General features: G+C 42.2%; 1 pseudogene; it reads right to left on the bottom strand.

Annotated features, from left to right (window-relative positions):
- Window positions 1-63,680: 63,680 nt before the first annotated feature.
- On the bottom strand, window positions 63,681-63,798 carry LOC126420098 (5S ribosomal RNA; annotated as a pseudogene).
- Window positions 63,799-72,089: the final 8,291 nt, after the last annotated feature.

Below are 72,089 nucleotides of genomic sequence, written 5' to 3'. Positions count from 1 at the left end.
CCCTCCACGCTGCCCTCCAATACTATATTGGTGATCCCTTGATGCTTCAGAACATGTCCTACCAACCGATCCCTTCTTCTAGTCCGGTTGTGCCACAAATTTCTCTTCTCTCCAATTCTATTCAATACCTCCTCATTAGTTATGTGATCTACCCATCTAATCTTCAGCATTCTTCTGTAGCACCACATTTCGAAAGATTCTATTCTCTTCTTGTCTAAACTACTTATCGTCCACGTTTCACTTCCATACATGGCTACACTCGATATAAAAACTGTCAGAAACGACTTCCTGACAGTTAAATCTATACCCGATGTTAACAAATTTCTCTTCTTCAGAAACGCTTTCCTCGCCATTGCCAGTCTACATTTTATATCCTCTCTACATCGACCATCATCAGTTATTTTGCTGCCCAAATAGCAAAACTCCTTTACTACTTTAAGTGTCTCATTTCCTAATCTAATTCCCTCAGCGTCACCCGATTTAATTCGACTACATTCCATTATCCTCGTTTTGCTTTTGTTGATGTTCATCTTATATCCTCCTTTCAAGACACTGTCCATTCCGTTCAACTGCTCTTCCAGGTCCTTTGCTGTCTCTGACAGAATTACAATGCCATCGGCAAACCTTAAAGTGTTTATTTCTTCTCCATTGATTTTAATTCCTACTCCGAATCTTTCTTTTCTTTCCTTTACTGTAAAGACATATGGAGAATAAACAACGAATAAACTATTGAAAGAAACACATTTTAATATCCACATGAGAGGACAACAGTTATTGATTGCGTAGCCGTAGCATGTTTACGTTCCAGGTTACAGACGTTCTTCATTGTGACGACCATCTGCATCCACGACGACCACGACCCGCACTAGAGATACCATTTCACAGCTGTCCGCATCACTTTTCGATCGGTGGACCATGGAATGTTCAGCTGTCGTAACACAGCTTGTGTAGTACTTCAAGCGTCCAGCATTCTCGACCATGACAAGGGCAACTTACTCAACAATTTGTGAAGCAATTGGCTATCGGCCTCTCCCGGGAGCAAGTCCCAAATTGCCAGTTAATTCGAACTTCCGAATCATGTTCTTCAACCCCGATGCGGAAAGGGACCTCTCTGTATTTTTTTTTAATGCGAATCGCAGTGGCACTATTGGTGTTGTTACGATAAACAGCTTTACAAGTAAAGCCCTGCTCACCTTGTCCAGACCAATGTTGAAGATCTGCGTTTGGATGCTTGTGTTTCAATCCTATGTCACCATATCGGAACCGGCGCCTGAGCAAATCGTGATACTAACACTACTAACAACGTAACTCCTGTAGTACAAAATCTGAACGTCTTTCCTACAAAGTTGGGGACCTTGGTAAATGGTTTTCTGTCTACATTGGCTCAAGTAATTATAACTTACTCTTTTGTGCTCCGTGGTGTGTAGAAGACCTCTTTGGGTTGAATGCCGTTCCCTGAGCTTCCTGTGTGGTAAGACTGAATCATATAGTTGGGTTGTAGGTCGGCATTGTGTATCTGCAACACGTTTTCGGTAATCATTCACGACGTAGGTGTATTTCATGATTAGCTTTTCCTAGATTCAGACTAAGAAGTTCCTACTACTTGTGACTTTGGATTTGTGTTCCACTTGTGATTACTGTTCATTTTCTTGTGTATAGGTTAAGCGATTTGACACAGAACGTACTTTTAATCCATTAATCCGGATTGTAGTACAGTCTATTTTGTCACTCTATCTATCAATGAAACCTTCCTTGTTTTAATGTTACCACATTTCGGTACATAGGGTGCCACATGTTCTTATACACCAGTAGTACATGTAATGCTACATTTTACTTGCTTTTGAAGTCAATTAAATAAGGTTATATTTAAACACTCTATTCTTGTTTCACTTTCTGTGGTCACTTATTTATTATTTATGCGCTATAGAGTGACTTGTACTCAGCAGTCAGCATAAGAAGGCACGATACGAATGTAGACGTTGGTCTACAGCAGTCTGTAATATCTTATAAATTTATTGCCGCATATCACATCGAAGCTACCGCCCATTGCTATGAATATTATAATATATCCTTTTCTTCGCATGCTTTTCAACCAAAAGGGTAGGTGTTGGTGTTCAAGCAGGTAGCTGAGTCGCAGTATCTTCTTCTACAGAAAATAAATGTGGTCGATGCATTGTATTTGAGCGTTATTATAATAGTCAGGGTCAAAATGTGACAAAATGTGTGTTGCAGCTGGCTACAAGCCACGGGACTTAAGCACTTCGTGTTTGTTGAGATACTAGATAGGATTTATCATATTCACTTAAATTCAGTTACCTCTTGCTCTGTCTGCTGTGAACGTTGTGCTCTTAAAGTGAATGTTAACTGCCCATGGAACCTTCTTTAACTTCTTTTGTAGTCATATCGCGTTTCTCACTTTGATGCAGGGTAAAAACTGTATATGAAGTGGAATAGTTTTTCCAAGTCAGGGTATGTTCGGTTTTATTTATACTAGTAATCCAAACTTGACCAGGCAGTAAGCTTACAAACTGTTGTAGATCACCATTCTCCGTCATTGCAATAAGTCTGTCAAGATTCTAGTTCTTATATTCGACTTCGAGCTTTCAAGTCGTACAGTGTGTACCTGCAGCATCGACTGTAGCATCTAGCCACCAGCATACAAATGTAAATTTGAATGACCAACCTGTAACTTCATTACAAGACATTTTCTTGTCCATGTACTAATGTCGAATGATCTTGAACTGAAATGGAGAGAGAAAACGTACCTGCAGCAAAGCTTTAGTTGATTCAAATTGGTTTACATGCCTTTTCAGTTAAATTAAATAAAACGAGTAGCCAATTTTTGTTTGGCATTTTGCTGCAAGTCTACCGTGAAATGGAGTAGCATGATAAGTCACAACGTGAGACGTTGAGTTCAGGGCTGATGTGAGTACGACGCCTCCATGAACGGTTAACAACGCCTTTCTCCGAAAATTCCGCGCATGTCAGTAATGATTGAGATTAATGATGGTCTGGCGTGTAGACATACCTTTCGCACGTACTTCGTCTCCACCAGTTCATATTTCTGAGTGTGGAGACAGAAGACAACACCACGAATAGCAGCAGACATTGCGAAAATGGTACATTAAATGAATATGCCATACCGAAATGTTACCAGAATACCGATTCCATTCACTTAAATCTTACGAAGTGAAATTTAAAGAACGACAGCAGTGAGACGCAGAAATCCATAATTTATAGCATATCAAGATTTCCACTATAATAGTCATCATCGGTGCATTAACTGAAAAGTCACACGGATTACAACATGTCAGAGCATAAACTTTCCACAAACGACACTAGTCTTTTCATGGCAGAAACAAAACCGTTTGTTTCTGCTGTGTAAGGACTAGAAATCTAGTTCTGAAATAAATTGCGGATTTTTACGACTGATGACTTTCCTCCCTTAAATCTGAATATTCAACGGTCGCTGTGTACACAAGCATCCAGCGGATTCCAGTACGATTAATATGGCATGAAACTGCACCCCCACTCGTCGCCAAAAGCTTGTGACCATTGTGGTATCATTTAATGGACGATTTAATAATGATACACCACAAATTGAAAGAACTAAACAAAGTAATCAAGAGGAAACTGGAGCACGATTAACAACGAATGAAACTTTCTGTTTTTGTGCACGAGTAGATAAAAGTCACTTAATCAAAATATGATGTGTTTATGACAACATCCGCCAATCTCCAGAACGGGTAAACGTTAATGATGTCTCCAAAACGCTAACTAAGGCTGAACATATAGTCGGCGTAGACCACCGCATCTCGTCCGAGCTCCACTTCTAACGTTCCCTATAGATTAGCGAAACCTACCAAGGCGATAACTTCTGAAACGAAATGTAAGCTATCAATCTCTCGCCGACGAACTGCGCCATTTCTATCGGAAATGTGGTTAAACAGCATTCTTTCAGTCCCGAACACCCAATTTCTACGCAAGCGATATTAATAGAGTAATATCTCATCGTCGAGTTTCAGAGAGATTTTACGAGTAGTTGGACATTAGAGACCTAGCAGACAATATCTAGCGAGCTAATCTTTTTCGTAATGGTGCAATAAAATCTGTCATCGCATCTAGACAATGCATCGGAAAAGAATACGCCGAATGTCGTACGACGGATTTTTGAATATAATACCGATGGTAGTCACGGAAGACCGTCAGAACCTGACACGGCGTAATAATAATAAGTTATTCACCCTTTGAGCATTTTTGTACCATGACACTAATCTCCCCCCTCTTTCATAATTCCAGTTATTGTCCACAATAAGCAAAGTCTTTTAAGACAAATTTGACAGGAGCGAAGATTACAATAAGCTTTCTAGTTTACTTAGCTTTTCGTGTAGAGTTGACTCCATTTCTTCTAGTCTAGGAGTCGGATTCTTGAAGCTGAAATCTCACATTTTAGGTCCTTGTGATTGACTTGATCTAAATAAATTTGAAGATTGTTGTTGCAGAATTGTTGTTGTTGCGTTATTATATTTTGTCACATTTTAGTATATCATACAGTCTTTTGAATTTTTACATTAATTAAGCCGAAATTACATTGTTCTCCCAAAATATAAAAATACATCTGATCACATCAGCGGCATGCTTACTATTCCCTCACTCTGCGGTAATAACAATATTCCAAAGGGATTACTGTTTTTCTTGACAGATGAATTTCTATTAGATTCGATTATTATTTCATAAATGAATTCAGAAATAAACATAATAAACAGTACTAGCTTGCGTAATTAATAATAGACATTTTAAGTCTGCCAATTAATTCGTAATTTCAAATGTTTCTAAAAAATAATTTTAACTGTACATTCAGAACTAGTACTTGTCGATAGTAACATCTGAAATAAAGTAATTCCTTTTCATAAATTTTAGCTTGAAATATAACATCTCTCTCTCTCTCTCTCCGTCCGAACACTCCTTGGAAGGTCCTACCCACCGACCGACCGCCGTATCATCCTCAGACCATAGCCATCACTGGATGCATATATGGAGGGGCATGTGGTCAGCACACCGTTCTTCCGGCCGTATGTCAGTTTACGAGACCGGAGCCGCTACTTCTCAATCAAGTAGCTCCTCAGTTTGCCTCACAAGGGCTGAGTGCACCCCGCTTGCCAATAGCACTCGGCAGACCGGATGGTCACCCATCCAAGTGCTAGCCCAGCCCGACAGCGCTAAACTTCGGTGATCTGACGGGAACCGGTGTTACTACTGCGGCAAGGGCGTTTGAAATATAACATGCTGTATATAACATTAATGAAAATCTTCAGAAAAGTAGCTGAGATAATAATGACCTGTCTAAAATTCGAAAAATAGTACTGGCATCGACAATTGATGTCTAGGAAAAGTAATGCTATAGGAGGCTGTCCCGTTACAACATACAAGATGGTCGAGAAGTTCCTGTATCCCCCTGTATCGAATGCTAATTGATTTGAGTTGTTTTGGCACAAGTATTTACTTACATGTTAAGCGTCCAATATATCAGTATTTTCCAGATCACGCTATAAACACTTTTTCATAGGCCTCCATGTTATTCCTGGCATGGTGTCCAGTGTTACAGCGCAAAATGCATCCTCAACAGCATTACGCAGTTCTTTGATGGTAGCAAAACCATGTGCCTTAATAATTCCATGTAACGAGTTTTCAGGTGTGGTGAGGCCGTTCTAAGGGAGCTGGTGCTCCTGATGAACCACGACCTAGCCACTGTCCTGGAAGGTGTTCATTTAGGAACATGTGCTCTGCAAGAGCTTAGTGAGGAGGCTCTCCAGTTTACTGCGACAGTCCTCAAGCTGAGGTATTAACTACAGGGTGGCGCACGAAATGTGTTACCAATTGTTTCTTTCACAATTTACGACGCACATTAGATATCCCGCTGGGATCTCTACAGCAGCACCAGCAGAGCTTGGAAAAACAAATGAGTTACGAAATGACGCGTAATTCACGATACTGCCGCTAGGAGACTAGTAAGCTGCAATGGCTGACAATGGAAGACTGACGACACAGGAACGATCGGCAATTGTGTTACTTTCTCATGAAGCGAAAAGCCTTGTTGCGACTTAGAGGCGTTTTCGACAACAGTTTAACACACGATGGGTCCCTTGCAAGAAGACCATCCACAGGTTGTACGATAATTTTGTACAGGAAGGAACAGTATTGGAAGCGAAGCGACCTCGGCCTAAGCCTGTTTGTTCGCCGGAGAATATTGAAGCTGTACGAGTTGCTGTGCAGAGAAGTTCCTGGGAAATCGTGTAGAAAGGCAGCAGTGCAACTAGGAATATCCAGACGCTCTGCTCAACGCATTCTTAAAAGTGACCTCCATATGTACCCATACAAGATGATCTGTGCACAGAAGCTCTCTGAAGAACACAAGCAGCAGAGACTACTGTTTGCTCAGTGGGCGGGGGATAGGAAAGAAACTCTCAACAACGTTTGGTTTTCAGACGAGGCGCATTTTCATTTACACAGTGTGGTTAACAAACAAAATGTACGCTCTTGAGCCACTGAAAACCCACAAGTGCTTCATGAACGACAACTTTATGCTCCGAGGATAACAGCGTGGGCAGCAATTTCCAGTCACGTACTTATTGGAGTCTTTTTCTTTGAAGAAACTGAACAGCGAGCGTTATTTGAGCATACTTCGCAATAGCTTCATTCCACAGCTTCTTGCTACTGCCTTGCCCTTCAACACGCAGTGGTTCACGCAAGATAGAGCAAGGCCACAGATTGCAAACGGTGTGTTGGAGTTTTTACACCAGCATTTCGACATGTGGATCATTTCACTGAGGTTTCCAGGTCGCTTCAATGACCGACAAAATTGGCCCCCCAATAGTCCAGACCTCAATCCATGTGACTTTTTTCTTTGGGTGTACCTAAAGGAAAAAATTTTCCCGAAACGTCCACGCGACTTAATGGAGCTCAGAAGACTTATTCTTAAAGCTTGCAGTGAAATTACGGAGGACATGTGCCATAGGGCGGCTTCCTTCGTCCATTTTTCAGTGTGTGAAAATTTGGAAATTTCTTGTAAGTACTATGGGACCAAACTGCTGTTGTCATCAGTCCGTAAGCTTACACACTACTTAGTCTAACTTAAGCTAACTTACACTAAGGACAACACACACACTCATGCCCGAGGGAGGACTCGAACCTCCGACGGGAGGAGCCGCGCGAACCGTGACAAGATGCCCTAGGCCGCACGGCCAGTCTGTGACTCCTAATGGAGAACAGCCTCGGTATGCACATGTAGCAAATTCTGCATAGCACTTTCGAACAGTAGTTGAGATTGATAGGGCCCTCAGCGCCGCTTATGGTGCATAGTCGAACTACAGAGTGTAAGTACGCCGCCCGGGAGTAGCCGAGCTGTCTAAAGCGCTGCAGTCATGGACTGTGCGGCTGATCCCGGCGGAGGTGCGAGTCCTCCCTCGGGCATGGGTGTGTGTGTTTGTCCTTAGGATAATTTAGGTTAAGTAGTGTGTAAGCTTAGGGACTGATGACCTTAGCAGAAGATTTCACACACATTTGAACATTTTTTGTGCTGTAGGGTAATCACTAACTTCAGTGTTCATTTGAAGGAAGTTAGGAAACGAAGTGGTGAACATGTTGAGCATGTGCTGAGTTAGAACAAATCTCCATGGACTGCTCTTCATTGTAGTATATGTTCCTTTCAGATTGTATTGACAATAAAGTTTATATTCAAAAACAAACATTTCGTGCGCCACCTGTATGTTCGTAAAATGTTTATATAATATATGCCATTCACTATTCTTTAAAAAAAAGTACAGTCCAAATAGATGTTGTGATGTCATCGCTGCCCACACCATTCCATGAGGCGGGTTCCTCTCTAACTCGACTGCTTAAAGAGGATACCTTTGGCTTAGACGACAGTACGAGTACTTCTAGCACGTGAGCTGCAGTAAATGGCACATTCGTCTGAAAACACAATCTTGGCACTGTTCATTGCCTTTGTAAATTCGAGTTAACAAGTCACAACATGCATTCCGGTCTGTACCCGATAACTCGTTTACGAACGAAGGTCGAAAAGGTCTGACCTTAAGGCTTTTTTTCATGTGATCTCGCAGTGATGTCGTCGGTGTACCGAATTCCTAAGAACATTTACGTGTCGATTTCACAGGGGATTGTTCAATCGAAGCAGAGACTCCAGTATATGTTCTTCAGCATGTGTTTTCTTTCAACTCCATGGCATGTCTGTAACTCTTCCAAAAGTAAAAGTACGTGTTTCCCAATCCAAAAGTGTTGCCTTTCGCAGTGGAGCCTTAGTAAATCTTTCTCGGAATACTCCCATAAACTGTCTCATTGCTTGCCCTCTGTGTTATTGTTTCTTGCACCCACACACATGTCATTAAGTGTTCCTCAATAATGTAACTAAACCGCTCATATCTGCCGTGACTACAAATTAAAACTCGGCTGCGAAGACAAGTAAACATGAATTCCAACAATTGTCTCCAACAACTGGTAAGAAATAACATAGCTACCATCCTGCGTAATAACATTTGGTACTTCGAGATCAAGTATCACGTTAATAAAATGGTGTGTCGTGTGGTAATCCGTTCTCGGTAGCTGTTGAAATGTTGCAGCTGTGTCAGGCAAATTTAGACGGCTAAAGAAGACATCTGGATTGGCCTCACACAGCTGTAACATTTGCACTTGTGCCATGGACGAGGTACAGTACGACATTCCTCTTTATCAATGAGCTGCGCAAATTTGTTCTGGCTCGTCTAACGGCGAGCTACGGCAGTGTGTACAGGAATTTCACTGTGTGGCAGGACTGTTTAAATCTACAACCTACATGCGCAAACGAAAAAATAGTTTAAGATTTCAGGACACTTACTGGAAATGTTTTGTAACTACGGAGAAACTTGTTTGAGTGCACAAGCTAAAGAAAATGAAACAACATTCAGAATGTGTTTTTCTTTTTTATATACTGCTACTGCGAAAATAGTCAGCACAAGAAACTTGTTATATAAGCCTCGCCAGGAATTTCCGGTTGACCAATACCATAGATTCTGAAGCTTACATCTAAATACCCATAAAATCTTGCAACACATAAAGTTCAACAATATTTGTCAATGTAATAACCTTGGACCTAACTGAATCAATACGAACATTACAAGCATTTCGTGTAGTGCTCAAAAAGCAAAGCAAGCAGCTCAGAAAGTATGGCTGAAATGCGAAATCACATATCAGCACTCAAAAGAACAAACTTTATCAGGAAAATTATACAACTCTTATGTACAGCTTGCAAATAACGTTAATCATACTTCTGTTTTCTTTTATCCATCAACGAATTTGAAAATTACACACACGTCATCAGAAAAGAAATTGAAGAAAAACCTAGAAAAACATAACGCAGCTCATGGTTCCTCTACATTTCGTGTTATGCGCCCCCTTCACGGTGTTTACCAGGAATGCGGCCCGCCGCGTTACCGCTCAGTCCGCTTGCCGTAGCCCCAGGGGTGACGCAGTCGTTTGATAAGTGTTGGCCTCGAATGTAGGCGTTTTCGCGTGGTTCATCTTACCAGGTTGTAAGATGGCTTGCGCTTTTTGCAACGCAGTGTCGTTATTTAATTTAACTTTGGTTCAGCGCGTGCCTTCCACCTAATGACTTCTACCTATTGCTATAGACTGCATGCATTCCCGGTGACAATTCTGAGACAACAGAATTTTCCCAGGACGCAATTGAAAGTCAGAGTTCTTTGTAGCCACTATTTGGGGTGTTATTTGATGGCCTACCTACGGTGGATGTTTCCCTATCAGTTGAAAGGGCATTGTCTGACGTCCTATTACTTCTAGGTAGGCTATTGTTCAATAATGTGTTTCAATTTTTAAATGTCAATTTTCAATTGTTTGAAAAATTTTTAGTTGCTTAATGGATCAGATTGCAACTGTTGTTTTTCTTACGGTTTCAGATACATCTGATAACGGGGCTAAAGATCTCGAAACCTTGGTAGTGTATAGCGATTTCTTTCGTGCAAGACTTTGGTCAACGAAGTATTTTACAACTATGGAGCATTTATTTACCGTGAGCATGTTTCCGAGCTGATGTGGATGCCCAAAAAATAAAAATTTACACAAACATGAACTATAAACATCTGAAACACACACACCAGTTTTACCCAAGACTATTGATTCTCACAGCCACACCACTAAACAATGAAGAAAAAGGACTATTAGAAAAAGGATTTAAATATAATGTGAAAGCAAAATTAGAGTGAGAATACATAGAAAACCTCATAATACAGTCAGAAGCTTCTCTGGAAGTGGGAGTGAAATGTGAAAAATAGCGTGAGAAACACTGGGCTGACAAGGGAATTGATAAAACAAGAGATACATGAAAAAAAACAGTACGACAAAAACAATAAAAACACAAAATCAATAACACTCAATAAATTTGGAAAGAAATTCCAAAATGAGAACATCATTGTTTCCAAAGCAGACAAAGTAAACACAGTTGTCCTTGTGGACAAACAATAGTACATTGACTAAACACATGAGTTAGTTTTACAAAGCAACGCTAAAAAGTTGAAATCAGACCCAAAAAACAGATTTTACACTAAGGTAAAAAATTATCTTTAAAACTATATTCTACACATTGGATGATAGAGAAAAAGGAGAATTAATACAGTGTAACCCCACTGCAACCATGCTTCGATGCCAACCAAACATCCATTAACCAAATATCGTCTGAAAATCCATTCTAAACTTCAAAAAAATTCCCTCTTACAAACTTGATAAAATTACTACTATCTGAAACGTATAAAACAAAAGAATAGAGAACTTTAAGAATTATCTCCCAGTTAGTACAAATCATAAGAGATATCAAAAACCTCAGCCACAGGTATTCTTCTGTCTTTCGACACAGAAAATGTGTATTATCACATACCAACAGCAGAAACAATAAACTTCATAGAACAAAACCTGAAGGATAACAGCCTCATATCAAAGAAATACACAAATTGCTGGAGCTGGTAACTGAACAGAACTACTTTCAGTTTAATAATGAGTACTATTCACAAAAAGATTAGCTACCAGTGGGACCCCAGTGTCAGGTGTCCTAGCCTACATTTTCATAAACCATGTAGAACACCTGATTTTCAAAAACATTAGCACAAAGACTTATAACATACTTTATTGGATCAGGGACATGGATGAAATCCTTTGTTTAGTTATGAAATTCCAACAAAAACTGACTAGTTGCATGCAGATATAAACACAATATACAAAAAGATATTACTCACAGTCGAAAGAGAACATGACAAACGTGCTATATATAACGATTAAAAAAGAAAAATCAGCATATCTTTGAAATTAATCTAAACTCCAACAGACTTCAAATCACTTACACTCGCAGATGCGATCACCACTCAAATACATGCTTTGTAGACTCAACACAGTGCCACTCAGTACAGAAAACTATGAGAAAGAACTAGACATCATCACACAAATAGCAACAAACAATAGGTACAAAAATAATCTAGTAAATCAAATTAAACGACAAAGACTGCCAAAAGACGTGACACATAGACAGCCAAAAACAACTGCAGAACAAAACACCACACAAACAAGCGCACACAGCAACAGAATGACAACGATACAAAGAAAACATGAAAACAAGAAAGAAGATTTAAAATGGTACACAATGTCATACAAGCACAAAATCGTACAAAAAATAAGAAAGATTTTCAAAGAGGTAAATATAGCTTTCAAAGCAGACAGTTGAATCCAAAAGTAGATTCCATAAATAACATAAGACTCAGATATCTACTAGAAAGCAGAAATATACCAAATACAATGCAACACGTGTGATAGAAGATATGTAGGATAAACCATCAGAACGTTCAGCACATTATACAAAGAATATGTTGGAGCACATAAATATGGGACAAGCCACTCAACCTTTGCAGAATATTTAAGAGAAAATAATCACAAACCTACTAAAAGAGAGAAATACATGGAAATAGAATGATAACTTCACAAGAAAATTACGACAGATAAAAAAAAAATATTGAAAAGTAACTATTACCAAATGACAAAGTAAATATGACTAATTGTTTACACTGATTGATCATAAAATAGATAGTAATCCCAATAGATGATCACAAATCCCATTAGGTTTCCCAAGTATATGAATGAAAAATGAATAAAAATAGTAATAGTAACAAACAGTAAAAAATTTAGATAATATGTATGTAAAAATTAATATATAACTTACAAAATAAAAATAAAAAGGGTAACACACAGAACTTACACTGCATACATATAGGCAAAGAAGGAACAACTGAAAGCAAAATGTGAGAAAATTGACAACATTTACAGAAACGAATGACACTCCACACTCAGAAAACGGCAGTTACAGTGCTATATTTCGAGAACAGTGACCACAAGGAAATCTGCAAACTTTCGATCAGTATGGCACATGAGAGAAAGCTTTTAGTTTACAAACAATGGATCAGACGCTGATCTGTAAGTACTGTGCCATTTGACTATAAAAAAGTTCAATGAACTATTCTGAATCTATAGCCTACTGTGCAAACGATAATCTACACATACAAACGAAAAAGAGATATGTAATACAACAGGACACTCACTGAGTATGCCTTGTAACTAAGGCGAAACACGTCTTGATGTACAAGTTAAATAAACTTATGTGCAGCAAGCAAAAGGCGTTTTCCTTTTGAACTACTGAAATTTATATACAGCTGCTGTATATCACCACAAGAAAGTTTTTAAGAAACGACTGCATAAACTTTTTTTAGGTGATAATCAAAACTTCTTGACTATTCATCGTGTTAAGGTTCTTCGTAGGCGCCACATTAAACACTTAACTTCACTCATAGGATAACTATTCCTCTCTGCCATGCTTAATCGGTACCCAGTTGTACTGAAATAACTGAAACAGTGTACCTACAACAGAAATATTGCTTCTATAACGACATAGTAAACATATATTCTAGAACAAAGAGCAGATATGGGTGAACATGAATAATTTATACACTATTCAGTGCCATATAAAGCCACAGAAATCGATATCTTTTTCATCTTCTACATAAACCTACTGCTATTACTTTATTTCTACAAGCAACGCATTGAAGGTTAATTGCTGCTGATATAACTCACTTTTCTGATGTGTACCTCTGTTGCGTAATTCTTACGTGATTGATAGTGATGTTTGATATTCAATATTCCCTGCTTGATTTCAAGGTAATTGTGTGTAAATATAGATGAGGTGTTAAAAAAAGGACTACATATTTTGAGAGGTGGTAGTATGGATCAAAACAAGAAATAAATGTTGAGGAAACATGCTCACTAAGATGCTTATCTTTAGATCTATTAGCACTAGTTCACCTTCGCTACTGTGAAACACACTTCCCCTGCTGTAAGCTTTTGCTATAATGAACAACCTAAGAATGCAGTAAACAAGTGTAGACACTCTCCTCTGATATTGTCCATGGATGCAGCAAGCAGTAAACATCTGTTAACGCTGTGACAGTGAACTGTATTCACGGTTCTGAGTGAGAGAAGCATATATATCAGTGCTAACAGAACGAGTTTGTGTTTTGATAAGTTTGTGGAACGGTGAATAATTGTGCAGATGCTACCGTTTGTTCTGGACACTTTTTCAGCGAATCAGACATAAGCTTGACAGTTGCTTCTGTATACCATAATGTAATAGAAGATAATGTCTGCCATTTCCAGGTGGAATAATAGGTTTCCAGTATGCTGGTAAGTGCAAAGATAAAACTACAGTGTAAAAGCATTTTACAAAGTTATCAAAACACGAACTGGTTCTTTTGGAACTGATGTAGGTGCTGCACTGTGAATGTAATTTACAGTAACAACACTAACAAGTGTCCTGTATCCAGGACCGAAAACTGAGGAATGTAACCTCATGTGTGTACTGCATTCTGTAGGCTGTTCATAAAATCAAAGAGATAGCAAAGAAGAGATGTGATTCACAGCAGCGAAGATGAGCAAGTGCTCACAGCTCTTAAGATATGTGTTTTAGTAACAATGTTTAGTGGACTATTTTTTTTATTTTGTTCCACATTATCACCTCTCAAAATTGAGAATATCTTTTCTTGATACTCTGAATGTTGTCTTGGATAAGTTATACTTTTAGATTCTTCAGACGTGTTCCCAGCTGAAGGCCCTTTCATTATCTTTATTGCCCTTTCTTAATTTTTAGATGATTGTTTTGCAAACATTTCATTACCTCAGAGTAGCACACCATACAGTAGCAGGGTCATCACGTTTGCGTAGTAAGCACACAGCTCTGTTCCAATGTTATAGTAATCCCTAAGCATTCTTGAGACATATCGGCAGTTATCAAAACTACTGTTCAGTATCAATTATTATTGGTTTCCCCGTCTTAACCTTAAGTAAGGAGAATTTGACTCCAGACGCTTTTCGCTTTTATTTACAAAGTATCTCCTGTGATCATTCTGTAAATGTGGATACATATGTCTCTATATTTTGGTTGTCCTAGTTAAAAACATTATTTCTTGATGAAATTGGTGTGCAATTTACTTACCCTATTTCTGACTGCAGTTCACGACTGGTTTTTCCTTCATTATCAGCAGAGGCTGAGGTCGAATTTGGCAGTTTTTTTGCCATTTTACATTGACCTTAATTGCAATACACCTCACTTTTAAAAGTAAAACTGCAGTTACATGTGTTCAGACTAAGCACAATATTGCAGTGTTTATATTTGTTCATTAGTTTTTCGTATGGATTGTGAGCGCTGCCAATTTATGAAATATCTTATTTTCAATAACAAAGAAGAAAAAGCAGTGGTTTGCAGAATATGTGAACAAGAAGTGGAAGCACAGTAAGTTAATTGCACTCCTACTTTGTAAAGAAATGCTGTTCGAATATATAACGGTAAATTGAGTTCATGGTTCAGAGTAGTTTAAGGGGTAAGACAAGGCTGCAACCTGTCACCACTGTTGTTCATATTATTTATGGATCATATGTTGAAAACAATAGACTGGCTGGGTGAGATTAAGATATGTGAACACAAAATAAGCAGTTTCGCATATGTGGATGACTTAGTTGTGATGGCAGATTCGATTGAAAGTTTGCAAAGTAATATTTCAGAGCTAGATCAGAAATGTAAGGAATATGGTATGAAGATTAGCATCTCCAAAACGAAAGTAATGTCAGTGGGAAAGAGATATAAACGGATTGAATGAGGTGGACGGTTTCAAGTACTTAGGATGCATATTCTCAGAGGATGGCAACATAGTGAAAGAACTGGAAGCGAGGTGTAGCAAAGCTAATGCAGTGAGCGCTCAGCTGCGATCTACTCTCTTCTGCAAGAAGGAAGTCAGTACCAAGACTAAGTTATCTGTGCACCGTTCAATCTTTCGACCAACTTTGTTGTATGAGAGCGAAAGCTGGGTGGATTCAGGTTACCTTATCAATAAGGCTGAGGTTACGGATATGAAAGTAGGTAGGATGATTGCAGGTACTAGTAGATGGGAATAATGGCAGGAGGGTTTCCACGATGGGGCAATCAAAGAAAAACTGGGAATGAACTCTATAGATGTAGCAGTCAGGGCGAACAGGCTTAGATGGTGGGGTCATGTTACATGCATGGGAGAAGCAAGGTTACCCAAGAGACTCATGGGTTCAGCAGTAGAGGAGACCAAGGAGAAGGTACCTGGATTCGGTTAAGAATGATTTTGAAGTAATAGGCTTAACATCAGAAGAGGAACCAATGTTAGCACTGAATAGGGGATCATGGAGGAATTTTATAAGGGGGACTATGCTCTAGACTGAACACTGGAAGGCATAATCAGTCTTAAATTACGATGATGATGATGATCTATAACAACAGAAATATGCAAACATATACATCCATATTTAGGTAGTGACCACAGAAGATGCTTTTTAAATAAAAACGCAACCCATCTGATGTAAGATTTTCTTTAATTAATTGCAGTAAGCTTAAGATGGAGAAACTAATATCAACTGATGTACACATGCAGATTGAAGTGACAAATGAAAATTAGTACCAAGGCTGCAATTCAAACCTGGGTCTGCTGCTCACTAAGTAGATGCACTAACCAATACGCCGTCATCGCACAGTTACTTTCGACAACTGTACAGACTATCCTAGCACGCCTCGCTCTTCAATCCAAATTTCCATGCAAGTGGGATAAGGCGTTAGTGCATCTACTTAGTGAGCAGCAGACCCTGGTTTGAATTCCAGCCTTGGTACTAATTTTCGTTGGTCACTTCAGTCTGCATATATACATCATAGATGTTTGAAAGTGAAATGGTCTCTGGAACCATATAGTTTCATCTGAATAATAATTTTAAGAGCTGCTGCGGAAGACGGCCATGCAAACAAACATATTACTTTTCAGTTGTTTACACTTGTTTCCCATCTTAAACAATGACCAAACCGTTTTCCACGCAGTGTATTTCTACGTTGGGCGGCCTTTAAATTTTTGCTCGGGCGTGCGCCAGATGGAGCGCTCTCTTAAAGCGAGCTGGGCGGCGGTGGTCGATGTGGGAGGCAGGACCCCACCCTGCGGCCCTGCGCTCGATACGTGGCTGGCCTACTCGCACGGCGCAACGTACCGCTGCCACGTTCTCACGCCGGGCACCTAGATGCTAGTCATAGGCTCTCCCACCTCAACAAAGCTATGAAGCCAGTGTTATGGGGGTTTCCGTTGGTCATCGGTCGGTACCAGACATGGAAATCCCCTCCAGACATTCCTAACAGGCAAAAATTTCCGCTGATTGGATATCCACAACTTTATGCAAAGCTGGTACTTTTTGCCGATGATACAAGTATAGCTATCACACTCGACAGACAAGAATTAACTGGTGAAATTGTAAACGATGTTTTTCAGAAAATCATTAAGTGGTTCTCTGCAAATGGGCTCTCATTAAACTTTGACAAATCACAGTGTATACAGTTCCACACGGTAAATGGAATGACCCCATTAATAAATATAGACTTCTATAAGAAATCGGTAGCTAAGGCAGAATATTCAAAATTTCTAGGTGTATGCATTGATGAGGGGTTGAACTGGAAAAAACACACTGAGGATCTGCTGAAACGTTTGAGTTGAGCTACTTATGCTGTTAGGGTCATTGCAAATTTTGGCGATATAAATCTGAGTAAATTAGCTTACCACGCCTATTTTCATTCTCTGCTTTCGTATGGCATCATATTCTGGGGTAACTAGTCATTGAGTAAAAGAGTGTTCATTGCACAAAAGCGTGTAATCAGAATAATTGCTGGAGCTCATTCAGTATCATCCTACAGACACTTATTTGAAGAGCTAGAAATCTTCACTGTAGCCTCACAATATATATATTCACTTATGAAATTTGTTATTGACAATCCGAACGAATTCAAAAGTAATTGCAGTGTACATGGCTACAATACTAGGAGAAAGGATGATCTTCACTACTCAAGGTTAAATTTAACTTTGGCTCAGAAGGGGGTAAATTATGCTGCCACAAAAGTCTTTGGTCACTTACCTAATAGCATCAAAAGTCTGACAGATAGCCATATAGCATTTAAAAGGAAATTAGAAGAATTTCTTAATGGCAACTCCTTCTACTCATTAGATAAATTTTTGGATATAGTAAGTGGGTAATTTCCCAACATCCACACAAAAAAATTATTGAGTGTCATGTAATATTTTGTCTAATGTAATATCTTGTATGGACACCTTTTATTAACCTGACATGTTCCACATCATTACGAAGTGTCGTAGTCATGATCTATGGAACAAGTACTAATCTAATCTAATCTAATCTCTATGTGTAACGAGCTGAGTGCCTAGCGTTGCATAGGTATGTATTTATTCCAATATTCTGTTAGTCCATCTTCTCCCCCCCCCCCCCCGCCCCTCCCCTGTCTGCCCATCTTCTCCTGCCCTCCACCCAGATCACCTGCTCTTCCATCCCCTTCTCTATCCATCTTCTCACAGAAATAATTAATGCAGATAATAACATTAAAACTACACGGGATATTGTCAAACGGGAGACAGGATAGCTGCTTAGTGTACAAGATTCGATAACGATCAAACAAGTTTCTATAACAATAAAAGTTTCTATAACAATAAAAGATTCCATAACTGATATTTCACAACTTTCAAGTACTTTTAACAATCGATTTCTAAATGTAGCAGCAAATGTAGGACTAAATGGTTCAGTTGAAGAAGAAAGGGAATATATTTAAAAAATTCATTCCACAAAATTGTAAGCAACTGTAAGTAGTACCAACATCCTTCACAGACATTAGAACAATTCTGAAAATTATGAAAAGCAAAACCTCCTGTGGCGTTGATGGAATTTCAGACAGAATTCTCAAAAGTTGCTTTAGCTCCAACCTTACTGGTATAAGCAGTATACCACTGACTCAGAGAATCTTTTCAGACAGGTTAAAGTATACAACTTCAAAGCACTTCGTAAGAAAGGTGACAAGACAGATTTGAACATTTATCGTCCAATTTCCTTACTGACATAATTTTTGGAAAGTATTGGTGAAAGTAATGTACTGAAGATTAGTTACGAACTTAAGTGGAAAAATTTACTCAGCATATCACAGTTTGGATTCCAGGAGGATTGGTCGACTGATATTGCTGTTTGTACATTCACTCATCAAATGGTACAAACCTTAAATATTAAGATATCGCCAGTTGGTATTTTTTCTGATTTACCCAAGGTGCTTGAGTGTCTAGATCACATTATTCTCTTAGAAAAATTCAAGATTCATGGAATTGGGGGATTTATGTACAGGAGATTTTAATCACACTTAACAAACAGAATGCAAAAGATCGATTCAGACAGTGTCACAACGATAGAAAATGACTGCGAGAAAATTGAAAATCACAAAGGGAGTCCCACAGTGTTCAATCTTGGAGCTACTCTTATTCCTTATATATGTAAGAGACCTTCCACTTAACACTGAACAAGCAAAACTGGGACATTTTATAGATGATACTAGTGTTACAATAAACTCCATTAGAAAGAAAGCAACAGAAGAGTTGGTAAATAATGTTTTCCCAAAGTGCTTCTCTCAATATGAACTTACCCCGAACAAAAAAAAAAAAAAAAAAAAACAGTCTACTTTCAGCTCTGTACAACAGATAGTGTCATACCAACAACTGACGTAGCACATTGGCAGGAGTCAGTAAATAGAGTAGAATACTCTAAATATTGGGATTTACACGTTGATGAAAACTTAAACTGGAAGAAGCACATTACTGCCCTTCTCAAACAATAACTTCGGCTACTTCTGCTCTTCCCGTAATTGCTAATCTTGGAAACGAATGTATAAAGCTTCTGATATATTCTGTGTATTTTGACTCAATAATGTCTTACGGAATAATTTTCTGGGGCAACGCACCACTCAGAAAGAAAGTATTGATTGCACAAAAGCAAGCAGCTCATATAACATGTGATGTACACCTGTGGACATCGCGTAAGTACCTCTTCAAGGAGCTAGGCATTTTAACTGCAGCGACACAGTACATATATTCGCTACTGAAATTCATTGTAAATAATCCATCACGATTTTAGAAGAACAGCGATGTCCATACCTACAACTCTAAGAGGGAAAAATGATGCTTATTACCCACTGATAAAATTATCAGTGGCTAAGAAAGGAATTCAATACACAACAAAAATTTTTGATGATTTCCCAAGTAACATAAAATGTCTGACAAGTAACGAAGCAAGTTTTAAATCAAACCTAGAATCATTTGTCCTGGACAACTCCTTCTATTCCAATGATAAATTTCTACTTAAAATTGGCAGCCAGTAAAACAAGTTTAGTAGCATAAGGAGTACTAAAAATAATAATACATTAATTAATGTTAGCACTAATCATGTATAGAAATCCTGTAAACGGACTCGTTCCTCATCATGTAGATAAAAGGTTCAGTCAGATTATCTATGGAACATAAAACTAACAAATTCTGCTCCTTCCCCCTCCTTCTGACCATCTCTTCCTTCCCCTCTCTCTGTACATCTCCTCTTCCCCTCCTTCTCTCATCATCATCAAATTGTTACCCTCAAAATAGCATGCTGCTAGTTCTTACCCGAGTTGCATTCGTTTCCAGACAGTAAGTAATATATGCACCAACTTTGGTTAAAATAGATCCAGGAGTTTAGAAGGAGCATTTTCCCTGCGACTTTGCTATATTCCGCACAAGCCATATATATTTAATATATATTTAACACAAGTCACACGTATTTGTATCTATATTTCACTTTTATCTGTAGCGAATTTCGCCCTGCAGTTTCGTTTTCACGCAGGTCAATATTTACGAGGTCATATATAGTAAACAACGTATCGCTCAAGGATATAATTTTGCAGGTACATTCAGTGGTATGTTTGGATACTGTCTGTAAAATTTTCTAGGAATAGAGTTGGCAGTAAAGACATAATAAACCAGAACTTCATGTATGATGTGGTAGTTTTTCACACATCTCAGTGCTTATAACATTATATCTCCTTACCTATATGTTGTACATTCATATAATTTTGTGGGTACACTCAACGGACTGTGTGGATACTGTCTAATAAATGTTTTGCGCATAGTTCGTAGTAAAGACTTAATAAATTAAAATGCATTTTTTGCGCATAGTCCGTAGTAAAGAAGTAATAAATTAAAATGTTATGCTTGATGCGGCAATTTTTCATACCTCTCAGTGTTTATGACGTCACAGCACCTGAAGTATGTGTCGTACAGTGACACAATTTTTCACGTACATTCAGTGGTGTATGTCAATAATGCCTGCGAAACAGGTTTTGAGTAAATTTAGTAGTAAAGAATATTAAAGTAATATTTCATACCTGATGCGGTGGTTTTACTGCAGGAACTGCGAAAATGTACTGAATGATAAACATTTTCCTTTCTTCATTCCGTGGGGATTGTCAGGGAGAAAAAGCTTTTGAAAGGTTTGAAATGATATGTAAAGTTTCTTCCAAGACACTAAGTACTCTCGTTGTCAAACAACAGGTGAATAAAGTGTGGGAATTTTCTCGTGGAGAGCTAAATTTGTCTTTTATTCCCATCCTAGCAGTTTTTGATGGGTGAGTGATTCATACCCTCACAGAGATTCTTTACAGACAGTAAGTGATAAGTGTACCATGTTTGTCTGAAGTTGATCAAGTGGATTAAGAGGAGATGTGGAACATACATAATATCATGTACATACATTTATATGTACATCCATTTCTATAATCCATATGTCTGATAATGATTTAAACATTTGCTACAGTTGTACAGTTATTTATTGACTGAAGTTTTTACACCATCAGGTTTCAGGGACTAAGCCCCATCTTCAGGTATATCAAATACTCGCAGACGGCGAAAACGCGTCCCATCTGTCAACGGAAAGCGAACGCTTTCTGTTGGCAGACACGGGACGTATTGGTGCTGCGTACGATTATTTGATAACCCAGAAGATGGGGCTGAGTCCCTGGAACGTGATAGTTTAAAGGCTTCAGTCAATAAATAATTGTACAACTGTAGCGGGTGTTTTAATCATGGACATTCTCAATTGGGATTCCCTCTGCCTCACTCCCAGACTATTGGGATACCTAGCTGAAAAATACAAGGTATGACAATAAAGTAATGAGAGTGATGTTCTTTGCAAGATGTGGCAACCCTGCAGGCTTGCGTAGGCACACTATCTTTGACCTTGGTCTATAAGCTGCTTGTAGTCCAAGCGGCACATCGATGCAATTGCTCAGTCGTGAGTTGTGCTTTAATAAGTTAAGACGAGTTTGTGTCTCTCGTCACGGAAATGGAAACGCATATTATTGCACAACGGTATGCCATTTCTTTTTGCATTAAATTGGGTGAAAACGCGATGACAACTTACGGTAAGATTCAGAAGACTTTTGGAGAAGAGGTTATGTCGAAAGCTCAAGTTTTTCGTTGGCATAAAATGTTTAGTGAAGGCAGAACGAATGTTGAAGATGAAGAGCGCAGTGGACGACCATCAACCTCATGGACGGATGTCAACATCGCCAAGGTGCGTGAACTCGTATGATCTGATCGAAGATTATCTGTGAAAATGATTTCAGAAGAACTGAACATCAATCGAGAAACAGTTCGTCTAATAATAACTGAAGATCTTGGTATGAGATAGATTTGTGCAAAAATGGTCCCCAAAAATCTCACACCACAATAGCGAGAAACACGGAAAAATGTGGCAGCCGGTCTTTTAGAGCAAACGGAAATCAATCCATAATTGTTGAGCCGTGTTGTCACTGGTGATGTAAGTTGGTTTTATCAGTGCAATCCAGAGACAAAACGCCAAAGTTCGCAATGGTGCTCAAAGCATCACCCAGACCAAAAAAAAGCTCGCATGTCAAGGTCAAAAGTGAAATGGATGCTTGTGTGCTTCTTTGATACCAAGGGAATGGTTCATAAAGAGTGGTTGCCTCCTGGTCAAACAGTTAACCAATATTACTACAAAGAAATTTTAGAAAGACTTCGTAAAAGAGTTCTTCGTGTCCGTGCCAACATTGCTGATAATTGGATTCTGCATCATGATAATGTGCCATCCCATACTGCTCTGTCAGTACAGCAATTTTTAACCTCAAAACAAATTTCAGTATTACCACAGCCACCTTATTCACCAGATACCGCTCCGTGCGCCTTTCTTCTATTTACAAGAGTCAAAACAGCGGTCAAGGGACACCAATTTCAAACAACACAAGATGTCCAAAAAGCTGTGACGAGGGTCTTGGAGGATGTTACAAAAGATGAGTTCCAGAAATGTTACTATCAATGGCAGAAGCGCTGGAAAAAGTGTGTGCAATCATAAGGGAACTACTTTGAAGGAGACAACACTAAACTTGACTATAACGGTATGCAACTTTTTTTCATATCAGTCTCCTTACTTTATTGTCACACCTCGTAGATGAAGTTCTACAACAGCTTAAGCAGTTCTTACGATTTGAGAATGAAATATAATTAAAAAAAAAAACAACACGATGATCTCTTCAACAGGATGAATCAGTACTCCACCTAAAAACTTTCAGAGTTAATGGTATGGACCAAAGCAAGCAAGATATGTCTAGTAAACATCGGTTGGTGTGTGTGTCCGTCTTCAAATCATTCGCAGAATTGCACCGACCTCTCAGTATCATCGCCTTGGAGTTCTTGCACAAGTGAATTCGATATGGATGGAAATTGTTAGAGGACAGTATCATGGAGACGAAGGCTTGGCTGATGCTGCGTTCCTGTGCTTCTTTCCTTTTTGACCTAAAGGGACTCACTATCGCCTTAGTTGGTATGGCTGCTGATGGTATCCTCTGTTGCTGTTATGGTCGTCTGGAATGTCTTTTGTCACGAGCAGTGCAGACGTGAACAGTTCCTTTAAAGGTCAAGCATATTGTGATCAGGCTTACGATGATTTGGATGTCGCCTGTGGTATTCTGCTGCTAGTTCCCACCGACTCACGCCTGCTGCATGGATGAGAACCATTTCTGCCTCCTCGTGAAGTGTGTACATTGCTCTACGAGCCGTTACACCGAAAAACAGCACCACACTAAACAGCTGTGGTAACTGGCGCCACTTTAGTACTCTTCCACCTGGCTACGGTAATCAGTTCCCACGTCTACAGCCTGGCGTGTGGTGCTACGCGCTGCACGCGACGAATCTTTTCGACGGTGTGGTGGTGGTGGGTTGCTCCTCTCGTTGATATTTTCGCTATTTCCACTAACACCGAATTTGTCCCATGGGACGCCTCTTTTGAGTCACCCAGTATAAACGGAGTAGAAATGACGATACAAGCTGCAACTGGGTAAATCTACTGACGTGAGAGACTCTGAGAAACGGCAGATTGCTATGACCCAGCACTGGGAAAGAGTATCTCAGTAAAAACGAAGCTTGTCGGCTGTGTCGCGTGCTACTGTCATGAAAGTGGCTGAAGGACCTGTAATGTCGCGAGTCAATACGCAATAGCATTTTATTGCAGTAAGCTAATTTGAAGTACGGGCTCGTAACTTTGGAGTCGTTGGCGGTGGCAATATACAGTCGCTGGTATCTTAGTGTGACTCACTGTCGCTAGCCTAGCCGTGGGAAGCGCAACCTGTGTTAGTTCGAGGGACAGAATATTCAATCCACTGTTGTTGTTGTGGTCTTCAGTCCCGAGACTGGTTTGATGCAGCTCTCCATGCTACTCTATCCCGTGCAAGCTTCTTCATCTACCAGTACCTACTGCAGCCTACATCCTTCTGAATCTGCTTAGTGTATTCATCTCTTGGTCTCCCTCTACGATTTTTACCCTCCACCCTGCCCTCCAGTACTAAATTGGTGATCCCTTGATGCCTCAGAACATGTCCTACCAACCGATCCCTTCTTCTAGTCAAGTTGTGCCACAAACTCCTCTTCTCTCCAGTTCTGTTCAATATCTCCTCATTAGTTATGTGATCTACCCACCTAATCTTCAGCATTCTTCTGTAGCACCACATCTCGAAAGCTTCTATCCTCTTCTTGTCCAAACTACACTCCTGGAAATTGAAATAAGAACACCGTGAATTCATTGTCCCAGGAAGGGGAAACTTTATTGACACATTCCTGGGGTCAGATACATCACATGATCACACTGACAGAACCACAGGCACATAGACACAGGCAACAGAGCATGCACAATGTCGGCATTAGTACAGTGTATAGCCACCTTTCGCAGCAATGCAGGCTGCTATTCTCCCATGGAGACGATGTAGAGATGCTGGATGTAGTCCTGTGGAACGGCTTGCCATGCCATTTCCACCTGGCGCCTCAGTTGGACCAGCGTTCGTGCTGGACGTGCAGACCGCGTGAGACGACGCTTCATCCAGTCCCAAACATGCTCAATGGGGGACAGATCCGGAAATCTTGCTGGCCAGGGTAGTTGACTTACACCTTCTAGAGCACTTTGGGTGGCACGGGATACATGCGGACGTGCATTGTTCTGTTGGAACAGCAAGTTCCCTTGCCGGGTTAGGAATGGTAGAACGATGGGTTCGATGACGGTTTGGATGTACCGTGCACTATTCAGTGTCCCCTCGACGATCACCAGTGGTGTACGGCCAGTGTACGAGATCGCTCCCCACACCATGATGCCGGGTGTTGGCCCTGTGTGCCTCGGTCGTATGCAGTCCTGATTGTGGCGCTCACCTGCACGGCGCCAAACACGCATACGACCATCATTGGCACCAAGGCAGAAGCGACTCTCATCGCTGAAGACGACACGTCTCCATTCGTCCCTCCATTCACGCCTGTCGCGACACCACTGGAGGCGGGCTGCACGATGTTGGGGCGTGAGCGGAAGACGGCCTAACGGTGTGCGGGACCGTAGCCCAGCTTCATGGAGACGGTTGCGAATGGTCCTCGCCGATACCCCAGGAGCAACAGTGTCCCTAATTTGCTGGGAAGTGGCGGTGCGGTCCCCTACGGCAATGCGTAGGATCCTACGGTCTTGGCGTGCATCCGTGCGTCGCTGCGGTCCGGTCCCAGGTCGACGGGCACGTGCACCTTCCGCCGACCACTGGCGACAACATCGATGTACTGTTGAGACCTCACGCCCCACGTGTTGAGCAATTCGGCGGTACGTCCACCCGGCCTCCCGCATGCCCACTATACACCCTCGCTCAAAGTCCGTCAACTGCACATACGGTTCACGTCCACGCTGTCGCGGCATGCTACCAGTGTTAAAGACTGCGATGGAGCTCCGTATGCCACGGCAAACTGGCTGACACTGACGGCGGCGGTGCACAAATGCTGCGCAGCTAGCGCCATTCGACGGCCAACACCGGGGTTCCTGGTGTGTCCGCTGTGCCGTGCGTGTGATCATTGCTTGTACAGCCCTCTCGCAGTGTCCGGAGCAAGTATGGTGGGTCTGACACACCGGTGTCAATGTGTTCTTTTTTCCATTTCCAGGAGTGTATTTATCGTCCACATTCCACTTCCATACATGGCTAAACTCCGTACAGATACTTTCAGAAACGATTTCCTGACACTTAAAACTATACTCGATGTTAACAAATTTCTCATCTTCAGAAACGCTTTCCTTGTTATTGCCAGTCTACATTTTATATCTTCTCTACTTCGACCATCATCAATTATTTTGCTCCCCAAATAACAAAACTCCTTTACTGCTTTAAGTGTCTCACTTCCTAATCTAATTCCCTCAGCATCACCTGACTTAATTCGACTACATTCCATTATCTTAGTTTTGCTTTTGTTGATTTTCATCTTATACCCCGCTTTCAAGACACTGTCCATTCCGTTCAACTGCTTTTCCAAGTCCTTTGCTGTCTCTGACAGAATTACAATGTCATCGGCGGACCACAAAGTTTTTATTTCTTCTCCATGGATTTTAATACCTACTCCAAACTTTTCTTTTGTTTCCTTTATTGCTTGCATAATATACAGATTGAATAGCATCGGGGAGAGGCTGCAACGTTGACTCACTCCCTTCCCAACCACTGCTTCCCTTTCATGTCCCTCGACTCTTATAACTGCCATCTGGTTTCTGTACAAATTGTAAATAGCCTTTCGCTCCCTGTATTTTACCTCTGCCACCTTCAGAATTTGAAAGAGAGTATTCCAGGCATCATTGTCACAAGCTTTCTCTAAGTCTACAAATGCTAGAAACGTACGTTTGCCTTTCCTTAATCTTTCTTCTAAGATAAGTCGTAGGGTCAGTATTGCCTAACGTGTTCCAACATTTCTACAGAATCCAAACTGATCTTCACCGAGGTCGGCTTCTACCAGTCTTTCCATGCGTCTGTAAAGAATTCGTGTTAGTATTTTGCAGCTGTGACTTATTGAACTGATAGTTCGGTAATTTTCACATCTGTCAACACCTGTTTTCTTTGGGATTGGAATTATTATATTCTTCTTGAAGTCTGAGGGAATTTCGCCTGTCTCATACAACTTGCTCACCAGATGGTAGAGTTTTGTCAGGACTGACTCTCCCAAGGCTGTCAGTAATTCTAATGGAATGTTGTCTACTCCCGGGGCCTTGTTTCGACTCAGGTCTTTCAGTGCTCTGTCAAACTCTTCACGCAGTATTGTATCTCCCATTTAATCTTCATCTACATCCTCTTCCATTTCCATAATATTGTCCTCAAGAACATCGCCCTTGTATAGACCCTCTATATACTCCTTCCACCTTTCTGCTTTCCCTTCTTTGCTTACAACTGGGTTTCCATCTGAGCTCTTGATACTCATGCAAGTGGTTCTCTTTTCTCCAAAGGTCTCTTTAATTTTCCTGTAGGCAGTATCTACCTTACCCCTCGCGAGATAAGCCTCTGCATCCTTACATTTGTCCTCTAGCCATCCCTGCTTAGCCATTTTGTACTTCCTGTCGATCTCATTTTTGAGACGTTTGTATTCCTTTTTGCCTGCTTCATTTGCTGCATTTTTGTATTTTCTCCTTTCATCAATTAAATTCAGTATCTCTTCTGTTACCGAAGGATTTCTACTAGTCCTCGTCTTTTTGCCTACTTGATCCTCTGCTGCCTTCACTATTTCATCCCCCAAAGCTACCCATTCTTCTTCTACTGTATTTCTTTGCCCCATTCCTGTCAATTGTTCACTTATGCTCTCCCTGAAACTCTTTACATCCTCTGGTTTAGTCAGTTTATCCAGGTCCCATCTTTTTAAATTCCAACCTTTTTGCAGTTTCTTCAGTTTTAATCTACAGTTCATAACCAATAGATTGTGGTCAGAGTCCACATCTGCCCCTGAAAATGTCTTACAATTTAAAACCTGGTTCCTAAATCTCTGTCTTACCATTATATAATCTATCTGAAACCTTCTAGTATCTCCAGGCTTCTTCCATGTATACAATCTTCTTTCATGATTCTTGAACCAAGTGTTAGCTATGATTAAGCTATGCTCTGTGCAAAATTCTACCAGGCGACTTCCTCTTTCATTTCTTAGCCCCAATCCATATTCACCTACTACGTTTCCTTCTCTCCCTTTTCCTACTCTGGAATTCCAGTCGCCCATGACTATTACATTTTCGTCTCCCTTCACTACCTGAATAATTTCTTTTATCTCATCATACATTTCATCAATTTCTGCATCATCTGCAGAGCTAGTTGGCATATAAACTTGTACTACTGTAGTAGGCGTGGGCTTCGTGTCTGTCTTGGCCAGAATAATGTGTTCACTATGCTGTTTGTAGTAGCTTACCCGCACTCCTATTTTCCTATTCATTATTAAGTCTCTTCGGGTTTGCTGCCGGATCCTAAAATCAACTTGACTCGATATTTCGGCGATTAACTGTTCGCCATCTTCAGGAAAATGCTGCTTCTGCTGATGAGTCCCGCTGAGAACTGACGCCAGGTTGCAAATCGACGTCCTACATAGACCACCGTTCAGTACACGGCGCATGCGCCGCCCATCACGGTTTCTGCCTTCCGAAACAGGGAGGTGGCGCTGCCCTTAGTGAAACACTGCTGGCAACGATTTATCGCAATCAAGGCCGCACCGAAGAGCGTTCAGTTTTGATACGAGATAATACGGGATTCCACGTTTTACTGAGAGGAAACCCATTGTCTCTGTTGATTAAATTATCAGCCAACCTAATTTCAATCGCCTCTTTATAGACGCTGTTCCAAAAACCGGAAATGTTGGCAACCACAACAGTTTCCTCAAATTTCATTTTGTGTCCCTCATTTAGGCAGTGTTCTGCTACCGCCGATTTTTCCGGCTGTTGTAGCCTCGTATGACGGCGATGTTCCACACACCTGTCATGCACTGTGCGAATAGAGCGGCCAACGTAAGCTTTCCCACACTGACATGGAATTTTGTACACCCCGGGTTTACTAAGCCCCAAATCATCTTTCACAGAGCCGAGCAGAACCCTAATCTTAGAAGGTGAACGGAACACACTCTTAATGTTAAAATTCCTTAAAATTCGTCCAATCTTAAACGATAAGCTTCCAGCCTAAGGAAGAAAGGCCACAGATCTATGTTCCTCTTCGTACACCTCCGGAGATGGTCCAAACTCCATAGCCCGACGAATCTGCTTCTCGGTGTATCCAATTTCCTTAAAAACAGTCATCAAGTGCTCAAGTTCTTGGGTTAAACTGTCTGCATCGTAAATGGCATATGCTCTCCGTACCAAAGTCCTAAGGACGCCACTATGTTGGTGTGGTGGATGACAACTCTTAGGATGCAGATACCAACCTGTGTGTGTCGGCTTTCGGTGAACACTGTGTCCCAAAGTTCCATCTGGTTTTTTATAAACCATTACGTCTAAAAATGGAAGCATCCCATCATTTTCAACCTCCATAGTAAATTTGATACGGGGATGAAGACAGTTGAAGTGGTCCAAAAATCTGTTAAGAGCATCACGTACATGCGGCCAGACGAAGAAGGTATTATCCACGTATCTCCAGAAGCACGTTGGTTGCAAAGCTGAAGTCCTCAGTGCCATGTCCTAGAAGTCCTCCATAAATAAATTGGCGACTTTGGGTGACAAAGGACTACCCATAGCCGCTCCGTCATTCTGTTCAAAAATGTTACCGTTAAATAAGAAATACGTGGAGGTCAGCACATGACGACAAAGCTTCACCAGCTCTTCATTCAGTTTTTCACTGATCAAACTCTTCCAGAGGAAGAGCATCAAAACTGAACGCTCTTCGGTGCGGCCTTGATTGCAATAAATCGTTGCCAGCAGTGTTTCACTAAGGGCGGCGCCACCTCCCTGTTTTGGAAGGCAGAAACCGTGATGGGCGGCGCATGCGCCGTGTACTGAACGGTGGCCTATATAGGACGTCGAATTGCGATCTTGCGTCAGTTCTCAGCGGGACTCATCAGCAGAAGCAGCATTTTCCTGAAGATGGCGAACAGTTGGATCGCCGAAATATCGAGTCAAGTTGATTTTAGGATCCGGCAGCAAACCCGAAGAGACTTTCAAGACTTATTACGCCGGGAAAGCCTTCAAAATCACATTATTAAAGCTACTCCTGCATTACCTCTATTTGATTTTGTATTTATAACCCTGTATTCACCAGACCAAAAGTCTTGTTCCTCCTGCCACCGAACTTCACTAATTCCCACTATATCTAACTTTAACTTATCCATTTCCATTTTTAAATTTTCTAACCTACCTGCCCGATTAAGGGATCTGACATTCCACTCTCCGATCCATAGAACACCAGTTTCAAACCCCTAAGAATCTAAATAAATAGTATTAAATATTATTCAATTTTGTTAAAAGTCAATATACAGCCTTTTGTTATTAAGAGGAAGGTTGTGTTAAAATCTCAGCTATCTAGCGGATATACTTTCAGATTTAGAGACAATTACCTAAGACACCAAAAACTGACACTTATAAGATTAAAGTCAATTAGGATTCATAGTAGTTTGTCTTTTAGTATCATTTGGAATTATTACTGAAGTTCACTAAATGGCAGAAAAATTTATTTAGATTTTTTATAATTAAAAACGTTCACTATTTTTCATTTTTGTAACACAGAATTCAGAAAGGATTAATATTTATTTCATAACTATTTGTTTTGTTGTGTGAATAAATGAGAGTGAGTGAGAGTGTGTATGTGGAACATATTATCTGATGTTAAACATTATGCAACTGTGTCATGGGAAAGTGTAAAGCAAGCAGTTGCAATGAAACCTGTAATTTCCCTACCTTGCTGATGACGTATATCCAAGGGTACTTGCTTTTGTAAGAAGGCAGCCAGAATGGCCATTTGCAGAGTAATGATTTTCTAAAGTCATTTCAAGATTAGTTTTTGTTTGGTTTTGTTAAACATTTTATTGAGATTTGCATAATGAAGTGACGTAAATGCATCTGTGAATATTGATTGGCGTAGTCAGTTTTGGCGCGAGATAGAACTCGAAGGATTGTTTTGATTGGCTGGTCATTTTGAACAACCAATCAGAGTTAAGCATTTCCCGCCATTTATCAAGTAGTTATGTCTATAGCTACTTGATAAAGCGCGGGAAATGCTTAACTGCCTGGAAGGAACGGCAGGAGGAGTCGCTGGCTAGCTATCGGACGTACAGCTCATGTTGGACATGTCCGCCTACGTTATGAAGTTACTGGTATTTCGCGTCCGGATGGTATTGCCGCGAAAGCAGTTGCATTTACGGACAGATTGTGGATATTTGAGCTTTGTGAAGTGTGTAGTTGGAGAGATAAACGCGTGTGACCTTTCGGCCTTTGTAGAATTCCGCGTGACATGTTTCATATTCATATATGAAATAGCTGGCGAGCAGTTTCTTTATTAGAAATCCACTGAAAAAAAAAGACCGAATGTGAAACTCATATATTGTTGCAGAGCATCGACTGCAGATTGCGTTATAATTCGGGTCTACATTTCTGGCTGTCTCACGTGTGTACTGGGTTGTATGAACTGTGAGCTGAGGACATTGATATTAGTCGTTTCAATAAATATGGGCTGATGGCTAATTCTTTAATTGGGTCGGGTTGTTTGGAGAAGGAAATCAGACAGCGATGTCATCGGTCTCATTGGATTAGGAAAGGACGGGGAAGGAAGTCGGCCGTGCCCTTCCAAAGGAACCATCCCGGCATTTGCCTGGAGCGATTTAGGGAAATCACGGGAAACCTTGTAACACCGGAAATGCATATCCTCCTATTTCCATCTATTGTACTATAATTTGTTTTCCTTATTTTTGTTACCTGAATATATGACATTTCTGTGTCTTTACATATTGTAATTGTTTTACTATTTGTATATATATATATATATATATATATATATATATATATATATATGCATTTATGTCGATGTATAATTGGTTTGTTTCGTAAATATTATTTGTATTTTTACGCTGGGTCTGGCCTAGGGAAAACTATACTATCGAACGAATACATCGATAGGTCGTGTGGAGAATGAAAATGTTTAGGATCTTTGGTAGTGTTAACTCTGTCGCGTGGAGCGCGGGCAGAGGGGGAGTCTGGCTGGAGTAGTGCAGTGGAGCAGGTGTGTTGTGTGACGCTCCCGCGAGTTGCCGCGCTTTCGGGGTTTGGCAGCATGTAATTGCGCTCGACTATCGATGATAGTTTCTGACATGGTGTCGCGGACGGGAAGCATTAGCTGGCGCACATCAAGAGCCCGTTTCGTCTGGTGACCGTGTCGAGAAGAAGGCGCGCCAACATCCAGCTTCTGCAACAGCGACGGCCGACAATGAGTGACTGTCGCCACCTCCTCGATCGACGGCTTCAAACCTTCAATCAACCAACAAAGAAGACTAAAAGCACGTAAAGTTTCAGAACTGTATGGCAGACCTCAGCTTTTCAAACTGTTCCATTTGCCTCGCAAAATTACATCAACTTAGCATGAACTTTTGTTGCTCATTGTCCCAATTGCATTACCAAGCAGGGTCCCTTCCTTTTCCGGAATGAACCCGAGTGTCGTTGAAATTCAAACGCCAGCATCATTCAATTTCACTGCCTTAATTTCAAAGTTCAGTTAAAGTATTCATAGCTGGCTACAATATTTAGATTACACAAGCACAAATTAAGAGTGCGAGTTTTGTTACCATATTTTAGCTTACCTGTGACTGCAGCTCAGCTTGGTACGTACAAAATTTTACTATTGTTAATTGTTCAGAATCATTTAATTCAAGTTCAAAGTTAGATCTCTTATTTCTAAATTGCGCAGAGTCAAGTTGCTTTTGAAATGATTGTTGAGGTAGTCCAAGACTAACCGTATTTTACTGAATTTCGATGTGCTTAAGAAAGAAAGCTTCTTATTAATTTCAGTCACTAAATTAACTTTCAGTTTTCTGGTTTTATTAATTCTTTTGCTAAATTAAGTCAGAGTGCAGCGAAAGTTATTACTTCTGACAAACTTTCAGTTTTCACACTACACGTGTCAACCTTCAGTTGCCACGCTTCTAGTGCTAATTATATGTGTAATTACCTTTCTTTTTCAGTTACTATAGTAATTGTCCTTAGGACTGGCGACCGTAATTTCCCCCTAATCTCAAATATCTAATTACCGCTAGTTAATTGTTAACGTAATGGCCGCACATTTACTTTCTTCATTAACTTTACCCCTTTTCAAAATTAATTTCCACCAGTTTCATTTGCATTTTTCCTTTCATTAGATGTAACCCTTTCCTCCCTCTTTACCGACAGATTAACTTCGGTGACGATAGCTTTTCCCAAATTTCCATTAGGTACACGCGGTTTAATTTTTCACTGTCATTAAGGTCGATAAGTGAGGGGGAGGTTACAACCTAAATCAGGACGCGGGAGTGAACCGTCGTCCTCCCAAATGCGAGTCCATTGTCTAACCACTGCGCCACCTCGCTCGGTGCTAATTCTTTAATTTTGAACCTAATAAATAACTTGTTGCGGAATTTTGACATTTTTTCTAAAAGAATGAAGCAATCGCCCACCACCCAAAAATCGTTATAAGATATTACAGGATAGCTTGCTACCAGAGTTTAGGCGGACTTCGCGAACGTAAGTATTGACGATGTTTTTCTTGAGCGCTGCTTGTAACATCGTCTGAACAGTATCTACGTATGCAGAGAATCGGGCTGGTGACCAGACACCGTACTGAGGTAGGTGGAACTTATTGTAATGCACAGTACAACGAAAGACAGTGGTCGAACAATTACGCAACGCATCGCGACTTTTAACCCGCCACGTCGCAGACCGGGAGACCACGGATAGGCGACAGTGTGTTGGAAGTTTATGCCTTGCCACAAGGTGTGAAGGTCATAGGCTTGCCCATCCCGCAAAGCAGGGTAGGAGGCGATCTGCGGCAGACCAGATGATGGAGCGCAGTGCAGGCGCAGGCACAAGTGTTCCGGAGTACATTGTACAGTCGACACCTAAGTGTTCCCAAGTTGGCCCAAAGACGTCGTCAGTTACGACTGTGGTGGTGGTGGTTGTTGGGATGTTTAAGGGGGACTAAACAGCTAAGATCATCAGTCCCCCATTCCAAAAACAGGCGAGACATTAAGGCGCAGAGCAGATAAAACCCCAAGGGGAAGGAGACTCCCCCCCAGGCACTAAAGAACACAAATTAGGCAACAAACACTACAGACACGAAGACACCAGACAAAAAGAAACGGAACAAAAGAAGATGACCGGAGACTGGTTGACTGACCACGACAACAAAAAAGGGAAAGAGTCAACCAACCGACGACACACTAAAATCTGCAACCAAATACGAGAGACTCGAGGACAAGAGACACACAAAGGGAAAGGAGCAGGACCTCCCTAAATGGAACAATAAAAAGGACTACCACGGATAAAATTTAAAACGTCATCAGCCACAGAGGCATTGTCACTTAAAACCAAAGGCAAAATGCCCGGGAGATTAAAAGACTGCCGGAGGGTGCGCAGTCGGGGACACTCCAATAAAATGTTACGACTGTAGTGAGCACAGTGTCATCGAGGTTGGACTGTAGATCAGTGGAAACGTGTCGCCTGCTCGGATGAATCACGTTTCTTGCAACAACAGGTCGATATTCGTATCTGAATAAGCTGTCATCCAGGTGATAGAATACTCGAGACAAGCACTGTGCAATGAATACAGGCTGATGGATGCAGTACTGTTCTATGGGCGATGTACATCTGGACATGTGGTAGTAATAGAAGGCACCACGACAGCTGTGAAATACATGAATAGTGCATCCTTTCGTGGTTGATGCATTCCCTGATGGCGGTGGAATCTTCCAGCAGGATAATTGTCAGTGTTTCAAAGCCACTATGGTGCTACAGTTGTCTGAGGAGGGTGATATGAACTCGCAGGCATGTCTTTACCACCAAATTCTCCTGATCTGGAACCTCTGAAAGACATGTGGTACATTACTGGGCGCCAGCTCCATGTGCACAAGCAACAGGTACATAATTTATGGGAATCATGTGCCACATACCTAAGGAAACTTGTCTAATTCGTGCCATGGACAGTCGATGCTATATTGCGTTCCAGAGTTGGACCAACATACTGATGTGGGTGACCATAATATTTTAGCTCTTGAAAGGCTTGCCTTTGTTGTAGAAATACATTCTCAACTATCCTTAACTGGGACATACTCTGCCTCAATATACTACCTGGTTGAAAAACAGCGTGACTTTAAAAAGAGCCCACTCGGCCTTTCAATAGATACTAAAAGTAATGCCTTGTTCATGTAGCCGTCTTTCTCTATATTTCCCCATCTATAGCGTTTAGGTCTACTTGCACCAGTTCATTCTGAGGTGTCATTTTGCAATATGGATATCCTGGGCCTATCTGTTTTCCAGATTTGTCCTTCTAGGACATTTTTTATGAAGCTGTTGTGTCGAATCAGGAGTCAATATTCTTTTTCTCTCTGTCGTGTTAACATTAATTCCCCTTTGTATATTACCTTTAGCGGTAGACAGTGAAAGTACATTAATTAATAAAAAAGAAGTCTTGAGTAAATTGAGAGATACTTGTTAGATGCTTTGAATAGAGTGAAGTACTTCTTCGATGCTACGAATAGAGACATACGTTAAATGACAGACCATATTTTAACATTATTTTCATAGATCTGTGCATAAAATAACAAATTATCTCCAGATGTGTCTCCAAAGGAGCACATGTGGGATGAGAAGTGACATGTGCGACTTGTCATCCAACACCTCTTACAGAACTACATGAACAGGTCGAGCAGGCGAGGAAAAATTATCCCAGGACAGTGTTCGCCGTCTGTTCATTTGACTCGATGCAAGAGTCAGCACCTGCATTGCCACCCATGGAGGCTAACATGGTCATTTCACTTTGGGTCCATACTTGATGCCTCAGAACTGCTTATGCTGCTGACCTGTAAATGTAATCATTTCATGTACTCTATATGCACTGTTGCAACAGTAGATCTCATTAGCACTGACAAACACACACACACACACACACACACACACACACACACACACATACTCACGCACGGAACTAAAAAAAATCATATTTATTTAGTTCTATAACTTAAGATAAAAAGTTCAAATGTTCAATGAAGTGATTTGTCTGTAAATAAGGAATGAAATACATTAGAGAAACATTTAAAGAGCCTTTGAATAATGCTCTAAATCACGTACAGAAAATGAGGTGCTGATTGAGAATTTAAAGTTCAGTGCCTAACTAATGCTTCATTTTAAAGAGTATTGGAGGACATTTGTCGTGTGGATTATGAATTTGAGTATCATTCAAAGGTATATCAAATACAGTGAAACGGCAAAGAAACTGGTACAGGTATACTTACTCAAATACAAAGATAAGTAAACAGGCCGAATTCGGCGCTGCGGTCGGCAACGACTATATAAGACAAGTGTCAGGCGCAGTCGTTAGATCGCTTACTGCTGCTACAATGGCAGGTTATCAGGATTTAAGTGAGTTTGAACGTGGTGTCATAGTCGGTGTACGAGCGATGGGACACAGCATCTCCGAGGCAGCATGAAGTGGAGATTTTCCCCTACGATAATTTCACGAATGTACCGTGAATATAAGGATCCGGTAAAACATCAATTCTCCAACGTTGCTGCGGCCGGAAAAAGATCCTGCAACAACGGGACCAAAGACAACTGAAGAGAATCGTTCAACGTGACAGAAGTGCAACCCTTCCGAAAATTGCTGCAGATTTCAATGCTGTGCCCTCAAAAAATGTCGGTGTGCGAACAGTTCAACGAAATATCATCGATATGGTTTCGGAGCCGAAGGCTCACTCGTGTACCCTTTATGACTGCACAACACAAAGCTATACGCTATGCCTAGGCCTGTCAACACCGACATTGCACTGTTGATGACTGGAAACATGTTGCCTTGTCGGACGAGTCTCGTTTCAAATTGCATCGAGCGGATGGAAGTGTACGGGTATGGAGACAACCTCATGTATCCATGGACCCTGCATGTCAGCAGGGTACTGTTAAGGCTGGGGGAGGCTCTGTAATGGCGTGGGGCGCGTGCAAGTGGAGTGATATGGGGCACCTGATACGTCTAGATACGATTGTGACAGGTGACACGTACGTAAGTATCCTGTCTGATCACCAGCGCCCATTCATGCCCATTGTGCACTCCGACGGACTTGGGCAATTCGAGCAGGACAATGCGACACCCCACATATCCAGAACTGCTACAGAGTGGCTCCAGGAACACTCTTCTGAGCTTAAACACTTCCGTTGGCAACCAAACTCCCCGGACATGAACATTATTGAGCATATCTGGGATGCTTTGCAGCGTGCTGTTAAGAAAGATCTCCATCCCGTTGCACTCTTACGGATTTATGGACTACCCCGCAGGATTCATGGTGTCAATTGTCTCCAGCACTACTTCAGACATTCGTCGAGTCCGTGCCACTTCGTGTTGCTGCACTTCTACGTTCTCGCGGGGACCCTACACGATGTTAGGCAGGTGTGCCGGTTTCTCTGGCTCTTCAGTGTATTTCTCTAATGTATATTTCTTGCTTTTCGACAAATCATTCCACACAACATTTGAATTTATTCAGTTATTTAAATTTCAAGTTTTGTTCACAAAGTATGACATATAATATGTTTAAATGTTGATCAGTATTTTTTTTATTATTATTAAGAGTACATATATTAAGAGAAATCAGAGAAATTTACATTTATACTGTGATTCAGTATCTTTTTTTCAACATCAAAGAAAGAATTATCCCTCAGATCACTAATTAATTTCCTCTTAATTGTCCTTGTTACTTTCAAACAGTTAAATCTTTTTGCAAAACTAGACCTACACTGATCATTTTGAAACCTCATTTGTCCATTTCCCATGCTTTATCCGACTGTGAAAATTCGGACAAAAATTCATTGTTTAATTTTAGGGAGTCTTGTTTGCACTCCACACAAAATATTGGTGGACCTTTAAATATCGCTCTATTTTAACTTTTTATGCACAAAATAGATAGGCATTGAAGAAATGAACTTTTTCAGGCATCATTTATGTAGCTATCAGCATTTCAATTCTCCGCTGAAATTTCTATTTAAATTTTCCTAAATTGTCCTGATTACTTCTATGAATAAATCTTTTTCATAAAACTAAATATTACGCAGTTCAGTTTTATAATCCATTTGCTTATTTCCTATGAAAATTAGGAGAAAAAGTTTTCGTCAAATCACTAGTCTCACCTTTTGTTAATTACCCTCTTTACTTTGAAGCAATTAAATCTTTCTTTGTAAAACTAGACCTCACGCTGGTGAATTTGACACGCCATTCGTGCATTTCTGGCTCTTCGTTTCGCTATGAAAATTCGGACAAAACCCACTGTGTAATTTCTAGTGCGTCTTTTTATCGCTCTTCTAAAACATTTGACAAAAAAGAGAAATTGAATGGAAAGATTTAAAACAATACAACAGGTATGTATGGCTGGCTGATTATTGGACTAAAAACGGATGAACCAATCGCTCTGTGATGCATGATGCATTAAAACCTTCAACCGAAAAAGCTTACTCTGTAGTCTCTAGACATTACAGAAAATTTCAGAAGTTTCTCGATGTACATCTCAGTGTTAGCTAAAATAGACAGCAGATTCCCACTGAAAGTTGTTTCTGAATCGTCGTTAGATAAAAGATGCAGTTAGTTAAAAGATGGTTACAGCAATTTGTGTGCTGTAGGAATCACAGACTGGATATGGGGGTGGAGGGGGTACTCCTGCTGGAGTATGAATACGTTATAACCCAGTGGAGTGACTGGTATGATGTACGCCACGACCAGATGGTTGGCCCTACCGATTGCTACCTGCTGCCCCCCCACCTCCATCCACCTCTCCTCCCACATTTACCTGAAACTCTGACTCAACAGAGAGATGTCAGCCGGGAGGAAAACTATGATCCATGTAGGCGTGCTTGCCTGCTTGGTATGATTACCAGATTCCAACATGCCCTGGTACCCAACATAATGCCGGTAGCCTTGTGTCGTTGAATACACTAGTTCACGTCAGATCACTGAAGTTAAACAATACTGGGCATGGATTGGTTGGGTGACCACCTGGATAAGTCATGTGCTGTTGGAAATTTTCTTTGCCTTTGTGGCAAAGGGGAGCAGGCGTGGTGGCATAAAATTCTTGATCACCAGACTTTTCGCCAATGTCTTGGACTGAATTCCAAACCTCTCCGCAATGCCTCACGGAGTGAGGTCATGTGACAATGTCGATAGTGATCCACCTATCAGATAGGGCTCTTATGTTTGCTGCTCTTCGAGAGGAGTAGTCTATGTTCCGACACCAGGTATTTTCTCCCTTGCCTCATCATCGTGCAATGAGAACGTGACACCACACTACACACCCACGCATTACAGTTATCAACACATATCAGGTACACTCATGCACTTCAAAAGCTGCCAGTGTGCATGAAAGGGTAGGTGCCGTGTGGGTCTCCCAGCCAATCATGATGTATGACTTTACTTTTTTTATCCAACATAATCATACATGTTTCTCTAGTTGTTTGGGAAAGAGAAGTATGTTGCGAGTTAACATCCCAAAGATGTTCGGACTCACATGCGATACCGCTTCGTCGAAATGTTTTGGCTTAAACTCGTCTAGGGGTTGAACCGCACCTGTCGCATTACACGCCCTAAATTACAGACTTGTGACACTTTGGTTAAATTGTCTGGCTGATGGCAAGTTTGCGAAACACAAAGTTAACGTAGCATATAATAACAGTAATAATAATTTCGTGAACTAAATTAACGACCCATAAATGATATGGGATAAACAGTTACGTTTTGGTTAGAACAATGTTTATTCAGAAAGCAAATTAATAGCGAAAGTGGTCGTATTTATAGTTACTGTTACACTCGAGCGCATATCCATTTGACACAGTTCGAACACTCACAACCTCATCGTGAATTACAAGTCCAATACTCCAGCACGTTAACGCGAAAAGTTAGAGTTCACACCAGGCGCACGGCTGGTCACCACTCACAGTAAGTACCGCGATACCACACAAAGCGAAATTTTCTAAGTCGTTTCACTTCCTAGGTGCCTAAAGACCAAATGACCGCCTTCGCGTCTCAATCCGAACTGTACCCTTTGATGTCTCCAGCCGAAATGTCGCTCTGCCCGTCTCCGACCGCTTTTCCCGCTCAACTGACTATCGCAGTTCCCTTTCCTGAAGCTGTCCATCTGATTGGCTACAGCTTATTCTACATTATTTTACATTTTAACATGTTTAAATAATCAAATATTGACCACTTTCACGTTCTAAATAAAAAACAATAATATCCATTACATAGCAAAAGTTAAATTCCTTTACATAAAACCAATAGAACTTCCTTCTTAACTTTGAATGTCATGGCCAGTAGCCTCGCACCAACGTGCCTTCTAATAAATAAATAAAACACAAAAGCAACTATTATGCTCTAACTTTACAACAAATATTCTATTACTTAATGGTTCAATAAGGTGCCATGCTATCATCGTGTAAGGTGTCAGGCAAATCCAACACCTTCCATGAAAACCCTGACATGATAAGCAAATCCAGTAGTATGTCACATAGCTCCGAATAAATCGTGACATTAAATTAACCAAAGTAATACGAGTAACGAGTGAGCAAATGGACTGCCACAGACTAACACAAGAATGCCTAAATGCATGTCATACTTTCCCACCGTGAAACAGACGCAGTTCCGAGGAAAGAAACGAGAACAGAAGCCGAGAGCAGAACCGTGTTAAGCTAGAAGCCCCCACGATAAGGGACGGACACCCACGTCGCCAGTTAACCGACAGGACTACCCCCCCAGCCCACGTTAAAAGCTAGAGCCCTCCAGAAGAACAGTATAGATCTTACGATAGCACAAAAAGGGCCAAACCAGCCGCAAGTTTTAGCGTGAGACTTTTTCCCGTCTCTGTTACGTTGCAAACGTTAAAAACATTGCCCCACCACGAAAAGTAACCGACAGGACCACCCCCAACCCATGTTAAAAGATAAGCTCTCCAGAAGAACAGTATAGATCTTACGATAACACTAAAAGGGCCACACAAGCTGCAAGTTTTAGCGTGAGACTTTTTCGCGTCTCTGTTACGTTGCAAACGTTAAAAACATTGCCCCACCACGAAAAGTATAAAGTTTCTCATGGGATAGACAGAATTTTCGTAGGCGGATCTTAAGGTTAACATTGAGACCCTGATTGGTCAGATGAAAACACAGCCAGACAGTTTTTTTTTAAACCAACTTCGGTAAATTGTAGTTAGGAGAAGTTAGGAGAGAGTTGCTTGCGAGACGGCGAGCTGGATGGAGCTGCGCTGGCCGCCGCCCCCTGACGAACACCAAGGTAATGAACGCACGCGATGCTGAATTTTTGAGTGCATAAGGCTTCACTCAGAACTACAGAAGTCTCATCTATTACATCCCCTTTTTACGTAATACTAGTGTCGATCATCAATTGAAGCTCATGGTATTCACATTTGCTACGTAAGTTAAAATCTGAAATGCGATGATTTTTCTGTTATATAATTATTGAGTAGCCACATCAGCCACTGTAATTTATGACAAGTTAGATAAGTAATTAAAGATAATTGAGGGTTACTGTAGACCATTTTGATAGTTTTCTCTTTTGTGAAACTTAATTTAAACCTAGATTACAGATGTGATATGGCATAGGTCATCCTTCAATCCATTATAGAACTTGGAAACCCATTCAGGGAATATTCGTTCACATTTTTGTTGAACACAGTTGGTTTTTATCATCCTGTATTAAAATATTTCCTTTTATCAATAGTGCAATTTATAAACAACGTTTTGTGAGTAGAATAAAATTTCCAATGGTAAACTTAACTGCTTCTTCGACGTTATTTTACCAGCTAACTAAAAATAGGAAAGCCTTGAACCCCTTCCACTAAATTTAGTTAGTATTAAGATTCTTTTACAGGGAGTGCAGTGGAGCTGACGCTGAAATCATTAAGTATTTGGTTATATCATCGCTAGTCTCACTGAACTCTTCTGAACTCTACATGACATGTGTGGTCTGGTGTCTCCTTACCAGCAACAGGTCCCAGGTTCAAACTAGTCAATTCCCTAAAAAAACACACTCAGAGCGTCATTGTGCGAAAGTGGTAGGGAGACATGACTTAGAACAACAGACACCAAGCAGAATGTTAGAGAATGGCGACCCTGCCAGGATGGTAAAATACCGTGATTGAAAGTCGACCACTTGCCTAACTAGGTCAGAAAAATATCCTGTTAAAAAATTTTCGTAAAAAAAAATTTGAAAGGCATAAATAGTTGAAAACAGTAGCTGCAGCGATAGATAGTAAGAAAGTATTCAATAGAAAGTGAGACACTCTAGCAGAGACAATAGCATAATTAAGTTATGAATTTTAAAAATTGTTAGAATTAAGTTTTCTTCTCAATGCAAGCACACAGGTGGCGGATACATCGTTGACAAGTTGGTTCTGACCCAACAAGTAAGTGAATGGATTGTCAGTCTTGGGTATAATAAGTGTCAAGTCGTGTGAACAAAAAGTTTATGAAACGCGTGAGATCGTATGAGCGCATGTTGACTCGTAGTAGGGCGCGTGAATTGCTTTTAAAACAGAAAATAAGGGATTTGGAAAGATTAGCAATCGCAGATCGAGACCTTGACCGAATTGAGGTAGAGACCCAGCATGAAAATGGACATAGAATAGAGGACAGTACAACATACGATGCAGTATCGCGAGAAATAGGACATATAACGCACCATAACGAGGATAATGTACGTCAAGGAATAGAAAACGTAAGTAAGCATACGACAGAGGAGCAGGAAAGTAGAGAGACAGCCGATGAGGATTCTAACTTGCATCTTGAATAAGTAGAAACCATAGTACAAGTACTGTGTGTTAACTGTAAGATGGCAGAGTTGTGAGGGGAGTGCGGGGAGAGGAGGAAGCAAGCATGGGCTGATTGGAGTGGAGCTGTTGGGGGGGGGGGGGGGGGACAAGGCACCCCTACCAGTTGCAGTGCTGGCACTACAAATTGCATGTCATGCTTACACGAAAGCAGACGAAAAGCTTGGAAGTAAAACTCGCTTTAAATGTTGTTCGTAAACGAAACTGAAATAATCATGTGCATTAAAATCTATATATATAAAAATTAATGTATGTATGTTTGTCTACAATGCACTCACAAACCATTCATCCGATTGCAATGAAACTTTTGTGAGTTGTTCTCCGTACGCCCAAGAAGGTTCCTAGCCGAAAAAAAAGAAATAAGACACATTCTTGAGGAGATATGATGTCATAAACAATGAGATGCCACGGCGGGAAAATACCCAGATTTATGCATCCACTATTTGAGAATGAGAGCACTTAGCGACTAGCAACAAACGTTACATATGAGGTGCATTCAAGTTCTAAGGCCTCCGATTTTTTTTTCTCCGGACTGGAAAGAGATAGAAACATGCGCATTGATTTAAAATGAGGCCACGTTCATTGTCAATACGTCCCAGAGATGGCAGCACCGTACGGCAGATGGAATTTTACCGCCAGAGGCGAGAATGAGAACTGTTTTAAATACTTAAAATGGCGACGTTTTCCTTACTTGAACAGCGTGCAATCATTCGTTTTCTGAATTAGCGTGGTGTGAAACCAATTGAAATTCATTGACAGTTGAAGGAGACATGTGGTGATGGAGTTATGGATGTGTCGAAAGTGTGTTCGTGGGTGTGACAGTTTAATGAAGGCAGAACATCGTGTGGCAACAAACCGAAACAACCTCGGGCTCGCACAAGCCGGTCTGACGACATGATCGAGAAAGTGGAGAGTTGGCATTTCTGTGGGTTCTGTGCACGCAATCCTGCATGACGACCTGAAAACGCGAAAAGTGTCATCCAGGTGGGTACCACGAATGCTGACGGACGACCACATGGCTGCCTGTGTGGCATGTTGCCAAGCAATGTTGACGCGCAACGACAGCATGAATGGGATTTTCTTTTCGTCGGTTGTGACAATGCCATTTTTCAATCCAGAAACACAGCGCCAGTCAGCTCAATGGAAGCACACAGATTCACCGCCACAAAAAAAATTTCGGGTAACCGCCAGTGCTGAATAAATGATGGTGTCCGTGTTCTGGGACCGCGAGGGCGTAATCCTTACCCATTGCGTTCCAAAGGGCACTACGGTAACAGGCGCATCCTACGAAAATGTTTTGAAGAACAAATTCCTTCCTGCACTGCAACAAAAACGTCCGGGAAGGGCTGCGCGTGTACTGTTTCACCAAGACAACGCACCCGCACATCGAGCTAACGTTATGCAACAGTTTCTTCGTGATAACAACTTTGAAGTGATTCCTCATGCTCCCTACTCACCTGACCTGGCTCCTAGTGACTTTTGGCTTTTTCCAACAATGAAAGACGCTCTTCGTGGCCGCACAATCACCAGCCGTGCTGCTATTGCCTCAGCGATTTTCCAGTGGTCAAAACAGACTCCTACAGAAGCCTTCGCCGCTGCCATGGAATCATGGCGTCAGCGTTGTGAAAAATGTGTACGTCTGCAGGGCGATTACGTCGAGAAGTAACGCCAGTTTCATCGATTTCGGGTGAGTAGTTAATTAGAAAAAAAATCGGAGGCCTTAGAACTTGAATGCACCTCGTACAATTTCAAACCTTTACGAAAATTTTTCTCGCTGACAGCCCCCACAAAATAATGAAAGGAAAAAAAGGTTATCGCTTACTACATTTTCTCAGTACATACCGTAAATCTGCCGCAGTAGGCATGACGTTTTAATGTATTATTTCGTTACTATTAACTCTAATCGCAACATATTTCGCATGCAGTATCCACATATATCAGTAAATGCGCCGGCAAAATTATGTCTCTTTACGACATATAATTCAGGAGATATGACGTGGTAAACACCGAGATGCGTGAAAAGTGCCGCGCAGCATTCAATCACACGGAATATAATTTTGCGAGCATCGCTACGTAATACTGGTTTCCTTCTAACCGTAGGCCTACCGATAGGGGTTGTTGGCGACTCCCGAGATGGGCCAGCAACTGCCTCTTCACTCATTTTGATAATGTTAAGCATAACTGCACAATAAAACCACGCAGAACAGTACAGCGCAAAACAATAACGAAGCAGGCGACAATGGCTACCTTGTACACCACAGTCACCTACGTAATGTTGGCAGCAGTCGAAACTGCGTGCCTACCGAAGCCTTCCGACGTTTACCGACTTCTACCGATTCAGGACTAGGGTGAGGTCTGCCATCTAAAAGTTTACACACTGTAATCACAGCTCCCTCACCACAGAGTACAAGGAATGCGAGCAGAAACGTGTCAGAGCACAGTTCAATGCAATCGGTTGCAAACCAACAATTGGGCGAAAACACAGAGCGTAGGACGTCGGAAGAAAACGCAATAGGACCCACCAATCTGGCAGAATTATTACAACAAATTACGGAAACCATGACAAGGCAAAATAAAGACATAGCGAACCAAATTCAAATTCAGAATGCAGAAACCACGAGACAAATGTGTGAGATTAAAGAACAAAACAAAAAAAATTCAGTTACACCTAAGTCATATTGAAGACGAGGCAAAAGAATCTCGACAAGTGATAGGAAACTTAATAACAGGTCACAATCAATTGAGAACAGACATTGACAAGGTACAAGGGGACGTACAAACATTTCGTAATGACATTCAGGACGAGATCAAAACATTAAGTAACAACACCCAGGGAGAAGTCAAGAAACTAGAGAAACAGATAAACGAAATTACTAGACAAGCAGCAGGTACAGCGCGTGAAATTGTTGAAAACAGTGTGTTACACAAACGCATCACAAAAGCAGCGCTGAAAAGATGTGATAACCACATAGCCAAAATAGAAGCGCAAACGAAGCAACAATTTCAGAAATTGCGAACAGAGTTGTTGCAAACTATTTAAGAGCGTAGTGAACAAGATAGAACAAGCACTGAGTCTGCAACCACATCCGTAACTGTAACAGCACCGGAAAAACAAGCAATTAACGAAGATATCATGCATTTTCGATTCCAATCACAGGCGGAAAGTAACATACGTGAAATCAGACAGCCTGCACAGCAACAAACACGTTTCGAAATTCTTGATGAACAAACGGCATCACAAACACATGCTGAACCCAAATGTATGCTTCAAGACAGTTTGGATCGTGCAATGAAGCAGCAAGGTTAGCCAGACAAGATACCGAACCAATACCTGACAATGGAAAGCCAGGTCGCGAAGAGTACAGTGCAATGCATTCAGTTACACGTTCACAACCGATGGAAGAAAATTATTGCGTACCACTCCAACGATATCAAGCAAGGGTAGGCGAAAGTTACAGTGGACAATATCCAATGTATCTACCACAACCGGAAAGAACGACGGGAGAAATGATCAGAAACAAAAGTGGCGAAGAATCGCGAATTTCATATGGAACTATGACGAAGTACGACAACGATCATTTCCTCACAACCAGAAAATTTCAACACTTTCGAGAAGGAAACTCATTACATCCACGAACGTTTATTGATCAATTCCGAGTAGGATTACCAGAACACTGGACACTAGCACACAAATTAGACTTTATATGTGCACACATGTCAGGGACAGTCGCAGAAACCATGCAGAATGTTGCAGCGACATGCCGATGGTACGAAGATTTCAGAGAGAAGTTTCTCTCACGATATTGGTCCAGTGAAGCACAGAACAGAGTGAAGTACGAATTATGACAGAACCCATATTTTGAAAATTCAGGAGAGAAGAGTCCCGTGAAATTTTTCGAATTAATGGAAAAGAAAAATCAATGCTTAGATGTACCATACAGCGACGGAGAGTTGATTAAATTATGCGCGATGAAGTTACCATTGAAATACCAGCAATCATTAGTAGGTCGCGGAGGCAATGACGTCGAAGCATTTAAAGGTATTCTAAGGAAACTAGAGTTCATATTTTCGGAAGATGACGCAAGAAAAAGACGAAGCGCACGTGAAAACGAAAGCAAAAAGCAGTGGAATCCACAAGACACAGTACGAAGAAACAATAATTACGAACCACGTGATAACTTCGCACCAAGAAACGATAGTAGATTTCAACAAAGAAGCGGTTATGGATTTAGAAGAGAATAACTATAATTCACCCAGGAACGGCAACAACTATTACAGAGGGAATAACGACAACCGGAACGGGTACTGGAGAGCCAATAGACCGACAAATTATCAACAAAGAAACCACTATAAACAAGCTGAACAAGAAAAGAGAATACAGATAGAAGAGGCGGAAGTAAGACCACCAAACCCCGATAAACGTTCGAACTGACAGCTAAGCGCCCATGCCAAAGAGAATGACGCACCGACCCAGGACAATTGCAGCACCTTGAACAGAGAAGTAAATACCTTATCACGAGAAGAGAAGAAGGAAGAAACAAATCCGCAGGGACCAGATGAAAACGAAGACAGGAAAATAACAATATAGTGTTGGGACGAAATTAATTGGGAGAATACTGACGAGGAAGATGAATTACCAGAGGCATGCACAACAAATGTAGGAGGAAAGGACTAAGTAATGAGTATTGCAGAGCTATTTGAGATGGAAACCAGGAACGCGAATTCAGTGAGGATAATGCACAGTCGACAGAAGTTGAAAATAAGTTACCAGTGGGCACACAACCCAACGTATATAATGAAGGAAGTTATGAAGCGATAATTAGCGCATTTAGATGCGATTATGTGGAAGTAGCGACGACGAAGAAGATAGACGAGGATGAGGAAAAAGTAGAGGATGTTGAAGAAAGCGTAAATGAAGGAAGAAATAGAGAAGAGGAAATAAAAGAGAGAGAAGTAGCAGTCGAAGCTTATCCTACAGAAAGTTCGAATTCACAAGGGAAATTTCTGAAAAGACTCATGTATGATTCAGTGGAGGATTCGTTGATGCAAGAAGAAGAACAGAACCAACCCTTTCAAATTCAACCAATTGTGAAGGCCATGGTAAAGCATATCCAAATCAATATTGTAATTGATAGCGGAAGTGAGCTGACTGCCATCTCAGAAAATTTATTCATGCAGTGTAATGCCAATGAGGAATTGCCAGTTCTGAAAACACGTAAGATTAAAGTAAGAGGTCCTATTAGAAACAATGCTGCGGAAGTTACGAGACAAACAAGGTTAACTCTTGCGTGTCAAGGTCAAAAGATCGAAACCAACTTCGTGATTATACCTAAACTAACTGTAGATTTGATTATTGGGGCAGATTTTTTAAATGAGAGACGAACGATAATAGATATGGGGAAAGGTAGCGTAACATTCGGGAATGTCACACTTCTCTTTGAGCAAAAGCTAAAATTAGAAGAAATACCAGTTATAAACAAACAATTAAGAATGATTTGAGATAAAGAGGATGAAGAATTAGAATGGTATGCACAAAAGGGGGAATCGCCTCAACTCATGTTAGAAGTCCATAAAGAAATCGACGAAAAATTGCAAGAAGTTCAAGGTATTTCAGAACACAGTAAAAGAGAATTAGAGGGTATTTTACAAGATAAAGCAGAGGTATTTTTACCTAAGACTGGCAGTATTAAACACTTTCAGTACAAGTTTGAAGTAAAACAGGCAAAACCTTAGGACTTCACCATGTGAGCCATATAAAAAATTTGAAGATTAATTTTATTACTGGTAAATAATCAGCACAATATTTCAAGATTATGTTGCAGATAAGATATCGTCAGGAGAAAGAAGAATGAAGAGAGAGGAAGGTGGGAAAAAGAAAGTAGTTTCAATAAAAACAAAAACAATAATAACACCAATAGTACCCTAGATTAATGTGAAGGGATAAAGCGTAGATACTTGCCCACATCCATCTCGCTCAAGTACATCACCTTCGTGCAAAAACATTCGACAACCTCATGCTTAAACATTCATAGGATTGTGTGAATGTGTGAAATCAAATTATCTGATGTAGGAATTGTGCAAAAGAAACGTGTGAAAAACTAAATAAGTTAAGCACACCAGACAGCTAATAAACTACAAAATAATGGTCATTGACTATGGACTTAAGTAAAAAATAGACTGTCTATAAAAATAAGTCATTAGTTTCGAAATGGATAGTATATAAAGAACAAAAGTAAGGCAAAATAAACACTAAAACTACACTCCTGGAAATGGAAAAAAGAACACATTGACACCGGTGTGTCAGACCCACCATACTTGCTCCGGACACTGCGAGAGGGCTGTACAAGCAATGATCACACGCACGGCACAGCGGACACACCAGGAACCGCGGTGTTGGCCGTCGAATGGCGCTAGCTGCGCAGCATTTGTGCACCGCCGCCGTCAGTGTCAGCCAGTTTGCCGTGGCATACGGAGCTCCATCGCAGTCTTTAACACTGGTAGCATGCCGCGACAGCGTGGACGTGAACCGTATGTGCAGTTGACGGACTTTGAGCGAGGGTGTATAGTGGGCATGCGGGAGGCCGGGTGGACGTACCGCCGAATTGCTCAACACGTGGGGCGTGAGGTCTCAACAGTACATCGATGTTGTCGCCAGTGGTCGGCGGAAGGTGCACGTGCCCGTCGACCTGGGACCGGACCGCAGCGACGCACGGATGCACGCCAAGACCGTAGGATCCTACGCATTGCCGTAGGGGACCGCACCGCCACTTCCCAGCAAATTAGGGACACTGTTGCTCCTGGGGTATCGGCGAGGACGATTCGCAACCGTCTCCATGAAGCTGGGCTACGGTCCCGCACACCGTTAGGCCGTCTTCCGCTCACGCCCCAACATCGTGCAGCCCGCCTCCAGTGGTGTCGCGACAGGCGTGAATGGAGGGACGAATGGAGACGTGTCGTCTTCAGCGATGAGAGTCGCTTCTGCCTTGGTGCCAATGATGGTCGTATGCGTGTTTGGCGCCGTGCAGATGAGCGCCACAATCAGGACTGCATACGACCGAGGCACACAGGGCCAACACCCGGCATCATGGTGTGGGGAGCGATCTCCTGCACTGGCCGTACACCACTGGTGATCGTCGAGGGGACACTGAATAGTGCACGGTACATCCAAGCCGTCATCGAACCCATCGTTCTACCATTCCTAGACCGGCAAGGGAACTTGCTGTTCCAACAGGACAATGCACGTCCGCATGTTCCCGTGCCACCCAACGTCCTCTAGAAGGTGTAAGTCAACTACCCTGGCCAGCAAGATCTCCGGATCTGTCCCCCATTGAGCATGTTTGGGACTGGATGAAGCGTCGTCTCACGCGGTCTGCACGTCCAGCACGAACACTGGTCCAACTGAGGCGCCAGGTGGAAATGGCATGGCAAGCCGTTCCACAGGACTACATCCAGCATCTCTACGATCGTCTCCATGGGAGAATAGCAGCCTGCATTGCTGCGAAAGGTGGATATACACTGTACTAGTGCCGACATTGTGCATGCTCTGTTGCCTGTGTCTATGTGCCTGTGGTTCTGTCAGTGTGATCATGTGATGTATCTGACCCCAGGAATGTGTCAATAAAGTTTCCCCTTCCTGGGACAATGAATTCACGGTGTTCTTATTTCAATTTCCAGGAGTGTATATGCCACTTATTTTCTCCTCATAATAATAAAAGAATAACTATATTGTACTTATTTTCTCCTTATAAAAACAAAGAATAAAAAATTATCTTGTCGGATGTTTTCCCTATTTTTTACATTTGTACCATTTGTTAGGATAATATCTCAATACTTGTGTATGTATATTTCTTTGTCAAAGCAATTCTTGGAAATAATTCTTATTTGTTAGTGTAGGAATGTTCAAATGAGTGTCTAGAAACAAAAACATTTTACTTGTACATGATACTTAGAAAATGTGTTAGGAATAGATTTTACTTAGTTACTACATTTATAAAAAAAGTATTTCTAAGAAAATCGATGTGAAAGACTCCTCACTTTCGATAACAAACTTCATAAAAACAAACTTCACACTTAACTAAAGAAAGAAAATAATTAAAAAATAATAATTATAATAGAATAAAAATATTCTTCTCTTGCCAATATAAAAATATTTTTGAGAATATTGTGGAAGAATATAAAAATATAAATTAGTAATACAAACTGGCATAGAACCAGAATAATGTGGCTGAACAGTAGGCAACAAAATTTAGATAAAGGAATAATTTTTGACTGACTTAGACAACGATTCAATCATTGCCTAACTTCAGTGCAAAAATTAAGTTCGAAGAGTGGTGATATGTAAGGTGTCAGGTAAATCCAACACCTTCCATGAAAACCCTGACATGATAAGCAAATCCAGTAGTATGTCACATAGCTCTGAATAAATCGTGACAGTAAATTAACCAAAGTAATACGAGTAACGAGTGAGCAAATGGACTAACACAAGAATGCCTAAATGCGTGTCATACCTTCCCACCTTGAAACAGACGCAGTTCCGAGGGAAGAACGAGAACAGAAGCCGAGGGCAGAACCATGTTAAGCTAGAAGCCCCCACGATAAGGGACGGACACCCACGTCGCCAGTTAACCGACAGGACTACCCCCCCAGCCCATGTTAAAAGCTAGAGCCCTCCAGAAGAACAGTATAGATCTTACGATAGCACAAAAAGGGCCACACCAGCCGCAAGTTTTAGCGTGAGACTTTTTCGCGTCTCTGTTACGTTGCAAACGTTAAAAACATTGCCCCACCACGAAAAGTAACCGATAGGACCACCCCACAGCCCATGTTAAGAGCTAGAGCCCTCCAGAAGAACAGTACAGATCTTACGATAACACAAAAAGGGCCACACCAGCCGCAAGTTTTAGCGTGAGACTTTTTCGCGTCTCTGTTACGTTGCAAACGTTAAAAACATTGCCCCACCACGAAAAGTAACCGACAGGACCACCCCCCAGCCCATGTTAAAAGATAGAGCTCTCCAGAAGAACAGTATAGATCTTACGATAACACTAAAAGGGCCACACCAGCTGCAAGTTTTAGCGTGAGACTTTTTCGCGTTTCTGTTACGTTGCAAATGATAAAAACATTGCCCCGCCACAAAAAGTATAACGTTTCTCATTGGATAGACAGAATTTTCGTAGGCGGAGCTTAAGGTTAACATTGAGACCCTGATTGGTCAGATGAAAACACAGCCAGATAGTTTTTTTTTAAAACCAACTTCGATAAATTGTAGTAAGGAGAATTTAGGAGAGAGTTGCTTGCGAGACAGCGAGCTGGATGGAGCTGCGCCGGCCGCCGCCCCCTGACGAACACCGACAAGGTAATGAACGCACGCGATGCCGCATTTTTGAGCGCATAAGGCTTCACTCAGAACTGCAGAAGTCTCATCTGTTACATCCCCTTTTTACGTAATACTAGTGTCGATCTTCAATTGAAGCTCATGGTATTCACATTTGCTACATAAGTTAAAATCTGAAATGCGATGATTTTTCTGTTATATAATTATTGAGAAGCCACATCAGCCACTGTAATTTACAACAAGTTAGGTAAGTAATTAAAGATAATTGAGGATCACTGTAGACCATTTTGATAGTTTTCTCTTTTGTGAAACTTAATTTAAACCTAGATTATAAATGTAATATGGCATAGGTCATCCTTCAATCCATTGTAGAACTTGGAAACCCATTCATGGAATATTCGTTCACATTTTTGTTGAACGCAGTTGGTTTTTATCATCCTGTATTAAAATATTTCCTTTTATCAATAGTGCAATTTATAAACAACGTTTTGTGAGTAGAATAAAATTTCCAATGGTAAACTTAACTGCTTCTTCGACGTTATTTTACCAGCTAACTAAAAATAGGAAAGCCTTGAACCCCTTCCACTAAATTTAGTTAGTATTAAGATTCTTTTACAGGGAGTGCAGTGGAGCTGACGCTGAAATCATTAAGTATTTGGTTATATCATCGCTAGTCTCACTGAACTCTTCTGAACTCTACATGTCATGTGTGGTCTGGCGTCTCCTTACCAGCAACAGGTCCCAGGTTCAAACTAGTCAATTACCTAAAAAACACGCTCAGAGCGTCGTTGCGTGAAAGTGGTAGGGAGACACGACTTAGAACAACAGACACCACGCAGAATGTTAGAATCTTTTAGTGTGTTTCGTGATCTCGAAAATGATGCAATGCTTAATTGACAATACTGATAATTTAAATTTACTATATCTTTTAAACAAATAAATTCACAGAGTTGATATTTACAACGTTTGTCATTTTATTTATGTTTTTCTATATGAAATATCGATCGTTGAGATCGACCAAAGCTTTCACTTTCACAATAAATCATAAACTATTATAGATATGATAAATCTTCAAGTTTTATTTGGTTCACCATGAAAAATTTATGGAGGATGGCAGATTAAAATTACTGTGGCTTGATTCCTTGCATTACTACAGAACTGAGAAGTTTTCATAAATGTTTCCCTCTGGCCGATCTTAGGTCCGCCATATTTAACACTGCTATGCTTCCCTGGATTTCCCTATGACGTAGGTTCTCGTCTGTCTCACTCGCACACTACAGCGCTTAGGCCTCAATACACAATAGACGCCTGTGAGTTTCCCCATCTCGTGGCGAATTTGCACCCTTTGTGGCACACGGTCCTGGACGACAGGGTTCGTGTTATAATTCCTGTAGGCTGACTCCTGCGGCCACATATTTAAATGAGAGCGTAATGCTCGTTAACTCACAATGTTCTCTTTTGTTAGATTTTTATCTTAGGTGGATACATTTGCTTCAGTACTAGTATGGTACTAAGAGAAACGGAGCAGATGAGAAACTTTTTGCTCCAGTGCTTCAGTATCACAGGCAGCATTATACTAAAGACACCGTACTGATTGCAAAGGCTAATCCTGAAGACATAGTCGGGACCAACGGCATAACATGCAAGAGGGTTTCCTTCATTCATTTCTTCTTTTTGTCTTTGAACCTGATAGTACACATTGCAGTTACTTCTTCTTTTACCTACAAGGGGTAGTCAAAAAAATGGTTCAAATGACTCTGAGGACTATGGGACTTAACATCTGAGGTTATCAGTCCCCTAGAACTTAGAACTACTTAAACCTAACTGACCTAAGGACATCACACACATCCATGCCCGAGGCAGGATTCGAACCTGCGACCGTAGCGGTCGCGCGGTCCCAGACTGAAGCGCCTAGAACCGCTCGGCCACACTGGCCGGCAAGGGGTAGTCGATTCACCAGTTCCGGCGAGAGAGGCAGTTGTTGCCAATGTTTTCTTGATCTTCGAATTTCTTTTTTATGATAAGACTTCAAATGTTATTCTTCCTTCTCCTACTCTGTTGAAGCGTCACATCGATCTTTCTTCATTTTCTCTGAGTCTATAATCTACTTTAAAAATATTCAGTGACCACCACACCTCGTAATTTTCAAATTAATTCAGTATAGAATAGCCTTTCGCGGATCCCAGAACTCTCATTTCTTATTTATGCATCTCCCTAAATGTTTTGAATTAGTCACCCCATGTCTCTGGCGCAGCCATCATATGATACAATTTAATTCTTGCCACATACATCAGTTTCCTAAATAACTTTTTTTGAGATGACCTTATTTAATTTGTGACCGATATGTACTAAACATCACTATTTTTTGTTAGCTTAATTAATGATCTCTTTCTGAAAGTTCGTAAGGACGATATTAAATCACTGATGCGGATTTGTAGTCTAGTTCTTGTCTTTGGCGATGCGACTTCGCTCTTTCTTCCTGTAGCGCTCTTCTTGCTTGGGTGCGCAAGCGAGCAGGAAGCAAATTTTGGTTGCCGCTGTAATAGCACACGTTACAATATTAATTCATTTACGTTGTGGTGAGCTACTGACTTTAGGGTCGAGTCTTACATGATGTTGTGAAGCTATACAAAATGATAAATAAAAATAAGGTTAAAATATAATTCTTTGTTAATTATTTGTAGTGAACGACAGCCTAACCATTATTAATGGATCATCTTCTTTTTTAAAATTTTCGTGTGGATAAAAAGAGATATTGTCGCGTTCCATGTTAGTGGTGCTCCAAACTACTGCAACAGAGGTATTACAAAGATAGTGGTGTTCGTATCTTCGCACAATAGCGGGATTGTTGTAAAGAACGCACCTGCAGCACTGTCAAAATATAATTCATTTGAAAAGATAACAATTTGTTACGTTTAATGTCGTGTATGTTATATAAAATACTTGATGGAACGCTAGAGATATCATGAACAATGTCGTGGGTTGTGTAGCAGTTAAACTATTGGAAATGACACTTGCTCTATTAGTCTACCATACAGCGCGACTTTTTTCAAACTTTATATTGTTTATTTAAAACCAAAGTTTTGATAAACCATTATTTCATTCATTTTAATTCCTGGGCTTGGACTAGACATTCATTCTCTATTCATATCATCCACATAAATATTAAAACGTGAAGGAAGAAAGCCAAAGCCCTGACTTCGAAATTATAAATGCCTGCAGTATAATAGGGTCTCTACTTCTGGTGTTATTTTCCTTCTATGATGTAAGTTTTCTTGATATCCACAAGATCGACGGAAAATCGTAGTTTCGCCATAACATCCTGTTAGAACGGACCCGACTTTTTTCTACTGCCGGCCGAAGTGGCCGTGCGGTTAAAGGCGCTGCAGTCTGGAACCGCAAGACCGCTACGGTCGCAGGTTCGAATCCTGCCTCGGGCATGGATGTTTGTGATGTCCTTAGGTTAGTTAGGTTTAACTAGTTCTAAGTTCTAGGGGACTAATGACCTCAGCAGTTGAGTCCCATAGTGCTCAGAGCCATTTGAACCATTTTTTTTCTACTGTTTATCGTAATCGGTTATGTACGGCGATACGTTAATGGTCTATGTCTAACTTCTCGTGACTATGGCAGTACACAGCATCTCGCTACGGAAATATATATGTGATCTCCATGTGCCCCATCTAAAAATGAGCTTAAAATGTCTCGAAAATTAGCTTATTGAAATAAACAAATATTAGAAAAGTGGGTGGTTAAAATTTTCTGTAGTAACAGGTTCTAAAACATCTACAATGGATAACCTTAATCGTTTGCATTTTTTTGAATTCTGTGGCTTCTGATAATACCAGCGCCATCTAAGCGTACAAGTCGACGACGCGAAATATCGGCCGGGATGAATATCGACATATTTTGCACCTGTTTTTGGGGTGTTTTATCCTCCTTCTCCAGAGTAAAGGATAATGCAGACTGTAAGAGATGTGCTATTTTCTATTTGTCATGAGCACACGATAGATTTCTTTTCATCTTCAGCATAACACAGCAAGTGAAGTACTTTCCTAGCTGCACGTTACTATTCTCAGCACATCCTCGTTTCCGGTCATTTCAAAAAAAGCAGGGAAAGCATTTCGATTACATGGATTTTGCTGTTTTAGTGGAGATGACATTATTGTTACTATGAATATTTGATATGCGAAGGACCGAGTACCTGTGCAAAAGCTTAAAAAACTGGGAAACTGACGGTGGGAAGGAAAAGGAGGGAGGGGAGGGAGAGAGGAGGATAGATAAATTGTGGTAAACAAATAGTTCATCTAGTACGTAATGTCTGCTATGACGTAGCTACATCTGAACTTCACCAGATCTGAAACGGGAACACTATGATCGTCCACCATTAATCAGCTTATAGTTAACAGTATTCGAGATGCTGAATTTCTGCTGCTTCTCTGGCAGCCGCGACGTTCAGTTGGAGTGGTGGTTCCTGGCCGCTCAAACTCCAGCCAAACTGCTGGCTGCTCTTAGCCAAGCGAGTGTTCGGCAAACAGACGGCCAAATGCAGCTCCTTCCCGCAGAACTACTCTAATTTCAAATTGTCAGACATGCGATTGGCGCGAAGCCGAGTACGAAGGCTGCACAAAGCTATTGCAAGTTTAGTTTTGTTACTCTTCCCGCTTCTGAGACCACAATTACAGGCTTTGCTAATAGAATAGAGAGATGCTGTAGTTTGGCAACAGTATGTCTACCAGCCGACCCTGACAAACTAAAAGGAAACACTTGAACGGATGGAAGACGCTGTCTTAACCCGAAGGCTGCGTGCTCATAACATATCCAAAGTTAGGACTGTCAGCGCGTATTCTAGCCACAACCTGCATACAAATACTATTCAGCTAGATTTGTCAGGAAAAGCGCCATTAACTTGTTTATTACTATTTTCTTGTTATACAAGGTCCCTGTCTATGACGAAAGAAATGCTCTCTTTTGATTGGCATATATATTTTTTTATTTACGAAGATCTTCGGTGGCCTGTAATACATAATATTTTACTTCATACTATAATTATGCAATAAATAGGTGATACATTGTTCTAAATATTTCCCCCTGCCGAGCTCCGCCTATTCTGTCAATATACAGACACATACTTCAATAAAATTCTTCAGGGTATCTGACCGCATCGTCATAACTTAAAATGCGCCAACGTTTCAGCCAGCGTTGCAGCTAGCCTTCATCAGGGCCTTACGTTAACTGCTAAATGAACTTCTTTTTTTTTCCTTTATTGTGATTTTAACACCTTATACAAAGGCGGGCTGGCAGCAGCACAATACGCCGCTCTTCAGCCTTGAGTGTTACAACAAGTAGTACATAAAGGTGGCACAGAGTAGACAGTAAAAACGGTGGGCAAAAAATGTAGACACTAAAAATCGAAAAAACATGTAGCCGTTCACGCTAGACGAGAAACATCACTAACACTGGGCGACACGATGCACAGAACATGGATGATGGCGACGGCACGTGAACGGTGGGGACGTGACGGCGAACAACACTACACACAAACGAAGGCACACACACGAAACAGTGACGGCGATGATCTCCGGCGCGCGAATGTTCACTGAGCGTGTACGAGTCCTGGGACCTGCCAAGAGAGGAGGTGGAGGAGGAGGAATGGGAAGGGGAATGGGAGAGGGGGGAGCAGAGATGCCATGGGCAAAGGAGAGAGGGGGAGGGAGGAAGGGGGAGGGGAAGCCCGGTGGAGAGGGGAGGAGGGAGGGGGGAAAGGAAAGAGGAGGGAAGGGAAGGGAGGGAGGGAGGGTGCCTAAAGGAGAGGACATAGGAGGTGGGGGGGAGGATCAAAGTTGATAAGAGGGGTAGATGGAGGGGACGATGACATCATCAGGGAGGGGGAGCTGGCGGAAGCCACCTTGGGAGAGGGTAAGGAGGGTGGAGAGATGGAGACCGGGTGGGACGTGGGAATACAGGCGCGGCAGTGGGCGGGGGTGGGAGAGGATCGGGGAAACGAGCGGGTGAGGAGGATCAAGTTTACGTGAGGTGTACAGGATACGTATCCTTTCAAGGAAAAGGAGGAGGTGGGGGAAGGGGATGAGATCATACAGGATCCGCGTGGGGGAGGGGAGACGGATGCGATAGGCAAGGCGGAGAGCATGGCGTTCAAGGATTTGGAGGGATTTATAGAAGGTAGGGGGGGCGGAGATCCAGGCTGGATGGGCATAACAAAGGATAGGGCGGATGAGGGATTTATAGGTGTGGAGGAGTGTGGAGGGGTCCAGACCCTACGTGCGGCCGGAAAGGAGCTTGAGGAGACGGAGTCGGGAACGTGCCTTGGCTTGGATCGTCTGGAGATGGGGAGTCCAGGAGAGGCGACGGTCGAGGGTGACGCCAAGGTACTTAAGGGTGGGAGTGAGGGCGATAGGACGGCCATAGACGGTGAGATAGAAATCAAGGAGGCTGAAGGAAGGGGTGGTTTTGCCTACAATGATCGCCTGGGTTTTGGAGGGATTGGCCTTGAGCAACCACTGGTTGCACCAAGCGGTGAACCGGTCAAGATGGGATTGGAGAAGGCGTTGGGAGCGTTGCAGGGTGGGGGCAAGGGCGAGGAACGCGGTGTCATCGGCAAACTGTAGGAGGTGGACGGGGAGCGACGGCGGCGGCATGTCCGCCGTGTACAAAAGGTACAGAAGGGGGGAGAGGACGGAGCCTTGAGGCACACCGGCGGAGGGGAAAAAGGTGTAGGAATCGGTGTTATGGATGGTGACATAGGAAGGACGGCGGGAGAGAAAGGAACCGATCAGACGGACGTAGTTAATGGGAAGGGCAAAGGTTTGGAGCTTGAAGAGGAGACCGGAATGCCAGACGCGGTCATAAGCGCGTTCGAGGTCAAGGGAGAGGAAGATGGCGGAGCGACGGGAATTAAGCTGTTCGGAAAGGAGATGAGTGAGGTGAAGGAGAAGATCGTCGGAAGAGAAGGATGGCCGAAAGCCACACTGGGTGACGGGAAGGAGGCGGTGCTGGCGGAGATGCTGGTGGATGCGGCGGGTGAGGATAGATTCCAGGACCTTGCTGAAGACCGAGGTAAGGCTGATGGGACGGTAGGAGGAGACGGCGGACGGCAGTTTGTCAGGTTTAAGGAACATGAGGATACGGGAGGTTTTCCACAGGTCGGGGTAGTAACCGGTGGACAGGACTACATTGTAGAGCCTGGCCAGGGTGGAGAGGAAAGAGACAGGAGCTTCACGAAGGTGACGGTAGGTGGCACGATCGTGACCAGGAGCGGTGTTGCGTTTGGTGCGGAGTGTATCAATGAGATCCCGTGTAGTGATAGGGGTATTGAGTTCCGTGTGTGTAATGTTGTCCAAGTACTGGAAACCAGGAGCGAGGGGAGGGACAGAGGTGTCAGTTCGATCGCGGATATCCAGGAAGAGGGAGTAATCGAACTGGGGATCGTCGGGGATGGAGAAAACATCAGAGAGGTAGGAGGCAAAGTGATTGGCCTTACTAAGGGTGTCAGGGAAGGGGTGATCATCGTGGAGAAGAGGATAGTAGGGGGAGGGTTTAGTTCCGGTAAGGCGACGGAAGGCTGACCAGAACTTGGACAAGTTGATTGGTAGGGTTGCATTTAAACGGGTGCATGTCTGTCGGCAGTCCCGGCATTTCTTAGCCGCGAGCAAATTACGAACGTGTCGCTGGAGTTGCCGGTGGCGTCGTAGTGTGTCCGGGTCACGCGTGCGGAGGAAGGCACGGTAGAGACGACGGGATTCACGGAGGAGGAGAACGGCCTGTGAGGGTAAGGTAGGACGGTGGGGGTGGATGGCGACAGTAGGAACGTGGGCCTCCACGGCCTCAGACAAGGTCTGCTGGAGAAAGGAGGCGGCATGGGTGACATCGTCAGGGTGGTGGTAGGAGAGAGGGTGGCTATTGACCTGGGTGGAAAGGGTATCCCGGTAGGCATTCCAGTCGGCTCGGGAATAGTCGTGGACATACTTAGGGGGAGGAGCAGTACGAGGGTCGGGGCGAGGGCGACGACCGTCTGAAATGGTGAGGAGGACAGGGAGATGGTCGCTACCAATAGGCTCCAGGACATCCACCGTTATGCAGCCAAGGAGGTTGGGGGAGGATAGGACAACATCAGGAGTGGAGTTGGATTCGGGACGGGTGTGCTGGGGGATGGGAATGAGGTCGCCTTGAAGGGAGAAGAGGAACCGATGCCACTGCCGTAACTGGGCGGAGGAACGACTATGGATGTTGAGGTCGGCGGCGATCACGTAGGAGGAGAAGGTACGGTCAATGTGGGAGAGGAAGTCGAAGGGAAGAGGAGCGTTGGGGCGAACATAGATGGTGGCGCAGGTAATGGTAAGGCCGGGGAAGAAGACACTAAGGATCAGGTGTTCGGTGGGGTCGGGAAGGAGAGGTTGGAGCCGAACGGGGATCTGGCGGTGGTGCCCAATGGCAACTCCGCCACGCGCAATCGGGAGGGGATTATCGGAGCGGTGGAGGAGGTAGGGCGAAGTGTGGACTGTGTGGTGGGGTTGCAGGAAGGTTTCATTGAGGAGGAAGGCATCCACGCGGTGGGTGGCAAGGGTGTGCAGGAACAGGTTTTTGTTGGCGGGAAGGGAGCGTATGTTGTTGAAAAGGATACGTTGCTGTCGCGCCATGACTGGGATTTAAACGAGGGTGTCAAGACGGGAGAAGGTGCAATGGGCCTGGTTGTTGGAGTAGGTGGCGTACATCTTGAGTTGGAAGATGGAACGGGCAGCAAGGGAGATCTGCTGGAGGGTGTGGGGGCGCTGAAAGGGATGAACATTTTGGAGGACGATGGTGAGGAACCTGATGATGTCCTCAGCGGTGGGTGGGGGACGAAGGGAATTGCCAGGAGGGGTGGGGGCGTCCAGGGGTCGGACAGGTACGGTGAGTTCAGGAGTGGTTGGAGGGGGTCGGGCTTTACACTTTTGGGAGTAGGTGGGATGAGGGAGATTGCAGGTATTACAGGAGGGAGGGGATGCTAAATGAACACACTTGATTCCTTAAATAGCTGCACGAGAAAACCGTGTCGTTACTTGATTGGCTGTAAAAGGAGGAGGAGGAGGGGTGAAAGGTATGCTTTATTGGTATTTCCTTTATTATCTGTCATTGGCTGAAATAGCTGTTTTCTATTGGTCTTTATATTAATCCACCCCATTGGAGGAGACGGACGAATAGCGAACAGGTGATGGCTGTGACGTCACACTGTTTCCATGCTGTCCAGAAGCCGGCTGCGGCGTGCCATTGCTTTGTGTGCTCGCGACCACTACTGCGGCTCTCCGCGTGTCTGCATGGGCCGCCACGGCTCTGCCGCCGCTCCGTAGCCCTGCTATTGCAGGCAGCCAAGACCTCGGAAGCTTGTACCCGTCCTCTCTATTCATGTTGGCGGGTCTTTTGGCTATTTCTATCGCCTCTCTAATCTTTCTTTTGAAAGTGAGAGGCTGTTTCGCCAGGACGCGGGCTTCTTGAAAAAATATTGGTTTCCTGCACTCGTCTCGGTGTTCCGCCACTGCTGACTTAGTGTGTTGTTTCAGGCGGATATATCTTTCATGTTCCGAGAGCCTTGTCCTAATCGGACGTCCCGTCTCACCTATGTAGACTAATCCACACGCACAACCAATTTCATACACGCCAGCTGTGTGTAGTTTGTCAACTGCATCCTTGGTAGAACCGAGCATGTCTGACATTTTGTTTCAGCTTCGGAAAATTGGTTTGATGTCGGCTTTTCGTAGAATTTTGCCAATACGTCGGTGACCTCTTGTACATATGGTAACACAGCAATGCTCTGTACTAACCGCCAGATGAGAAAGTACGACAAACTACAACAGAAAGCGTGCAGGATCTTTTTTCGGCCGCAGTGATGTCAGAGATCTGATGTTTTACCGGATTTCTGACATTCACGAGACACTCGTGAAATGGTCGTACGGGAAAATACCCATTTCATCTCTACCTCGGAGACGCTGTCTCCCATCGCTCGTACACCGACTATAACACCACGTTCAAACTCACATAATCTTGATACGCTGCCATTGAAGCAACAGTAACCGGTCTAACAACTGCGCCAGACACTTATCATTTTATATAGGCGTTGCAGAATGCAGCAGTGTATTCTGCCTGTTTACATATCTCTATATTTGAATACGCACGCCTATACCAGTTTATTTGTCGCTTCACTGTATTTCATAACGACTGTAGCCGCCTTAGTGTATGGATGTCCGAAGGAACATTACATCAAAAACGGTTCAAATGGCACTGAGCACTATGGGACTTAACATCCGAGGTCATCAGTCCACTAGAACTTAGAACTACTTAAACCTAACTGACCTAAGGACATCATACACATCCATGCCCGAGGCAGGATTCGAACCTGCGACCATAGCGGTCACGTGGTTCCAGACTGAAGCGCCTAGAACCACACGGCCACACCGGCCGGCAACATTACATCGTTCTTCTTAACAACACAGGCACTGCAATGCGCCTTGGAATAAACAGTTTTTCCTTCGGCAGCCCTTGGAAGAGATTGTAGGACACTCCTGGACTCAGTATATTTTTGGAACTTATCGATGTGTTAAGTCGACTGTGTGATTAATAACTTGATCAATGCATAATACTGCCGGCCGGTGTGGCCGAGCCGTTCTAGGCGCTTCAGTCTGGAACCGCGCTACCGCTACGGTCGCAGGTCCGAATCCTGCCTCGGGCATGGATGTGTGTGATGTCCTAAGGTTAGTTTGGTTTAAGTAGTTCTAAGTTCTAGGGGACTGACGACCTAAGGTGTTAAGTCCCAACGTGCTCAGAGCCATTTGAACCATTTTTTTTGAATGCATACTGTCCGCAGTTAATATCGACGCCTCTGATGGTAACAAGATGTATTGTATCCATCACGTTCCGTCATCAAAAAATGCGAGTCTTGCAGAAACATACACTTTGGAAATATCCGTGTACGCTGTACCAGTCTTGCCAGTTACGATACAGAAGCACCCACATCATGACCATCGTAGAGAGCAAAGCAACTTTTTGAAGAGATATAGTCTGCTTGGCATCATATGTCCTCAAAAAAACTGATGTCCCAGAATTTCACCGTATGAAGTGAAGTTGTTAGCAGGAGTTTTCTTTTCTTCGTACGGTATCGGAATCAGATTTAGTAACTGAGGTCATTTCTAATGTAATGGACAATTGATAGAGGATCTGACCCTCAACATGGCCACATAACAGATTTGTCTCGTAACGAGTAATGGAACTGCCATTTCCCCTTGCATCCTGGACGCTGAGGTCTTGATATAAAGCACTTCGTCTTCAGGCCACAAATGGCCCATCCGACAGCCGTGTCATCCTCAGTGGAGGATGCGGATAGGAGGGGCACGTGGTCAGCACACCGCTCTACCGGTCGTTATTATGATTTTCTTTGACCGGAGCCGCTACTATTCGGTCGAGTAGCTCCTCAATTGGCATCATGAGGCTGAGTACATCCCGAAAAATGGCAACAGTGCATGGCGGCCTGGATGGTCACCCATCCAAGTGCCGGCCACGCCCGACAGCGCTTAACTTCGGTAATCTGACGGGAACCGGTGTATCCACTGCGGCAAGGCCGTTGCCGAAGTTGTAACCTCCCCGCACGAAATATTGTTAAATAAAAATGCAAAATGGAGCCAAGCGTAAATTCCCCACAAAATATTGTTAAATGGTAATGTGCCAAGTGCAACCTCCTCACACAAAAATTAATGAATGATAATTGACCATAAACCTACACAATAATATTAATTAAATAATGAACCATGAACTAAATGTAACCTCTCAACAGAAATAATAATATCTGGTAAATTTTAAAAGGGCAGCAGCGCTGACCTTCGGCCCTGTATTCTGAATAAAAAAGCAAAAATTGTTACCTCAATAAAAACTGCATCTATATCTGCTCTTAATTATACATTCTTCGACACTGCTTCGTGCAATGCTGGCATATATATATATATATATATATATATATATATATATATATATATATATATATATATATATATATATATATATATATTCTTGGAGGGAATGCATAGGAAATATTCTTTAAATTGAAATGAATGTTTTTCTTTAAAAGTGTTACTTTATAAAAAAATTATTATTGGGGCAATTTCTTTTGAACAAATTAATTACAATTAACATACATTATTAAATATGCGCAATGCTGCTTCTTTACCTTCTCCAACAATACTCATCCTCCAGAGTCCTGACTAGAGTCGCGAGCAGAGCACACAGCCGACGCATGCCGACTCTCGCAGACTACTCCTGTCCACTCGCTAGTGTATCCGACTGACTACTACTGTCGACTCGCGCAGACTAGCGCAGACACGCGACAAGCAACAACTAACAATAAAATACTCTCTGGTCAGAGATTCTGTTATGCCTCGCCCATCGCCAGCGAAGCATACTCCTTACAAAGTCTTGATATGGGCCCACAAATACGCAGAGCTGCTAATTGTGTACGGCCTACAGCTTCCAGTTGTGATGTGGATACGGAGCCATAACACGTGCGGCCATATTCTACCTTGCTCATAATTGTTTTTACAGATGTGAATCTTATGGACGGCTCCACAGTCAGTGTAAGACATGTCAGTTCTCATATGAACCTTATGTTGGAGTTCGTTGACATGTTTTTGCAATGTCAGTCGAATATCTACCTAGAAATTTAGCTTGAGCAGAAGCTAAAATAGTATGATTCCTATCTCTATTAACGCAGCTACCAGAATGTTAACAACTCGATGCAGGTAGACTAAGGCACAGTTCTGGTCCGTGTACTTGACATGTATCTCAGAGTTCTCCACATACTGCAGTAAGATTAAGATGACAACGTAATCCTGTACCAGTCTCCCTGGTATATGTGTTAAGATTAATTGAGTGTTTAATAAAGGATGGGAAGAAGAATTCGTTTATGTAGTGAGAAACGGTAAGCCAAACTATCTCTTGTTAAATGACATTGTTACGGTTCAAGATCAGTGATTGGGAAAGCCTTCAGCATAATAACCACAGTGGTTTCAGTAAGGATTTTGCTGGTGGTTCTCAGTTCAACAAAATCGAAATTGACATCACTGAAGGGAAAATCTCAGGATCAGAGTAATGCCAATGTTTACAAAGGAGACAAACTGAAGAACCGAAGTTCACTTCGTCTTGACTTTTTACATTAAAAGTTCGCAGCTCGTGGTCGTGCGGTAGCGTTCTCGCTTCCCACGCCCGGGTTCGATTCCCGGCGGGGTCAGGGATTTTCTCTGCCTCGTGATGACTGGGTGTTGTGTGCTGTCCTTAGGTTAGTTAGGTTTCAGTAGTTCTAAGTTCTAGGGGACTGATGACCATCGATGTTAAGTCCCATAGTGCTCAGAGCCATTTGAACCATTTTAAATTAAAAGAGCGAAGCAATCTTACCTCTAGATGGAGTTTATAAAGATGCAAATTGGACAATTTTTTCTAATTTAGACACCAAAATAAGAAACTGCAAAAAAATGGTTAATCAAATGTCTGATTCTGGACGTATAATAGAGAGAAGATAAAAATAAATATGTCAGTGAACCAAAAACGTTTTCCACCAGTTTCGAAGTAAAATCAGTCTTGGTTGCAGGGGACGCTTTTCGCCCTTTTGGGGCATCAACAGGAAATTTTAATATACTACATGCCCAGAATGGCGAAAGGTGTCAATAAAAGTATTGTTTCCCCTGTAATCAAGACTGTTTTCATAATGTTACCTTCCATTAGGAACGTGGGTGCACTCAGCGACTATACTATGATTTACAAATGATGGAACGCAGCAATCAGTCGTCTGTGACAGACGCCCGAACAACAGGGAACTGGCATGCACTGATACTATGAAATATGGAAAATTGAAGCAAATGGGCCCTCGGCCACAATTTTTAGTCTTATTAACCAGATTTCAACACTTTTAAGAGTGCCTTCATCAGAATTTAAACGTTTAAAGTGGCCTATAACATAATTATAAATTTATGGAAGAAGAATTTTTTTTTTATATAAAAGTGTAAGTCCTGACTAAGAATACAAGACAGAGACGGTATTTACATGTCACGTATAAAATAAATAATAGGCCAGAAGGGCTTTAGTCACTAAGTTTTTTTTAAAAAGAATGCATGAAGGTGAGCCACTATGGGCTGCTCATAGCTGTACAGCCACAGGTTGCAACGGACTGAGGCGCCCGCGTTAACAAGCGCGATCAGGTGAACATGACGTTGCATCGAGAGTGCCATCTAGTAGCCACAAGTACAACTTGGCTACTTAACGTTCAAGTGTAGACAGACGAAAATTATAATGAATATTATCGGTACATAACGTAAAAGGCAATATTTTGTTTAACAGCGACAGATAAAGTAACATTTTGTCTATATCAGAGCTTAGAGGTACAGTTTGAATCATAAAAACGTCATTGCAGATAACACAAAGAGGGCTGAAAGACACAGCCTGTAGGAAACGATATAACATGAAATACAGCCAATAAACCATTTAACAAACGAAAAATTATGAGTTGACTTAGATGGAAAAAAAATTCGGTAAGCTGCACGAGGAGATCCGAAATTAAATGTCAAGTAACGGCTTTATAGCGTTGAAGGAATTTTTATTATGCAAGTGCAGCTGCTCATTGAGAATGAGGCTAACATTCCGAGAAAGATGTTTAAAAATCTCTAATTATTCGAGAATATCTAATCTACACCCTTTCTTCTCAGTCTGCAAAATTTTGATTCGTAGACCTGTAATCAGAAGAAGGTTGGCAAAACACGAATTTTGGGAGCTAGTACCATTTTATATTAAAAGGTGTTCTTTATATATGGTTGTAAAGGCACGTTCTGATAGTCCTATGTAGTAAGAACAGCAGGTATCGCAGAAAATCTTATAGACGCCAGAACTAAAGGGGAACGAACGGATTTTAAATTATGAATAAAGTTTCTTTTTTCAAATTATTATTTGTAGAAAAGGCAACGTTGCAGTTGTATTTATTAGAAAAAAGGCGTTGGATCTGATAGGTGATGGGAAACAAGAAAGGTATGGAAAAATATTTTTTTGGTTTGAATTCAATGATAGAGATGTCGTGCGTAGTAACTCTTTTAACAGTTTTCTTTTTAAGAATATCATCTACAATGCCAGGTTTATACTCGTTATTAACTGCTATCGTTTTGAGTAACTTGATTTCATCTTTGAACTTTTCTTTCGAATGTGGAATGAAATAATGCATTACTAATGGCTAGGCATTAGCCGAAATCTAGATTTGCCAAATAAAACCTGCAGAAAAGGACGACTGATTGCTGCGCTAAATCATTTACAAGACTATCAAAATATCCACGGGTGTACTGCCGGTCTACAGTGTCCAACGGGCACAATATTTCGGCGATCATACATGTCGCCATCATCAGGTGAACTGACGGACTGAGCTCCTGTGAACGTGCCGGTACGGAGATCCGTACGCTATGGCTGCTCAGGGGGAACTGGCTTCGGTCGCGGCGGCGGCCGTTTTAAATACCCTCTGCCCGCACCGCACTCCCTCCGCCGTCCGCGCCCAGCGCCACGGTCACGCGGTGGAAGAGATTGCGACGGCGTCTGAGATGACGTCCAAGTGATGGCTCTGTCCGCCGTGGTCGTCACAACTATACGTTTGCCCGATTTACTCTTGATTAACCCAATCGGTGCTAAGATTATAGCCACAGTCACGGTTTATGAGGTCGTCATTGGTGCAAATTTCGATGGCCTCTCTAACAACGCTGTCCCAGTATGTCGACGTCTGTACCAGAATCCTCGTGCGTTCATACTCCATAGCGTGATTTTCCGACAAACAATGTTCAGCGACCGCCGACTTGCTCGGATACATCAGTCGAGTGTGCCTCTGGTGTTCACGGCATCGATCCTCGACGGTACGCATCGTCTGACCAATATACGACTTGCCACATTGACAAGGAATCTGGTACACGCCGGCCTTCCTCAGACCGAGGTCATCTTTGGCGCTCCCCACCAGTGCACAAGTTTTATTCGGAGGACAAAACACAGTTCTGACCCGGTGTTTCTTCAAAATGCGGGCGATTTTCCCCGAGAGTTCGACTGTATATGGAATAAACGCAGTGTCTACCTCCTCCCTCGTGATTTCATCCATCTCCACAGGTTGTGCTGTAGTGGTTGGGCGGAGAGCACGTTGAATCTGCCACTATGAGTACCCGGCAGTACACCCGTGGATATTTTGATTATCAAATACGCCGGGAGAAACTCAAGGATCACATCATACACCTTTACGGGGAGGAGATGTACCGCAGCATGAAGAAATTTGAATAGTTGCGCCACCGTAGATGTCGTTTGCTAAGTACTCTTGCTTTTCTAAAGAGTTGTCGTTCTGAGAATGTTGTTACAAATTTTGCTAAGGCTATGCATCACATCGTTTCTGCAGCAGCTAAGAGAATCAAGAAGCGAGCCAGCCTCGCATTGGTACGTGAGAGAGTGCAATTCACCCTCCGGAGCCTTGAGTTTATCTCACAGGAATTACTCAAACTACATTTGCAACTGGCTAGCAATTTCACTTCTTTTTCATGGGATTGGATTGATGGTGTCACCTCGGTTGCAGCTGATTCTGCCCATAAGAGGGCAACGAGACGTCAAACAGCTAAGTTCTCACGTCTCCTTGACAGACCATCTCTGCAGGTTCCGTGCAAGACTGTCATCAGTTTGAGTGGCATGGTGTTGAGTGATGATGAGGTCTCGGTTTTGCAGAAAGGTCTCAACTTCGCTCCCATCCCCAAGTTCACTCCGGTCGCAGAAATTGTTAGTGCTGTTGAACAGGTTGCAGCTCGACTTCCGCCTGAATAAACTGAGGAAATACGTCGTGAACTTGTCGTGCGTTGACGAAATCCAAGCCGATGAAGTCAAATATCACCAGTAAAGAGAGGGCGGTCATTCGTGATCTGAGGGAGCGCTCTGAAATTGTTGTCTTACCGGCTGACAAATGCAATGCTACAGTTGTTGTCTCCCATAAGGACTACACTGATAACATGCAGAGCCTGCTAAATGACGATTCCTACCGGAAGATCAGCGTTGACCCTACAAAGAAGGTGGAGAACAAGACGAGGTCGCTTCTCAAGGACGCAGATTTACCGGAGGGTGAACTAAGAAATTGTTACCGCAAGGTCCGGTACCGCCTAGACTATATGGGCTCCCGAAGCTTCACATAGAGGGGGTACTATTACGCCTCATTGTCAGCAACATCAGGGCACCTACATATTTGTTGGCCAAATACCTGACGGGAATATTAAGTCCTTATGTGGGTAAATGCCCTCATCACATCCGTAATTCCGTGGATTTTGTTAAACGCCTTGATAGCTTCAGGTTGGATAAGTCAGATGTCATGGTGAGTTTTGACGTCGTTTCCTCGTTTACGAGGGTTCCCCTGCGAGAGTCACTAGAATTGATTAGTTAGAAGTTTGACGAGAAGACCACTGAACTTTTTAGGCATGTCTTGACCTCCACGTATTTTCTTTTTAACGGTGAATACTACGAACAAACGGAGGGAGTCGCCATGAGCAGCCCACTCTCACCGGCGATAGCGAATTTGTACATGGAGAACTTCGAGGAGGAAGCCCTGTCGTCATCCGAATGGAAACCTACTTGCTTTTTCCGTTACGTGGACGACACGTTCGTCATCTGGCCACATGGTAGGGATAAACTCCTTGATTTCCTCACACATCTAAACTCCATACACCCCAACATCAAATTCACTATGGAGACTGAAACGGATGGTAAATTACCTTTCCTTGACGTCTTGGTCAAGAGAAGGGCTGACGGCACCCTAGGTCATGGGGTGTATCGGAAGACAACGCACACTGATCTGTATTTGCACGCAGACAGCCGCCACCACCCTTCACAGAGGAATGGGGTACTTAAAACTCTAGTACATAGGGCGCGCACTATCTCTGACGCAGAGAGTCTACCCCAGGAATTGGAATATCTGAGAACTGTGTTTCGAAAAAATGGGTACTGACTAGTCTGACTATAGAGAAACAAGTCAGGGCTTATAAGGATTACTAGAATCGGAATAATTACGGAGCCCGCATCTCGTGGTCGTGCGGTAGCGTTCTCGCTTCCCACGCCCGGGTTCCCGGGTTCGATTCCCGGCGGGGTCAGGGATTTTCTCTGCCTCGTGATGGCTGGGTGTTGTGTGCTGTCCTTAGGTTAGTTATGTTTAAGTAGTTCTAAGTTCTAGGGGACTTATGACCACAGCAGTTGAGTCCCATAGTGCTCAGAGCCATTTGAACCAATAATTACGGAGATTTCAATTAAAACTCCGATCTTGTATGGTCAGAGTCAGAGTTTGAGTCAGAGAGTCAGAGTCAAAGAATCAGAGGCAGATGGACACAGTCAGAGAGACCGAGTCATAACGGAATCTTCAAGCACTCACGTTTCCTCAGGTGTGGCGTTTGACTAAACACTTGCTGCCGAAGAGCATGAAGGCCGGACGAGTCTTACATTGAATGTTAAGAAAGGTAGGAAGATATACTTGCTCAGCAAGGGTGACAGGATACAAATTTTAAAATATCTCAGCAGTCAGCATCAAATATTGGGTAATGAGGACGAAGATGTGGAGAACAAATGGAAAAAAATTCAAAGACATAATATGCCCTAGAAAAGTATGTTCTGAGTGAGATTTTAAGGGATGGGAAAGGTCCACCATGGTTTAATAGCCGTGTTAGAAAAGCACTACGTAAACAAAGAGCACTTCATCTCAGATTCAAGAGAAGTAAAAACCTAGCTGACAAACAGAAGCTGAACGAACCGAAAATGAGCGTAAGGAGAGCAACGAGAGAAACGTTCAATGTTTTTGAAAGTAAGACGTTGTCAACCGACCTGAATAAAAAACCCCTAAGACATGTTGGTCGTATGGAAAATCAATAAGTGAGTCAAAATCATCTATTCATTCTCTCAGCGACCACACAGGCACCGAAACGGAAGATATCAGAGAGAAGGCTGAAATACTGAATTCGGTCTTCCGAAGTTGTTTCACAGCGGAAGATCATACCACTGTCCCTCCTTTCAATAGTCGTACGAACGTCGAAATGGCAAATACTGACATAACCGATCCCGGAATTGGAAAGCAGGTGCAATCGCTTAGTAGTGAAAGGCTTCAGTACCAGATGCGATATCCATAAAGATTATGCGAAAGAACTTGCTCCCCTTCTAGCAGTAATTTATCTTAGATAACTTGAGCAACGAAAGGTACCTAACGACGAGAAAAAAGAACAGGTCATTCCCGTTTTTAAGAAAGGCCGTAAGACAGATTGACACAATTATAGACCTATATCATTGACGTCAATCTGTTCTAGAATTGTGGAACATGTTTTATGCTCAAGAATTATGACGTTTTTGGAAAATGAACGTCTTATAAATGAAAATCAACATTAACTTTGGAAACAGAGGTCCTGCGAAATTCAGCTCGCTCTGTTCCTCCATGAGATCCACAGATGGCGCTCAGGCTGATGCCGTCTTCCTTGCTTTAAGTAAGGCATCTGACACCGTCCCGCATTGCCGTTTAATGGAAAAATGCGATCTGACGGAGTATCGGAGCAGGCTTGCGATTGGATTCAAGACTTTCTTGCAGATAGAACTCAACACGTCGCTCTTAACGGAACAAAATCGACAGATGTAGAGGTAATATCCGGAGTACAACAGGGAAGTGTGATAGGACCGCTGCTGTTTACAGTATATATAAATGATCTAGTAGAAAGCGTCGGATGCTCTTTAACGCTATTCGCAGATGATGCAGTTGTCTGTACGGAAGTAGCAACGCCAGAATATAGAAGAATTTCCAGAACGACCTGAAGAGAACTGATGAGTGGTGCAGGCTCTGGTAGTTGACCATGAACGTAAAT

The sequence above is a fragment of the Schistocerca serialis genome, chromosome 9, assembly GCF_023864345.2.
Source record: "Schistocerca serialis cubense isolate TAMUIC-IGC-003099 chromosome 9, iqSchSeri2.2, whole genome shotgun sequence".
Lineage (NCBI taxonomy): Eukaryota > Metazoa > Arthropoda > Insecta > Orthoptera > Acrididae > Schistocerca > Schistocerca serialis.
Note: the sequence above shows the minus strand (reverse complement) of the source record. Positions and strands in the feature narration are given on the sequence as shown.